General features: G+C 38.6%; 3 protein-coding genes and 2 pseudogenes across 4 annotated transcripts; 2 read left to right on the forward strand and 3 right to left on the reverse strand.

The window, feature by feature from the left end:
- Positions 1 to 15,870: 15,870 nt before the first annotated feature.
- On the reverse strand, positions 15,871 to 17,800 carry LOC131690766 (sterol regulatory element-binding protein cleavage-activating protein-like). Of its 2 annotated transcripts, XR_009305628.1 has the most exons (4): positions 17,654 to 17,800; positions 17,156 to 17,497; positions 16,684 to 17,091; positions 15,871 to 16,623 (listed from the first exon to the last, which is right to left on the reverse strand). XR_009305628.1 is itself a non-coding variant. In XM_058976758.1 (3 exons), exons 2-3 carry the CDS (start codon positions 17,397 to 17,399, stop codon positions 16,721 to 16,723), a joined length of 615 nt encoding a protein of 204 aa, XP_058832741.1. In that variant the 5' UTR covers positions 17,400 to 17,497; positions 17,654 to 17,800; the 3' UTR covers positions 16,623 to 16,720. The 2 variants fall into 2 exon arrangements, 1 of the variants encoding a protein (XP_058832741.1); XM_058976758.1 differs by having other exon boundaries at positions 16,623 to 17,091.
- Positions 17,801 to 47,017: 29,217 nt separating this feature from the next.
- On the forward strand, positions 47,018 to 48,809 carry LOC131690761 (uncharacterized). The gene is made up of 3 exons (XM_058976752.1): positions 47,018 to 47,788; positions 47,839 to 48,100; positions 48,162 to 48,809. Exons 1-3 carry the CDS (start codon positions 47,415 to 47,417, stop codon positions 48,447 to 48,449), a joined length of 924 nt encoding a protein of 307 aa, XP_058832735.1. The 5' UTR covers positions 47,018 to 47,414; the 3' UTR covers positions 48,450 to 48,809.
- Positions 48,810 to 54,239: 5,430 nt separating this feature from the next.
- On the reverse strand, positions 54,240 to 56,484 carry LOC131690759 (uncharacterized; annotated as a pseudogene).
- Positions 56,485 to 60,092: 3,608 nt separating this feature from the next.
- On the forward strand, positions 60,093 to 62,240 carry LOC131690760 (uncharacterized; annotated as a pseudogene).
- Positions 62,241 to 67,877: 5,637 nt separating this feature from the next.
- On the reverse strand, positions 67,878 to 69,433 carry LOC131690762 (uncharacterized). The gene is made up of 3 exons (XM_058976753.1): positions 68,791 to 69,433; positions 68,479 to 68,740; positions 67,878 to 68,417 (listed from the first exon to the last, which is right to left on the reverse strand). The coding sequence occupies exons 1-3, from the start codon at positions 69,162 to 69,164 to the stop codon at positions 68,130 to 68,132; spliced, it is 924 nt and encodes a 307-aa protein (XP_058832736.1). The 5' UTR covers positions 69,165 to 69,433; the 3' UTR covers positions 67,878 to 68,129.
- Positions 69,434 to 72,089: the final 2,656 nt, after the last annotated feature.

Consider the following 72,089-nt stretch of genomic DNA (forward strand, 5'->3'; position numbering starts at 1 on the left):
TAAATTTGTACAAATCGGTCCAGCCACCTCTGAGAAAAATCGGTGAGATTGTTTGCCACATACATACATCCATACATACATACAAACATACACACACACACATACAGACATTTTACGATCTCGACGAACTGAGTCGAATTGTATAAGAGATTTGGCCCTGCGGGTTGAAATTTCGACCGATTGCATAACCTTTCTATATGAGAACGGCAAAAAGGAGCTTGAATTTAGACGGGCCTGAGAGGCCCGGATTGCCCTTTAATGTTAGGATTTTAGCTTGCCTTCACAAGGGTTAAGTGAACAGTTTTTGTTCAAACATGTAGCATGTCTATATTATTATATTATGCGGTGATTTGTATCACCGGGATAATTGCAACCTAATTTTGACGAATAATATACAATAACAAACAAGCACCATTTTCTCGAACCTATGAGAATTTGCAGTGTTTCAAACAAGCCGGAACGGATGCAACGTCCGCGACCATCGCTAGATTGTTTTATTTTTGAGGCGACAATATTTACATATTCGTTGAATGAAATATTGAAAATAAAATCCATTCTTTATTTCATGAGCTGTTCAAGGCAAATATTTTCTTCTTGGACAGCTGCACCATGAATATGTGTTATACATACCTAAATACAAATGAGAATGCCCGTCTGTAACTGTACTGTTTCTAGGGATCAAATCAAAGACGCTGACATATGTGAAATTTATAGATAGCATGTCGAGTAATTAACGCAAAATGAGGTCGCCCAAGCCCATGATCTGTTTTTTTTTAAATTAAGCACACTTCTTTTAGTTTGTACAACAGAACAAAATGTTGCTCAAGTTTGGCCAGTTTTCAGCGTAATTCTACGAGATCGAAAAGATACAAGCAGTCAGGCTCTAACCATCCGACGCCTTCATTGCTGACAAATAAGTTTCTACACAGAACCTGCATTTACGATCTCATTTTATACGTAATATTCGATTTATGTAACTTTTTCATGAACTAAATTCGAAATAACGAATTCAATTTTTAAGAATCAAGTTCGCAAAGAAGTGTGAGTACGTGCAATACCTAAGAAGATACATGTAATTTAGCATATTCTTAGCTAATTATTCATACTGAAAGTTGGCTTGATAAGCACATGACGGAAATGGATGTCTGAAACCATCTTGGAATTCAAGATGGCGACTTGCGGTTAAGACTAATTCTCTATAATCTCAGCAATATGAATATTTTCGAAATAAGGTTGACGAGTAGACGACGGAAATCGATGTCTGAAGCCATCTCACCATATAAAATGGCGACTTACGGCTTAGATTAGTTTTCTATTATCTCTGCAATATGAATATTTTTGAAATGGGGTTGATAAGTTCATGACAGATATCGGTGCGGGAAGCTATTTAGAAAATTAAAATGGCTACTTCGGGCTTAAATAAATTCTGTATAACTTCAACAATGACGAAAATCGATGTCGGAAGCCATTTTGTAGACCAAGTTGGCGACATCCGGTTTATATAAATTCTTGATAACAGCGACAATATGAATATTACCGGAATGAGTGAATCATGTAGTAGCTGTATAGGGATAGATAATAGTGATAATTATGGAAAAATTTTCCTAATCGGAAGTCCTTCAAAATTGGCCTTCAAAATGACGTCACTTATCGCATACCATGATTTCAACGGTTAAAGAAAATCTTGATATTCAAAATGGCGCCAGACATCTGTTTCTATCATCTACTCGACACGCCCGTTCCAAAACTACCCATATTGTTAGGGTTATCGATGTATAAGTAAGGCAAAGAACTAGGAAGAACAGCTGATCGTGAATATCAACGCAGTAACTGAAATGATAATAGGGATTTGAACTACAACCAGGGAGACACGAATGACCCTCAAGTTGCAGTTGTTAGGAATGCGTATTTTTCTCCGCCGCGGAAAAAAACCTCTTGTATTATTTTTCACAAAAAAAATTGATAGAAATGTAAATTGCAAAACAACCCATTTTTTTAATTTTTTTTATTTTGTCAACAAAAACCTAAAGAGAAAAGAAATATTTTGAATGTGATTGTATGATGGAGAACTTATCGTTAAAAAAGTTTTTCTAACAATATCTTTATACATGTTTTTAAATTTCATACTAATTGACAAAACAGTAATTTTATAACAGAATATAATTCTAAGTATCATTTTAAATCAAAATGCATTTAACAAAAATCCTTCAAAATGCGATAGTTTTTGAGATATTTGGAATTTTGATCCAACAAAAATAGTTAATGGTATTATGCCCTTTCTAAAAGTTATTCGCGTGACCCCATCATAAAATGTCAAAAATATAATGTTTATCGTCTTAAAGACCTAAAAGAAACATTTTCAGTGTGTTTGGATTATGGAGAACACAATTCTTTTGTTTTATTTCAACCTTTTCAGAAGTTATTCGCGTTTCTTCATCAACAACAACAAATTTTTTTAAAAGGTCCATAACATTTCCTGACATCAAGGCGACATTTTAAACCATTTGAAAGCTATACGAAAACAATCAATGTACTATTCAACCAAAGGGTCTGATGATTAAATAGTTCGATCATATTTTGGTCTTTTTCATGTAGCTTTCAAATAAGTCACAATATCGCCTTGCTGTCAAAGGAGAAGTTACAAGAAATGTTATGGGTCTTTTGAAAACCCTTTTACTGTTGAGTGAGAAAGGCGAATAACATATAAAAAGTCGTAATAAAATAAAATAATTGTGTTGTTAAAACAAAATTTAAAATATCTCGAGAACTACCACATTTCAATTTTTTTTGTTATAATCGTTTTGATTTGAAATGGCGTTTGAAATCATATTCAAAAATAAAATTGTATTTTTGATTGCAAATAGTATGAATTTTAAAAATATGTCAAAAGTTGTTGTTAGGAAAACTTTTTTATTGAACGTTTTTCCATGATCCAAATACGCCAAAAAAATTTCTTTTACCTCTTTAAAACGATAAACATATAGATATTTGACATTTTATGATGGGGTAACGCGAATAACTTTCAAAAAGAGGGCATAATCGTAAGAACTAACTGTTTTTGTTGGGAAAAAATTCCAAATATCTCAAAAACTATCGGAAAGATTTTGTTAAATGCATTTTTATTTAAAATGATACTAAAGCCTATATTTTGTATTAAAATTACAGTTTTGTATGCCAATTAGTATGAAATTTAAGAACATGTATAAAATTATTGTTAGAAAAACTTTTTTACTGATAAGTTCTCCATCATACAATCACATTCAAAACGTTTCTTTTTTCTATAGGTTCTTGTTGACAAAATATAAAAAATACAAAAAAAAATTTTTTTGCAGTTTAAATTTTTAACACAATTGTTTTTGTGGAAAATTACACAACATTTTTTTCAGTGTACATTTTTTGCACAGAAATGTTCATTTCCTCCCAGTAAAGTTCAGCCGGAAATGAACTGGAATTCTGGTTGGTTCCAGCTCGCGTTCCGGCTCCAGTGACACAACCGATTCTAACTAGAATCGGTTGTGCCACTGGAGCCGGAATACGAACTGGAACCGGCCAGAACTCCGGTTCATTTCCGGCTGAGCTTAACTGGGCTGTAACTCATCAGAAAGTTTTGCTGTATAAAACACAGTAACCGAACAATTTTTTTTTTTTTGAAATTATGTCGCGTAGAAATGTCTTCGCTCTTTTAAAAAATTGCTCTTGAGTTAAAATAATCTTACTGATTGTGAAAAATGCTTTTTCTTCCAAGCGGGTGAAACGTGTAAAGTTTCATAGGAATCGAATAAGGTCGATCACGATTTTAACGATTTTCGGACGAATCTCCGTGGAATTCCTCTAGTAATATCTAACAAAAACAAATTTGCATCAAGAAAGCGAAAACTCCTCAAGACGAACCGCTTACCCGAAATCGAAAAATTTTAAACAAAAATTTATCACAAAGCATCGAAATTTTTGGATGAAAAGGCAACCGTTCAAGTACACTACACTGTGAATTTAAACAATTTTTGAAAAGATATGGAAATCGGTTGAAAAGTTTTGAAACATCACGTTCACCGCGACGGTATTCTTCAAAAAATACTGAGATATTCGCGTTCAATGTTTTGTGTTAACTTCATTCGTGGATGGAACCAGCGTGCTGCGAACGGCTGTAATTTGAAATCTAATGCTGCAATCTGGATGAAAGTTGTTTAGTTAGTCTTCGAGTACACGATCGCTTGAAAAAGAAAAGACCTTGTTAAGTTTTTGGATCTTTTTAAACTCTGAGTAGCCGGCTACCGAAAGTATCCTATATTCCCGAACCAAAAACCATTTTTTTTATCTATTTATTTGACACGGCTCAACGCGTTAGCATAACTGAGCCGGAACTCTTTTAATATTTTACAATACATATGTAAAAATAAAGAATTTAATGTATTTTATTCTTTAATTGAAGCAACTTGTTGACGCAGCTTGCAGCAGCGTGTTTAGATTCTTTTCCTCGGCGCTGAAGAGTTGTTCGCCGAATCTTGGGGATCATTTGGTCTACCTTCTTTCACGTTGTCGTATTCTTCCATGTCCTCATCTGTGCTACTCGCATGCTGTTCACTATCGGTTGTTCTAGTTTGTTCCTAAATCGTATGGGTCGCCATTGTGTGTCGGTTTTCTTCTGTTTTCTCTTCATTGTAGTTGTTGCTGGTTGTTGGTTTAGAGATATTAGACGCTATCGAACTGATATTTGTTGCTGCTTGATCCGGAGAAGTTGGTTTTGCAGCCGTTTGTGGTTTAGCGTAAGATGGTTGTGTGCTAATTTTAGTTGGATTGGTTGAATTTTCCTTAGCAGTATCTTCGTGCAGAACTGGCACGGAGGAATTTGCCCTGGGTACGTGACCAGTGATGTCTGATGAATGGGAACATCGTCGCTTGATAATACTGTGACAATTATGTATGAGGGAATTGGCTTGGTCACACGCAATCTCACCATACGAACTCCGTTAGGAATACCCGGAAAAAAGTTTCTCCATGTATCGTGTGTAACGGAGTCTACCTCTCCAAATTTTCGCAAGCATTAACCAAAAGCAATTTGAACTCCACACAATCGACCGTAGGAGATTTTCCTAGACAAACGATTCTTATCTGCGTAATTAACTGGATCGCCATTTATAGCAACAGTATTGAAACAGATTTCGGATTGTTAACATGATACACTTGAAATTAGATTCATAAAACCGACGCGACGAATTTTCAGTACGTATGGACCCATGATCATCGATACTAGTCAGATTAAATTCCTATTGGGGCTGATTTCCGATCAGCTATTCATTTTTACGGTAGTGCTTTCTCGACTAGATCTGTTCGCACCATCTCATTCGGCTACTATCGGCAGAAGGCTGAGAGCAACCAGTCGTCGCCGAGCTAAGGACCAAATGTCTCGCGTGAAGGCATGAGATAGGAGACTTGTGTGAAAACTATGTTATGTCACCGTTTGACGACTCCTCCCCCTTTCGATAGTTAGTAAACTAAAACGCCTAATTGTCCAAATTAGGTTGATTTCTGGGATTATAAGAATTATGAGTATTTTCAACAGTGGGGGAATGGAACAACACGAAAAGGTAAGAATCGATTAAATCAATTAGACGCCCAGAGCAAAAACTAAAAATTGCTCCGTAATTAATTCTATTTACCGCTTTGTTTCTTATCCAATATACAAACATTATAGAACCGTTGCCCCTGGTTGGGCACGGAAATGAACGAAACGTTTCGATAGACTTCAAACAAACTCGTATTAGATTAACACTGCATATAAAGGCTAATCAGTCCCAAATAACTAGGAACCAATAGCAAACTTGATTTATCTACTGCAAAAAAGTCTCATTGCTATACGAAAAGCACAATAGATTCCATTAAGCTTATTTTATTGGCACATTGTGGAACTATGCCGGTAAAATTCGTTTTTTCTTAATTTTCTCTGAAACAATTGTCATTCATTTTAGCAAATTCTACTCTGCCATTAAAATATATTGCTTGATATAGCCGGATGAGATATATCTAAAGCGCGTTTACATCATCATAACGTAGCCTTATAACTGCTTAAGATCTGCATAAAGGGCAATCCTGAAAAGAAACAAGGCCCAATATTCTGATTTAATATTGTAACAATGCCGAAAAAGGCGAGATATTGTGCAATACTGTGCAGAAATTTCTGCAGTACTAACCAATGTAAAATTGTCAAAATATAAATCCTTTTACCAGCACTACTTATGCTTTTCGACAGCTTCAATTGGCTTGAATTTGACGACTCTGTCTCATGTTTTCTTTTCAGTATAACAAATAAAAAGGTAAGAAAATTAAAATAACGTTCAGAATTGTAATTGACCGTCTTCTAATAATTATTTATTCATTATTTTGATCTTAATGAAATTTAGTTTTCACAGCACAGGATATCATCTAGTTTACATTACAAAAATGTTCCCGGCCTCGTTCAATAAACAAAAGATGAACCATTTTAACATGTGCTACCTCTCAATCTCAAGGCCAACAAATCCAACAGCCGTACACTCCAGAAGTTGTCATTCTAATTGGCACTATATTAAATCCAACGTTTTTTTCAGATTCTACACTCAAATAGCTGCCATATCCGCAATATAACACCTAAACGTGCGCCCGATCAGTTGCTATCACATCTCGAACTCCCACTGATTACCCTGGAACCGAAGAAGCGTCTATCGCAGGATTCGGAAAGAAAAATAATCGTTAAATTTTATTCACCGATAAACGAAAATTGAATTTCTCTTTCTGTCGTCCGCAGACGGATGAAGATAAGCATCGCGTTTCTGGAGACAAAAAATCCGCAATGGCTTCTGGTAGCGAAAAAAAAAATTATAACTAAAAACAAAGGACTTCACCCTACTTTCCTCAGCCTTTTATAGGTTCTTCTTGTAAATTTTCTTCTGCATCCCGGTTAGTACCGGGTGGCTCTCGGTGCATAGATTTCCAATAAAGGAAAAGAAATGCGAAAGATCAAAATACCAATCGGTGTGGGGGAGCAAGTGCAGGGCACTGGAATTTCATTGAATGCAAAATGCATTTTTTCCTCTTCTCTCTGAGCGGTTGTAATAATGTCGATGAGGCTGATGATCATCAAGATTTCTATCGTCGTACGATGAATCGTAAAATTCTTTTCTCCTGTCTTCGTTCATACGAATCAATCAGAGTGGAGGAAAACGGAATATTAGAGCTAACTGAATTGTAAATCAAAGCTGGGAATACCTAGGAATAAGTAGATAGAAAATTACCTAAACCGTGGAATGGACATATATATTTCCTTATTGGTCTGACTTGTCCGACGTTTGCGTCGGAAGTGAGATTTTTTTTTGGTAAAGCACAAAATACCTAGCTATCTAAAATTATCTCTAAAACTTAATGGTAATAGATTTAAGAGTCAATCAGTGAAGCGCATCGTTGCTGAATTACCAAGTTGACGTGAAAAATACTTCTCGTAATGCTTGTTCAAAAAAATAAAATGAAAAAAATTACAATTTACATAACCTTATTTTAAAAACTTATAAACACTGTAGAAATGTGCAAAAACGTAACTTTCGGGACCTCTGTTTTGGTCGAAAAAATCACAAATACTATTTTTAGTTCGAAACAACGTGCCACAGAGAACAAAATGGCCGGCCATTTGTAAGTAAATTATTCCACGCCGAACGTCGCCTCGCACGTATTTCGAACAACGGGTTGAAAGCGTAAACAGTTTGCGTTGCAGCGACCGCGCTTAGACCAACATGGCTGTTGCAGATTTTTTCACATATTCAACCAGTGAGTGATCGCGAAGAGAAAAATTTTCTGGATTATGAGTTTGTTTCAAATCATCGATGATATACGATACAACTACAGAGTGAGGACCTCATTTGGATATTGACCGATTTAAATAAGAGATATACTGCCCATAAAAGAATAAGAGTCTCATGTTGAAAAACAGCAAGTCGAGAAAAACGCTGTTCAAGATTTACATTTTCATTGAACCAAATGGATGGGACAACGATGTTTTGGTATTTTTTGATATTTTCTCAACAAATCTGGTAATCTTATTTGTGTTTTGTGATTTAGTGGTGGTTCAGAATACAATCCAACAGATAATTCATTTTCCAGAAACATCTATATAGGACTGCTATGCTTTTATGGGCAGTATATGTGACTCGTACAGTGATTTTGCTCTGACCTGAAGGAAATCCATTAAATGAGACTTAACGATACATTACCAGACAACGTGCTCGGTGTCGTGATAACGAATAATGCCGCAGAGTCGCATCCAATGTGTAATGATTGCACATGTACCAAGATATCACAGCAATGAAAACCCACATCCCGCTCCTAGGACTCGTCGATACAATCGGGACAATATAGTAGATCCATCGTCCCAGATCCCCATTAGTCCATGAATTTTTCCAATTTTCGAGCGTTCGCTGGCGAGATATTCTGAAACATGTATTGATGCTAACTAATTAGTCCTTATATGTGCCCTTCTAATGCGCTTTTTATAGTCTTCTTTTCATTGCCCGGAATGGAGCAATTAAGAGGTGCCCAAACTAAGGTAATCTCCAAGTAACCATAAGCAGTAAGCCGTTGCACTATATTGGTTATAAAATAGCCCTACTAGTTCCTTCGACAAATTTAATAGGGTTCGTATATATCTAATATAGCCTAAACAGGAAAAGGAGCACACATGCTGTGAATAACGAGACAAGCTTCCGATGTTCATGAATAAATAAATGGTATGATGTGAAAACCGAATCCCGTTTAAAATGAAATATTCATCTCATATCTTTATAAGAATGTAAATTACATTTCTGAAAAGTATTTTTCATTTCCTCACTTTTTGATTATCGTACTGAAAAGCAACGTGAGAAAGCGTCACCATTGAGGAAAATGACAGTCAATTGAAGCTGACTAAAAGCATAAGTAGTTCCGATAACAGATATTTAATTTTGACAGTTCTGTATTGGTGCCCAACAACAGTGTTAGTAACGCAGAAAACGGGTTGTCAATCGCTGCACAATAATAACACAATATTTCACGTTTTCTGGCTTTATATCAGCATTAATCCAGAATATAAGATTTAACGACTCTTAAAGGTTGCTCACTATGCACATATAAGGCAGATAAGAGGCTACATTATAAAGCTTAACGGTTACTTTGATCTGGTATGATTTTCGTTGAAGGTGCCGAGGTCAGTGATAATATTATGGATCATCTGTGTACATGATCCGAAAATTCACAGATCTCTTTTTACATTGTTGTGTCGAAGAATACAATTGATTCAAAATCTTTTATGAAAGGGTAGGATTATACTCGACAATTAAATTCGACAAGTCTCGGGTTCAAGATACTGCATAGAATGAGAAATTGATTTGAGAGCTCGCAAAATAGATTTTTCAGCGCAAGAGTGCCCGCCAGCACTTGGAGACTCATTAGTATGTGTCGAATACATGAAACCTAAGGTACTACTCAAACAACGATGGGATTGTTTCTAGTTTGATAAAGTGTGTGTTCGCACCAGAACGGAAACAGAAACACTCGTGCTTAATCACCAACAATAACGTTTTTTGCTACAACCTGATGAGTATTCCTGAGTGGGTTTACCTTTGGCATTTTTGTTTCCGATAGCTAATGTGTCATTCCCAGATGCCATTAGAGTCGAACTATGCCCCGATATATTTGAACAGATAGTTTAACCCAGGCATTGCATTTATCGCTCATATGAGTAAATGCGCCCGGATAGTTTGCTACTGCGACAATAAAAACTCACATTTTCACACGAAAAGCTATTGGCACTCACACAACTTCTCCGGATAAATACAACGTGTTATTTCTCCGGATAAATAAAACAGCCGGAGAATGAGCGAATGAGTTTATCACGGTATCCTTTTAACGTTCCCTGCTTTGTTGTCGTTATCCAAAAACACGATAAAACAAGTCTATCATACTTCTTTGCCGTTTTTCTTTGTAATTAAGTGTATTTTTTGAAGTTTTAATTGATTTCCACAAAATTAAAATTTTATCACCTTCTCCGGTGAGAAGGAAAAAGTCAAATAAATTTTATCCGGAAAATCATTCTCACGCTATTTGTGGAGACGGAGAATTTTGCGACTCATCTTATCTCGGAAAAGTTGGACATCGGATAAGCTTCTTCTCGCGTGAGTGAGAGAGAATTACAATCCCTGGTTTAACCCATTAATTGAAACTGCTGTTGTGCTCCAAGAACACCGAAACCCAATTGAGTATTTGATAGCAAGCCATCCGTTTGGACCCATACGGTTCAAGGTCTACTTCCGGAACCAATCAATCGGCCAATATGAGTTATGATCGGAGCTTGCTAGCCTAGCAATACGTGTCATTTCAACGGGGTTTGAATTGGTTATATTGAAGTTGTCACAAATATATTGTAAATCTGTTCATCATCATGAAGACATCCTTAGCCGCGGTGTGGGAAGGACTCTTGTTGAATTACGTAGCGTTCAGTGCCCTGCCGTGGCTCTAGATGGGATAGCGATTGAAGCAGTGGTATTTGGTATCGAAGGGAGATTTATTCAATTGAAAAATATTGAATCCTTAAAAGCATCATGAAAATATTTATTCCTTAAGCTCTCAATTGAATTTAAATGATCCAGAAATTGGAAAATGTATTTTACTTTAATACTAAAAATGAAATTTTCTTCTTTATAGCAACACAAAGAAAAGATTCCCAATCACATATAGATACCTAATGTGACATTCCACTATTTAAGAAGCCAACTACACCCCGAGATATTTGAATGTTAAAACAGATAGTTCAACTCATTAATAGAAACTTAGATTTCTTGGAAATGTGACTAACTCAGTTTTCTAAGCGATTTTCATACCCAGCCTCGCAAATATCCAAGAACAATTGAACATTTGAGAGCAAGCGATTTGCTTGCATCCAGTTATCGTAGCGAAAAAGAGTCCATTTCCGGAATCAATCAATCGGCCAATATGAGTTATTAATAAACTTTGATAAAACCACCAATCTCGGTTTTATCAAAGTTGTCGCAAAAGTATTGTATACGCATTTACCATCGTGAAGACATCCCCAGCGCTCAGTGCCCTACCGAGGCTCTAGAAGCGATGAAGATTGAAGCAATGTTGGTATTGTGTTAGGATTTGAACTTGACAAGCAACAACTTCTATTCTGGTATCGAAGGGAGCTTTATTCATTTGAAAGAATATTGAATCATCAAAGCACCAGGAAAGTATTTAGTCCTTAAGCTCTCAATTGAACTTAAAACATTTTTCTAAAAATTTCATGATTCAGAAATTCAAAGATTGATTTGACCTTAATCCTAAAAATGAAATTTAGCTTCACATAGAAAATATTCCCTTTCACGTATAGCTTCCTCTACACACCCTAGAAAACTTCTGCCCGTAACTGCATGAATTCCTTCCACACGAGCTTAACTTTTCTTCTTTTCAACAGAATGCCCCCCCCCCATCCACCTCACAAACATAATCTGAGAACAATTTAAAACTTGACGCGCCGAAACAAAAGCACCCCCAAGTACAATTCGGAACATTTGTTGCTGTGGGACTGTAAATAGCCATACTACCCTTCAAATCCGATACAACTTTTGATTGGTACGGAACCAGTTCCTGGCTAGCCGGCATAGCTTCCCTCGCCCCCCCCCCCCCGCCTTTCCCACGTACCAGCCGAGAAGCCGCCGACATGCAGAAACTTATTTGTCAAGCTTGCATAGGCTGCCTGCAACAAATTCCCTGAGCCGCCCTGCATACGATGACCCCGGCGAATAAATCCTTCCTAATGATACGATAAGAATGACACATCCTGCCAGTGTGCTGCTTCTACTGGAACAAAGGCAACAAAAACATAACTTTCTTTCCCATCTTCCGGGCCAACTCCATAAGTTTGTTCCTGTTGGGAAAGCACACCGCACTTACTCTGGCAGCCAGCCGGGGCATCGTCGTCCATCGGGCATGCCGGCGTGACTTATGTGATTCCAGAGCGGGAGTGGGTGGGCGGTGGTTATGGTCTCTTTAGAGGGGATTGAGGTTGGATACTTTCTCTTTTCTAATGGATTCTTGACTTTTTGTCACCACGACGATTATGTTGTGAGATTATTTTGAACTAAAACGAATTTGTTGATACAATGCTAACTACGTGACCTGCGAATTTGCTAGCAGTTTCAGTCTAGGTTTTTTCTCTCCATATCAGTCGACTTAAACACCGTGTCGGTGCATCACAAGTGAAAAGTGGGTTGAATGTACGACCACTTATATGCAGAACAACCTTCCATATGAACCGGGCTGGAAGAAAGCAATCCCTGCAGAGCTACGACCAACAACAGCTCGGGATGGAAAAATCCTGCTCGAATGCTCACGAAAAATATCCTTCGAATGCCGCTGAAGGCAGGCGGACAACTTAACTCGGGTCGGGCTGGCTGGGGTTGAAACACACACACATACACATACACGTGAAGCTTGGAACATGGATCTTTCCCTGTGAGTGGTCTGTCACATTCTCCGTCTAAACGATTATTCCAAACTGCATCCCTCGGGTGCAATTTGTTTTGTTAAACAAATTAGACATTTTGTGATTACTTGTATTAGTTGTATCACTCTTCGTTGTTTGCGCAGTTTGTGTGTCACTGGAGGATGGCGAAGACAGTTGAACCGGGTCGAAGGGACGAGTTCAACCATGCACAGAAGGGCTGAAGAAATATATTTGTTTAGAGAGAGAGAGCGAGTCTTGTTCTCGCATCAATTGGAAGGTCAAATTTGTTGAGATTGGAATAGCAATTTAGTATGTCGTTCTTCACCATTAATTAAGCTATTTTCAGAATAGGGAAAACCCTTTGAATAAAGGCAACCTTCATTTTTGTACTCTTTTAATTTGTATAGCCAGCCGACAGCTAAAGAGAGTACTTTTCAGACATACACTAGTTCTCATCAGCGCAAAAATGAACTCATTTTCTTGCGAGACTAACTACGGCCGATAAAGATAGCAAATACACAAATCGTGCCGAATATTTACGGCAGGTCTGTAACCTCGAACTTGTATCTATTACATCTCTGCCCGCTATGAAAGTACATATCAACACAGACTTGAATGTTCCTTCTGATAGAATTGATCATAAAGTTGTACTCAATAAACTACTGCGACTTGGAGTCTTAAATAGCCTAGTGTTATTAGGATACTCCGTGTAAAGTTCAGTACGAGGGAGTTCCGCAAGGAAGCAAGCTAGGCCCGCTGCTATTTGTTATATATCTCAACGATGTAACTGCTTTACTACTCTTTAGATGTAAGCCGATGACCTGAAGATCTATTTGATAGTGCATTAAATGGAAGACTGAATTCAGTGGCAAGCATTTCTCAGCACGTGGCAACGAAATAGGCTAGTCGTCGACATCTGAAAGTATACCATAATGAACCTTAATCGCTATAATATATCAATGATGCTGTTCTGAGCGCGGTGAACCAAACGACGGACCGTGATGTCTACTAGATCCAAAATTTTGTTCCCACTCTCACTATGCTTCGACTACAGTTAAGGCTAATCGACAGCTTGGCTTCTTCCCATAAAGCCTAGGATTTTTCGGATCTACATAATCAAAACTGGCTGTATTACTTACTATTGCGTCAAATATGGGAAAAGTTGTCGGTTATCTGGACGCCAAATAACGTGACATGAAATGTAATAAATGAGCGGGTTCAAAACAGGTTCATTCGGCTTAACCTTAGGAATCTACCCTGATGATGTGTAACCCGAAAGATGTTGGCTGATTGGCCTCAAACATCTTGAACGAGGGCATAAGGCTCAACGAGAAACCTTCGTTGTTGAACTTCTAAACGGCGATGTCAACTGTTTACACCTTCTATTGTTGCTTGATTTCCCTGCATCGCGAAGGATGCCTAAGATAGCGGTCTCTGTTAAAACCTATAGGATTAGGCAATCCATGAGACGTTTCTGATCAGCTGATAATTTCTTGTTTACTTATTCTGACGTTACTCCGAGGGGTGCGACGTCCGACAATATCGTTGATTCGATCCAACATCAAACGAATCGGACTAACAAAGTTGTTTGTCGGACGAGTTTTTCTGTTCGCAAGAGTAGACTTGTTGACAGAACCCACCGCTGAATTGTCAAACAAACGTCTAATGGATTGCCTAATAGGATCCGCCAGCTCTGTCCCCTGTTTTTGAACCAATCCTGAACCAGCTCGTGATTGGGCGAAAGTGACATCAGCAGACGTTCGGCTTGGAAACTCATTGTGCTAAAGGGCTGCTTAGAAGTGTTGTCAGATATTTTGATATAAAACTGAAAACGACGATTGTTTACAATGCTGTTTTTTTATTTCTCGATATTTCGCTTTTTTCCCATAACGTCCACCTGTAATAGACCTTTCTTGTTCGACCTAACCCCTGTTTTTCTTATTTTTGATCCAAAGATATCACATTTTTAAGACCATTCACGGTAAAATGAGATTTTTGTGACATTCCCTGATTTTTTAATGATTTTTTGAAAATTGAAAATTGCAAGAATGTTGAGTAATATTTTCACCAAATCAAGAATGGTGAGACTCGAAATACTTGTTTCGGCAGCACTGTTTTGCATATTTCAGTTTGCTTTATCGGCAACACTGCAAATGAAGTGGTGAATCACGATACTAAGTTCATTACTTTACGGTGACGTCACAAATGAACTCGAGAGTGTATCTTTGACAGTTTGCTATAGAACATTGCATGAAAATGTATAACCTCACATTTCTGACAGTTCAGAGAGTTTGTTTACATGGACTTAGAAAATTTTTGATTTCACCCAGAACGAAGCTTGGTTCGAATTGCTTTTATATTCTAAGACCATGTAAACAAGCTCGCTAAACTGTCAATCTTGCATTGTCCCATTACTGTTATAAGGTCTTGAAAAAATTATTTAAATCTGTAAAACTAACTCGATGCGGTAATGCCCCCCAAGAAAACATTCCATCGCACCATCTATATTTACGCGAGTGGAAAATTCGAGTTATACATATTTCGACGTAAACCTAATGGGTTAGGTGCCATCATTGCAGGTGCCCAGTAAGGGTAATGTAACACTTTACGAATCAGTTGAGCCGATTACCTCGAGGAAGCACACCCTGAGATCCAGCAAAAATTATCCAACGGATCCGTTCCGGAAAGTGTTGGATCGCATTCTGATTGAGATTCCACGGTTTGGTAGTTGCGCCCTAGTATCGAATTACGATTCCAACACGGTATTCCCACCGGTATCATAATCGAATTTGGTACCAGATTGTAAATCTTTGAAAAATAACTTAAGACTCGAGGTTTAGCTTACGTCACACGGCGACAAACTTAACATGCTGAACTACATGCTCTGGCTATAGTGTTAAAGATTCGACATTTTGAAATTCGCGCTATGCGATAAGCACGAGTTTGATAAGGAACGTTTTACCAAACTGCTTCAACGGCGCAAATTAATGAAACAAGATGAAACCAAGAAAAAGTTTTAAATTTTATGTAATTTTTTATTAATTTCATAATAATCCCACAGAAATCTGTTGGTTTGACTATTAATCCGGTGAAGGAATCTTCCTTTCAACAAATAATCACACCAAATCCTCACAATGTCGGGTAGCGGAAGATATTAACTAAGACATTGTAACGTAACCGTATAGCTTATAATCTAATTTTGCTAGTCTGTATATTTCATCCATGGAATTATAAAAAATCCACTAATTCATCAACGTGGCGCTGCTGACGGAATCAGACTGTTCAATTCAAAGATAGGGATGTGATGTAGAGGATAAAGCATTTTTCAAGAACTTTTTTTTTTAAATTGCTCCATGCAAATGCACCGTATGCGACAAAGCTTTTATCTACAACATTTTAGCCTATCTGCAAACGTTCATACGGGTGACTATCGTCACTAATGTCAAGTGTTTCTTTGCTAACGATTTAGATATTTTCAGACGGAATATACTAGTAGCCTATCATAGACAGGAATATATCAAGCAGAATGCTGGGAAACAGGCAGAATTTGTTATATCAACCATAATTTCACCAGGACTTCGGGAATTCGAGATATGTGAGAAGCGTTTCTCCCGAAGAAATAACTTTTTCGGATCTATTTGTGATATCTGCTCAAATGTATTCACTAGAAGCGGGTGCAGCAAATGTACTTACACATTAGTGAGAAGAAATAGAAATGTACCGTGAGCGGCGACAAAATCCCTCAACGCTACCCCACCGGTCACATGCGGACACATAGGCTAAGCGATCGTTTAAATGCGCGTGAGCCAAAAATTTAAACATGTTCAGTTCCGTGCACAGACAGCGATATGCTCCAAGCCCCTATTCTCACAGTCACGTCACCTAGTGACTAGAAGAAAATTTCCTTCTAGTCACTAAGTGACGTGACTGTGAAAATAGGGCCTCCTATATATTTTATATACGCGAATTTACTCTTGTTCGGCACAATGTCTAAATTTATGGAAGAATCATTGGTGGCCGTGCACTGCATAGAAAGGTGTAAATTGTACTGGTTACCAAACCGTACACATGCATATTCATACCCATCAGCGCATTTGATCATGTAATGGATATTATCAACTCTGAAAGAAATACATTTTATTGTTGTCTGTTTTTGAGGTTAGAACTTAGAACTTTTATACTATTGTGAGAATGGTCCTCAGCAACTATCCTTCCAAATCAAAGACTCGTGCTAGCAATGGCTTCGTTCGGAGGCTGCAGCTGTACAGCTGGCCGATTACGATTCCCCGGACCGAACAACTTTTCCGCCGCCACAAGTGGGAAACGAACGATTCTCATTCGATTTCCGTAGTCACAAATTACCGAACCACTGGCAGGTAGCATAATCTTCGGATTTAGCTGTGAATTGGAACAGTCAAGCCTGACTTCCCGAGCTACATCTCCAGTATTGTCGTCCCATACGACCCTGAAATCTATCCCAGATCCGTATTCGTTCGTCCAGTCCAAGCGATATTGCGTAACTCGGGGAACAGGCAAGTGCGACGATTGAGTCGTCAATTTTGTCGCTTCAATTTTGCACATACAGGCACCTAAAAATAACCAATTAATTTAATTATGTAGATTTAGGCCATACCGTAAATTTGGCTGACATACCCCGTATCAAGTCCCACACACATAGCACACCATCCTGGTAACCAGATGCGCCCATCTCGGCCTGCCACTGGTCTATGAAAATACATGTGATAGGACCGCAATAGCCGTTTAGGGTGAACTGCAATAGGTGGCTATCTAGCCGGAATACTTTAAAAGTGTGGCCCTGGCTGCCAGTCATGACTGTACCGCTCGCCACTTCCAAACATGTCACCGGTGACGCTGCTGGTGAAACTCCAGGACACATCGAAGCTCCTTCTCGGATGCGTGATGTTGAGCTGGCAACGCTGTGGACGGATTGCTGAAATTAACTAATGCTTCCTGCCGAACCGGTACGTGCGTGGGCTAAAAAAGAATAAGAATTAAGGCACTTGATTACATACTCATTACAGACTGAAAATAAAATGACTTAGAATGAACAGTGTTTTAAAAGAACAAGTAAAATCTGTCCGTTCTGCGCCCTAGGTGAGCTTAAAAAATTGCTTGAAACATAGAACTTACTTCGCCCTTATGCAGACGTAAATCCCCAATCGATCTGACAACCTTGCGTGTACGTTTCCAGTTTCAGAAAATCGATTCCTCCACTCAACCGTGCGACTATCACTTTGTCACCGGCGAGCTATGTGTTAGTTACCCCATTGTTGTGGGTGTTTTCGGCTTCATATATACCATGCAATGAAACGTCCGTCAATAGTTGTAATAAAAAACAAATGACTCCAAACAATTTACCTTAAAGTTACCAGTCGTTCCCTCCCAGAACTCCACCCGTCCATCTGCACACCCAATCTCTGAGATTATCAAAAAAAAAGTTCAGACACCAGATCGGCGAAGTCTGGTAACATTTCTTCCGCGCTGAACCTCCTCCTCCAGGTGGCTGAGAACATTCGCTAGCGCTCATCTGCTCCCGGGGTGGGATGAAGCTGTATGATTGGACTTACTCTCCACCGATGCTATAGTATACATCATAGCCCTTGGTCGAATTATTCCACAAAAACCGAATTCGCAGATCGCACAAATACCTTTTTTATCATTTGTAAAATGTTTCTCACACTGGACGGTAAAACCATTCTGGGTTAATATTTTCCTGCATCTCATTCTGATGATTGTGCCTGGTGAAGTTAAACTGTAGTTTTTTTCAGTTTGAAAGCAAAACTGGTCGGCGAACTCTCGGGAAACGGAAGACAGCTGATGTTTGGGTAGGTAGAGAAAACAGGAAAAAAAAGATGTCATCGATGTTTGAAGAGCACTTTTCACTTTAGAGCAGCGTTGTCAGATGGTTTTGTATAATAGGTTTGTTCTAGTACACAGAAGTTGCTCCGGAGCTAACAGAAGCAAAAAATACTCCACACGCAGAAAAAATTAGCATATTTAAACCAAAAATATGTGTTATTGAATCCAATCATTTATTGTTTATCACTTTAACAAACAAACTTATTGGTTTGAAAATATTTTTTTATTAGAACAACAACAAATTTTTGCTTTCAATAAATACATTTTAGTATCAATAATTTTCTTTTAATTTCAATAAAATAATTATTGAAAAACGGAACGATAATTTTGTTTTATTGAAACAATAAATAAATTTTATTGAATTCAATAAATAATTTTATTGTCTCCCGACCAATAATTTAATTAATTGAATTTAATGCATAATTTTATTGAACCTACAAATCTTTTTTCTGCGTGCAGTTTGCTAACGGAAGAAGAAAAAAGAGAAGAGAACATAGCGACACAGATCTTTCAATAGGGCCAAAGTCGCAATGTACTCAAATGGAGAAAAATCAGTTTCAATATACGGCGATGCTTTTCTAAATGTAGTTTTTATTGTAGGTATAAATTACTTTATGACCATGTTTTTCCGGAAGCATCTATGGTTAAACCTTATGACAATATAACAAAGAATTTAATTCCTATGTGCTTTTAGTGGGTAGAAACTAAAAAAATGCTTACGCCCAATTTGCATCCCAGTCGTGATTTCGCCCTTCAGCAACCACCATTTGCGGAAGGGCTAAACGGTGTACATAATTTTCATAAGGGCGCGGTAAAAGGGCTAAACTGACTCTGTCTTGCTGGGTAGGGCTGGGTAAATGGGCGAGCTTGACAGTATACTTTTTAATAGGGCTCAGCAAATGGGCGCATAGAAACCCAATGTAAATGATAGGGCGCGTGCATCTTTTCTTCGAATTTCATGAAAATATCGAAATATTCGAATGTTTATGTGCAACAACTATCGAGTAGACATGATCCTAGTAGATATTGCTTATCATTTATATAATAGAACCGCCGTTTAAAGAATAATTTTGTGAATAATAACCGTACGCCCGGTTCTGTCAAAAAATGTAAGTTTAGCCTCTATATTCCATATGAGAAGAAGGGCCTAAGTCGAAATCTCGAAGAAAATGCATGTTTCGCCGTTTTGTTTTCTTTAATTATAAATCGAACTAAAAACCATTTTAACTAATTTTCACCTCAATCTTGTAGTATTTTTGTCGCATACTGTCATAATAGCGAAAACGCAGTTTGTTTACATTTGCGATTTAAGCCCTAATGAAAGATCTATATCGATAGGAACGATTTTCTCTTTGTTTGCTCCGGAGTACTTCCACTTTCTACTGGTACTGGGACAAATCTAATATCGGTATAGTTCTAAATAAAAATAAGGTATTTATCGGTGTGAAGATGTATGCTAACCAAAAGTTACCTGCAACTGCAAATTATTGGTTTTTAATTTATAGATCATTCTAATGTTATGTAATGAAACCTACTGAGCTCAATCAATTTCAGAATCGGTTGTTGAACTTCATTTGAAGTTTTTATAGTAACCTGGCAGATTGCTGAATCAATTTCCGGATGATTTGATGTGGAAAGGTGAAGACATTTTCTAAAAAGGCCCATATTAATTGATCTTATATGTAAAATCGTTATTTTTTGGTAAGAGAAAAGAAATCGGTATTTTTAGTAGCTTTATTGGCATTGAAATTAAAAATCGGTTCAAATATCGATAAATCGGTATATTCTGCAACACTGTTTTGGGGTTCATCAACGTCAAAACAATGTTTTTGGCAAATTGGAATGAACTCTTGGAGTTCATACCCAGTACACGAAACGGCGAATAGCCTGATTAAAATAGATGCCGGCGAGCGGTAGGCTACTGGAACTTTGTTACAGGCTACCCGCCGTAACTTTATTTCATAATCCCCACTCGAAGTTCATCCAAATGGTGTAAAAGTATGGAGAATCAAGGTAAAATAGGACAGGGGAATACATAGTAAAATGGGCAGTTCGAGGAATTTTTGATTTTTTCAATAGTTAGCGACACCAAATTAACGTGACAGTATTCAGAATCGATCCAGCGATGAAAACAGAAGCTGTTCTGCATATAAAATTTTTTGACGAGAAAGGTCTATGATGAAAAAAGCAATTAAACTGCTCAAAAATGCCGAGCAATCGCTTTGATCCAAATTTCTGTCTAGTTCCACCCAAAATCCACCCCCACCCCTTCGGTGGTCTGTGAAAATCTCCGGGTCAAAGTCTCTCCAGAGGCGGCAACCCTAGTTATGTCTCTGTCTTAACTATATCGTCATTTTGAACTTTTATTCAATTTGTTTGAGATGTTGATGTGTATGAAAAATAGTCAGAATAGATTCAGGAGCACTGTTTTTCAACGACCAATCAGAAACTGGTTCAATATTGATGTTAGGACTATAGTTACTATATTCATAGTCAGGTGGAGATACTGAGCGGAGCCAATTGAACATGTCATATGCCGGAGCCAATCGAGCATGACGTCACACAACATGATCTCTTTGGGTGTATATGGAAAAGGTATTTGTATTTGTATAAAAAAATCCAACTGACAATTTGTCTTAATGAACTATACTAAACTAAGGCAAACTAAGAATAATTAAAATAGTGACAATACACGACGACGTAACTGCGAAGAGTTCATGACGAAGTCAAAAATTTCAGCAAACTCGTTGAAGCGACGACTCATTGCTAAAATTGGACTACACTGAAGTTTTTTTTATGCGGGGGCTACGTACCGCATAAAAAAAATCCGCATAAAAAAACCGCATAACTTTGAAAATCCTCATAAAAAAAACCGCATAACTTTGAAAATCCGCATAAAAAACCGCGTAACTTTGAAAATCCGCATAAAATAAAACCGCATAACTTTGAAAATCCGCATAAAAAAAACACATAAGGTGTGAAATATTTTTCAATATTAAGAGCCATAGTACTCAAGGAAAAGCAAGGATTTGAAGTAAGAAAGTTTAGAAAAAAGCGTGGAGTAGGGTCATATGAGCAAGCTTAGAGTTTTCCGGCTACTTAGCTCTTTTTCTTCTGCAACGCAGGAGTCAGGATCTTTTGGCATTAAATGCGAATCACCTGAGTCAGCGGCATGTCCAGACAAGCGTAAAGTCACTTAATGACTTATGCTGTCGGAACCGTGACTTCTTGGAATCGCAAGACTGACCTCGGCACCTAACCGACCAGCATCGAGATAACGATTTCGAGAGAAATTTCAACGTCGGGAAATTTCTCCGTCGGAGTAGACTAGGCCCCCGCCGGGGACTAATTCGAATAGATCGGGAAGTAGCGCCGGCAGATGCTCGTCGGGGCGCCTGACAACTGGAAGTCACTCCACCCCGAATCGCAGTTCGTATCGGTTTCGGAAGATCTTCCACTGCCGGGGAACTTTTCGTCGGAGTAGGAAAGATCCACCGTCGGGGACTATTCCGAGTAGTCCGTAGCGAATCGCCGGCTTGAATCATCGGGGCGCCAGTGAACCGGACGCAATCCTCCACCGGGAATCGCTGGACTAACCTCGGCATTCTGCCGGACTGCATCTAAGGAAGAATAACGTGTCCGTCAACGGTTGCAGGAGACATTCTTTCGTCGGGGAACTCTCCGCCGAGGTAGGCTAGCTCCACCGTCGGGAGCTACGCCGAGTAGCACCGAACGCGACAGACCCTGGTCGTTGGGGCACCAGTGAACCGGAAGCCACCCTCCAACCGGAATCGCCTGGTCAACGTAGAGAGGAAGGCATGTAGAATATCATGCCGTGCAGGACTGATATGGCGGTTACGAGACAAGCGAAATCTAGCACGACCAGCTAGACCTGGAATCAAGTGAAGTGCATTAACACGCCTCCACCCAAAGTAGTCATTTCAAATGGAATCCGGGGGATCAGGCAAATGTCGGACTTCTTGGTGGAGTTTAGAGGAATAGAGAGTTATCTTCTCTGTTCAGAGTCCCTCACTCTGGCACATGATGGACGAAATCGGTAGTATGGTCTAACTACTGAACGTGTGCCGGGTCGGCGTAAAAGCTTTATCACCAAGTAAAAAAAAGATACACGCTCAGAGACTTTTTTCCGATCTCGCCGAACTGAGTCGAATGGTATAAGAGATTCGGCTCTGCGGGCCTCGGTTAAAAAGTGTAAATTCCGACCGATTGCATAAGTTTTATTATGAGAAAGGTAAAAAGGTATTCAGTCATTTTCTGTTTTTATTTTCACTGCATCAAGAATACTTCTCATATCCTTAACCCAAAGACTAGTAATTTATAACCTAAAATAAAAATATAAACATTTTGTGTCTTTTGTTTAAGCATGTGCATTCACGAGGATCTATCTTTCGATAAAAGTCACTTCAGGTGATGCCCTAGAAATTAAAAGGAAGCTGCATAAAAAGAATCGCATAACTTTGAAAATTCGCATAAAAAACCGCATAACTTTGAAAATCCGCATAAAAAAACCGCATAACTTTGAAAATCCGCATAAAAAAACCGCATAACTTTGAAAATCCGCATAAAAAAAGTCGCATAAAAAAATCCGCATAAAAAAAAACCGCATAAAAAAAGACTTCAGTGTATTGGTAGCGTAGTTAGTGCTGCGCATTTCAGAATGCAGCAGGGCTCGAGGGCGAAGAGAACGAGGGCGTAGAGGTTGATTTGCGCTAGAAGCTCCGGATCATCATATTCAGCCAGCAGAATCTTTGACACGAAGGTAGCTTGCGCTGCATGTCTCCGGCGTGTTAAAGTATTAAGTCTTAAAAAACGACAACGGTCCTCGTACGGTGGCAGGTTTAATGGATCGTTCCACGGCAATTCACGTAACGCATATCGTATGAATTTACGCTGGACTGCTTCGATCGTAAGGCTCCACGTAGCTTGATACGGGCACCAAACGACGTTTGCAAATTCCAACTGCGGGCGCACCAATGAGCAATAAAGAGCCTTGAAGCATAGAGGATCCCGAAATTCGTTGGATATTTTGAAAATAAATCCCAGCAAACGATTGGCTCTGTCGATGGTCGCTGAGACGTGATGAGTATACGTTAGCTTATCATCAAGAATGACTCCTAGATCCTTCACGTGGTCAACGCGTTGTAGTAGAGTTCCTGCGATGTTATAGTTGAAGTTGAATATTTATCGTTCGATAATAGCTGATGACAAAACATTTTGCAACGCTAAGGACCATCATGTTTCTTACACACCAGCTATAAAAGGTGTCAATAAGATGCTGTAGCTCACGGCAATCGGCTTCATTCCGTATAACAAGAAAAAAATTTTAAGTCGTCGGCAAAAAACAGCTTTCCTCCACGGCTTAGAACGAAAACCACATCGTTCACGAACAGTGAAAAAAGTAGTGGACCTAGCGTACTACCTCGAGGAACTCCGGAAATGTTGAAAAAGGATTCTGAAACAATATCGCCAATTTGAACAACGATTTCACGGTGCACAAGGTAGGATCGAAGCCAATGGCAGAATCTAGTAGAAAACCCTAGCTTATCAAGCTTTGTTATCAGTATCTCATGATTAACTCTATCAAAAGCTGCCTTTAGATCAGTGTAAATAGTATCCACCTGCAATTTCTTAGACATTTGTTTTGTGCAAAATGACGTAAAGCAGACGAGATTCGTCTCGACTGAACGTCCTGGGAAAAATCCGTGCTGGGATGTACTAATGTAGTGTCGACAAGCAGAAAATAACTCCTCGTTGATAATTGATTCAAACACTTTAGATTCGACTCCTAGCGAAGTGATTCCGCGATAGTTCGCTATGTTGCGTTTGTCACCTTTCTTAAATACCGGGAACATTACTGAACATTTCCAATCCTCAGGAAACGTTTGCTGCTGAAGCGATAGGTTAAAAATATATGCAAGTGGTGTTACAAGTAAGTCCGAACATTTTTTCAATACAGTTGAAGGTATAGCACTGAGCCCGGGTGCATAAGATGACTTGGTTTTCCGTATTGCAGATATAACCATTTGTTCAGAGACCGTAAACACATCCAAATCAACAGCACAAGCAGGAACGTCGCGAGAGGCATTTTCGAGTTCGATTGCGGTTGGCGAGTCAGTTGAAAAAACACTCGAGAAGAATCTGGCAAACAGCGTACATTTCGCCACAGTTGTCGTAGCTTCTTCGCCGTCGTAAAGCATCCTTGATGGAAGTCCAGTTTCTTTTCGCTTCGTGTTGACAAATGACCAAAAGCCCTTCGGGTTTCGTCGTAGATTATTCTGCATGCGGTTTACATAGCGTTTGTACAGAAGCTTGTTGTAACAACGATACTCATTACTGGCTAAAGTGAACATGCGCTTAGAAAGAGGACACCGTCGATTCGTGTACGCACGTAGGGTTTTTGCTCGAGTACGTTTTAGCTTTCGAAGAGTGCTGTTTGACCAGGGCGGTTTGCTAGGAGGCTGACATATAGGCACTGAGGTCTCAACACAGTTCAGTAGTAGTCGCTTGTAGATGGCAACTGCTGCACCATATACACTCACTTGGGCATGCAGTACACTCCAATCAATTTGCGACAGAGAACTGCGCAGCTTTACAAAATAAGTTTTGCTAAAGTTGAGACGGTCGACAGAAAGAGTTTCTATATACTGAACTGATCGAATAGTGCCAATTGAGATTTCAAGCGCGGGATGAAAGTTGTCAAGTGGAACAATCACGCTGGATGCTTCATTGACGGAACATACAGGTATAATAGTTTCACTAACAAAGACGAGATCCAGAAAGCGTGACTGGTGGTTGGAAATCATGCTTACTTGACTTAGTCCGTTGAAAGCAAATCCGTCCAGTAGCAAACGACTGGCGATGTTGGTTGTCGAAGCAATCGGGTCTGGGTAAGCGTATCCGTGTCGTGACGGCACCCAAATGAGCCCTAGCTGATTGAAATCACCAAGGACAATCATCACGCCATCCGCGCCAGCTTGTGAAGAAGCGTTATTCACAGCATTCATGTGAAGTTACATGATATTGCAGTCGAGTCGCTTTTCAGGAGGAATATAGACAGCACCAATATAAAAGTTCCTCGATGGAGTTGTAATTCTAACCCAAACAGCCTCAACACTGGTTAAACTATCTACATCAATCTCACATGAGGCAAATGCGGTGGAAACAGCAATCAAAACTCCTCCTCCACGTCCGCGAATACTGTTGCCACTATTTCGGTCCGCACGGTATACGGTGTAAGCATCGCCGAAAAGCTGCACTGATGTTATACGCGCATCGAGCCATGTTTCGGTGAAGACGCAAACATCGTAGTCACCGTCCACAGCAGCTAAATACACGTCATCAATTTTCGTCTTAAGCCCTCTCGCGTTCTGATAGTAAATCCGCAAACCATCAGTGTCATGTGAGAGGTGTCGTGCTGCATACCAAGTTTCAGGACTGCGGGCTCGATGATCACTATCACCGCAAATAGCGCGGGGAGAGCAGGATGTACTGTTGTCAGGAAGGGGAACAAGCTGCGATGCGGAGGGAATGACTGCGTCATAACTGTTGTGTCCAACGGCTGAGTAGACAGATGCGATGCGATCGAAATTATCATTTTGACATTGAAGGCTCGCTGGAGCGGTAGAGTCGATTGAGTTGTGTTCATCAGCAGACTGTAAGTGAAATTTACGTTGAGGGTGTGTAGCATCTTGAAGTGCTTCGGAAGGACATATACCCTTCTTGGCTTTACCTGACACAGAAGTTGCCGATTCGTCAGGTAGTCCGATGTCGCTCACCGAGGAACATGAAGTTAGACAGACGAGTTTATCTGGGATAGCTTGGCGCTACTGTCCACCACCAGATGGATTCTTCTCCGCAGCAATCCTGATGATAGGCCGTTGAATTTTTGAATTGGTCACAAACTCACGAAAGTAAATGTTCTCCGGCCAAGAGTCTTTGGACAGAGCCTTATCTCTGCATGATTTGCTAACGCCAACTTTGAAGGTGATGAAGCTCAGAGATGAGAGATCCTTGTCCTTTGGAACTAGGCGAACTATTTTTGGTTGCATATCCTTTCCCAGACAATCTTTCACAAGTGTAGAAACTTCATCGTCCGTCGTGCTGGGATCAAATGCAGACAAGTAGACCCATAACAGCTCCTCAGGTGGTGATACTGTTTTTATCGTTTCAAACGCAGCTTTTGCTCCACGAATATTAGTAATTTTTGCTTTGAGCGGATCATCTTCACGCTTGCGCTTAGGAGTGTTTGGAACGGGATTGTATGCAGCAATCTTTGTCCAAGGTGTATTTACGGTTGGAGATAGCGATTTTGTGTCGACTTTAACCGAGAGAGCTTTAACGACATCTTTTAAATCAGCTATGTCGTCCTTTAATGATTTCAGAGAATTATCGTCGGGCATTGCATTGTCGCAACAACGCGAAGCCATTCCACTATGGTCCCAAAGCTGTATTTAGGAAGACAAAACTGCGCCTAAACCGTTAGTTTTAGATATATAGTATCTTCGGCAAACTTTCTTAGAACTTTCTTACCGATTTTTTTTATATTAGTTGAATTAGGGTGGTCCTTGCGGTTAGGGTGTTCAAAATATCAACTTCTTAGATATGTAAAATTCAGCTACATAATGTTCTACAAAGTTATAAATCAATCAAATTGAAGCAACTTTTCTGAAGAAACTATGTGGCTATCTCTAATGGTTCATGTGCTATGATTTTTGCAATATTTAAGGTAGGGTGGCTCTTTAAAAATTGGTTTTCTATTAATATCTTTTTATGTGTTAATTTCTCGTCAATACTTTGTTCTAGAGGTTTTTAGAACTTTTGTAAATACACATTTTTGCCGAAGCAATAAAGTTTCTATCTCTTTTGTTTGCATAGTTACAGGCGATTTTCAAAACAAAAATGGTTTTTTTCAAAGCTATATATCTTCCAACATTGCAAATGGATTTTCAATATTTTACTTTAAGTTGAAAGATCGAAACTTTTCTAGTTTTTGGTAAAAAAAACTGCGGAAGCGTTATTTTTGTAAAAAAAATTATTAATTTTTAAAAATGGTGTATTTTTCAACAAAAATCGTTCATAACTTTTCAAAAAGATTGAGTGTAATGTCAACCCTACATAAACGCTACATAACTATGTTATGATATGTTCTGGCTGAATAGAGAGGGGAAAATGCACACGCACTCCATGCCACTTTCTGGAGCTACTATGATCATCTGTTCGATTATCATTCACTAGTTTGCTCAATTGTTTGACTGTGAGTTTATTCGATTATTTGTTTATTTGTTTGTTTATTTTCATAACCTAAAAAATTCCGTAATGAACTTGCACGAACAACTAATAACAACCATTCAGTTCCTAGTCAATGCACCTAGACGCATATAGTTGAGCTGATTCCGCGGGCAACTGCAAATAACAATTAATTCAAACAGACCAGTTTTCTGTCATTTGTCTCCCCAATCTCCAAAACCCCATTGATGTTTGTCCCATCATTCTCGGTACCCGGTTTTGCCTTTTGTGGTGCTCAGAAGCCGAACTTGTTCACAGGATGAGCGATGCTACTATAGCTATCATGGTCGTTGCTGCTGTCGGAACTGTCCCACAACATTCAGCAGGATATAATTCAAAGATCTGAGATTTAATTTTAGATAGCGCCGAGTCGGAAAGTGTGGGCTTCGACCCTCCCGAGCAACGAAAGCAGGGAAAGCTGCGGATGTAGAAGTCGGTTGATGGAGATGAGTTGAGATGATGAGAAAATTGCTGCTTTTCGTTGCACAGCGCATATAAAAGTCGATCTCGCGGAGTTTTCACCGACGGAGGTGGCCGACAATCACGGTGGAAGTTGTTTAGATCAAACGACGGCGAAAATTGCGACCTCCTTGTGCTGTTCGGAAGACGAACGATGGGGATGGGGGGCTACGGAGCTAATAAGAAGATGGCTGCCTCAGAATCACTATAAATTGCAGCAAAATTGTTTGCCAACACATGGTGCAACGTGTAGGAGGCAGAGGGAAATTGTTGATTGTAGTGATAGTATTGTTGGGGCTGATGAGTTCCTTTCGGTGTCACTTTAGGTAGGGCGGCATCCGAAAGGCCAACGTGCGACTCGACTAGGAGGATTACTCTCGCATTTCGGTTTGCTGCAATGTTTGAAAAGAGACGACACTGCGATAGAGAATTGTTTTCTTTCAACCATTTCGCCCTAGACCCGGGACGATTTTCATCATCAAAGCCATTTCGGCGTTGAGTACAAGATGAAGCGTTCCGTTCCGTCGCATGGGATGGGAAATCGTCTAGCAACAGTATGGTGTCAGTTAACCCCGTCAGTTGAAGCCTTCTGTACACGACTGTTCATTCATGGCACCCGGTGAGTGCAAGTCTCCTTTTGTACAGACGGTCGTTTTCATTAGATGCGAAATTAAAAGTACTTGCATAGTCTAATGCCAACGTCGTACAGTCAACTGCATCTCAAGAGTGTTCTAACGAACTTTTGAAGTGCAATTGCCAGAACGCAGAAGGTGGGGTATCGAGGGAAAAGCTGATTGACCGGCTTGTTCCGCAGAGTTGAAGTTATTGGAAGAAGGAGGTTATATGAAAAGAATTAAAAGACGAACACAAAATTATAGTCATATTTCAATAGTCGGAGATTTATGCATCGCCGTGCCTTCTCATCATTTCCCCGATTGAGATAGGGTTGACAAAGAAATAGCATAAAAACAAACAACAGGTAATTCTAGTGTGACTATATCAAGCAAGTGTACACCCAGGACAGTCGAAAGAAGACTTTAACATCCCCGTCCCAACATCTCGCTCGAACGTGCCTGGCAAAATTTTCCTCAGGTTACTGGCGGTGATAAAATGTCTGGGATCTGACAGGCAAAGCCAAAATGTGTTTGATAAGAATTACATTACCAAGCACTTCTTCGGATTTATACACACGCGGTCCTTGCTAAACCACAATCAGTGTGGCTTACAAACTATTGCTGGAGAAATCTACAATACTCAAGCGGGTGAGACGAAATATTTTGAGATCGTCGGCGAAGAATCAATGAGGAATTTTCAGCACTAAATACAAGTTATTCATGTAGATAAAAATACATCAACGGTCACAAGTAGCCCTCCTGGGCTATTCCAGACGTAGAAGTCAATGTGGATGCCTTGCAATCAACAATGACAACCATTATCACCGGATCTGTAAGCTAGGATCGAAACAACTGCAAAACTACCGTTGATTTCAAATTTTTCAATTTTATCAAAAGCGTCATCTGTGTTAAATTTTCTGTTTAAAAATGGTTTTATTTATATAACTTTTGCAGTTTTAATTTTTCATTAAGATTACTTTGGAAATATTTTCAGATATTTTTAAGCATAACAGTTTGGCTCATAATACCGAACCTCTAGTTTTCGTTAGATACTTTTATATATTTTTGACTAAAAATAAACTATTTTTGAGTAAATATTGCAAGATTGCAAACATATATCGCACACGCAGAAAAAAGATTTGTAGGTTCAATAAAAATATGGATTAAATTCAATAAACAAAATTATTGGTCGGGAGACAATAAATTTATTTATTGAATTCAATAAAATTTATTTATTGTTTCAATAAACAAAAGTTTATCGTTTTGCTTTCTAATAATTTTTTTCATTGAAAATAAAAGAAAATTATTGAAATTAAAAATGTTTTTATTGAAAGCAAAAATACATTGTTTTTCTAATAAAAAAATATTGTGAAATTAATAATTTTGTTGGTTAAAGTGATAAACAATAATTGATTGAATTCAATAACACATATTTTTGGTTAAAATATGCTAAATTTTTCTGCGTGCATGTGCTATTTTTTGGAAATCAATACTACAAAGCATGATATTTTCTATGATAGTAATGATTTTTAATGTTAAGTGCCCTAATCGAAAATATTGCTATTCGAAAAAGTTATATTGTTTATATAACAGTTCTCTTAACTTTCAAATGAAAAAAGTTTAGTAGTTGGTGTATGAAAGCAAATTATGCGCCCTAAAATAATCTTCAAGTTGTCCGAACGGTACTTTAGTTTCATATAAATACTGCAAAAGTTATAGAAATTAAACAATTTTTAGAAGGAACAACCTAAAACTTAAATGTATATTTCTCGTACAATGGAAAATATAAAAGATAGAGCTTTCGTGTGTTCAACAATTTTTTTCCAAAAAGTTTTGTTCTACGACTTTATCGAAGACAGCCAAGCTTTATCTTGAACTTTTAAAAAGTTAAATCTTAAAACCTTGCTAAAACTAAAGCCACCCTAGCTTCTATTTAACCCTAGAACGTTGCACTTGCGTTTTCCACCTTAAAACGTTGCACTGGGGTACAAATGTACCCCACGCGTTTGATCGCAATTTTCGCAGGTAGAAATGCAAACAAAACAAATGTATAATACATCATTTTCTGCGAAAACAGCTGTGTAAGTGAAAGTACGGAATTTATTGAATCAATGATACATAAATTGGTTTGAGCAGAAAAAATTTGAAAAAATCGCTGTTCTGACTTTTTCACAAAAATTGCTATAACTTTGCAAATTTTCAACCGATTTGAAAAAAAAATAAAATGATTCTAAAACTTGAAAGAATGATCTAGAAACGGTATGAAATAGAATTTTGTTTTTTTTTTTTTTTTGAAAATGTGCGATTATTTTGAAGATTGAAAATTTAAAAATCAGGTTTTGGAAAAACCACGAAATGGGGTGGAAATTAAATTGAAAAAAATATTTCTTACCAGTAATACATTGATAACACGCAACCTTTCTGTTATAGCAGTTACTGTGCGCAAATTATACTTGCAAGTTATCGTTTTGAAAAACTATTAAAAATAAACAACAAATCAATAAAAATCAGAAAAAATGCGAATGATTTTTTTTTCTACTTCAAAATTATGTTAAATTAATTGAATAAATGATTAAAAACGATTATATAATACTAATTGTTACTTACGTAGTAAAACCATAGACTAACAGACATAACACTATGAGGGAATTCCCTAAAAAAACATCGATCCGACAATTTTCCCAGAACACTAGATCCACCTTTTATTCACAGTCTCAATCACTCATTTACTGGTGGGTTACCCCTCAGGTTTGGGTACAATTTTTCACTAGTGGTCTATCCCCCATATGCTTGTTCATATGTCAGTGGCGCCATAATTTCAAATGTGGCCACAGTCCCAACTACAAATATATTTAAAATGACCGTTGAAGCGGGCGAAGCTTTGTTTTTGAGTGTTATGTCTGTTAGTCTGTGGTAAAACAACCAGTATTTAAACTGGTATTGTCACGAATCATATTTCCACTGACAACACGAAACCTGACGAAACACTAACGGCAACCGTACACTGGGGTACAAATGTACCCCACGTCAACTTTGACACCTGCTTCCACGAAGGCTATAGACAAACTGGCTATTCCACCTTTTCCTACTCTTACCAAGAACTCTAAATTGAATTATGGTTAGGGTCCCAGGTCGATAAATGCCCAATTTTCGTCTTCACACGGCTCCATGAAATACTTTCAGTAGGATTTTGATCTGAGAGCAACATTATGTACTCTCTTCTCACTGAACTGATTTTATGATAAATAATCTAATTATGGAACTTGTTTGAAGCGCCATTGAGAGTTTTCAGAACTTCATATTAGTATTTCGATTGTGAAAATCCAGCAGTGCATTGGCTACTTTTAATTTGAAATATTACACACCGTCATTTCTTTTGTGAACCAGAATATTCAGTATGGTGATAAAAATTGCACGACAGAGGCATTTGAAAAGTGTCCCATGCAAAATAACAATTGTTTTCAAATGAAGCGATTGTTACTGTTAAACTACGACAGATTTCTCCGAAATGTTTAAATTAGGGCAGACTTCTCGATGAGTAAATTGATATTACAGCAGGTGTGTTCCCTTAGTAGCGTATGTAGTGGTAATATGCTTCAAAATAGTATATTTAGTATTTCAGTATTAATTGAAAATGTATTTATTCTGTTAATAGTGCATACATAAGATAATACAAAGCTGGAAGAGCGATTTTTAACATCAACCTGGTACAACGCCGATTTACTTTGAGTTTTGCGTACTGTTGTTTTATCGACGAAAACTTTCACGTAAACCATTACACAGATGCCGCTAGTGTTACAAAGTTTTTTTTTGTTCCATGTGGCATGTCGGTGATAATACTTCGTTCCTATAGCTCCAAAACAAGAAGCTGGGCTCGTTTTGATACATCAAATTTTCGCTCGTTTGAATACGTCAAATTTGTCTTGTACACACTCTACCTAGAGTTTTTTATGGCGATTTCGCTTGAACCCGAAACTGAGTCAGGTTCTAACCCCAACCGCTGTCAGTTCATACATTTTGACAGCAGTTGTGCTTAGAAACTGACTCAGTTTCGCTTCAAACAAAAACCACATTAGTCACGTCTTGTCTTATGACGTTTTCGATTGGGAACCTGGAAACTAACCTAGGTTAGTTGCTTCAAACCACGTATATGGCCAATGTCGTATATACAGGTATGGCGAAGATGGCACTTTGGTATTCGTAAGATGAATCTTATATGCGTGGTGTGAGTGATCACAGAATAAATCGACTTGCTTTCGTCATACCGTCCGTTCCGCTCCCATTGAATCGTGTGAACGCTATGACGTCGACCCGTTGTGCTTCTGGATTGTTTACATATTTTTGGTTGCCAACACTACACCCAAAACGAATCGTTGAGAGCGGAATTGATTCTGTTTTTTTCGCTCTCAAACTGTGAGCGAAATGCTCCCAAACGATGCATTAGTGTTCAACCAACCTCATACTTGTGGAATACAATATCCTACCCCATAGCTACACACTGTTGGCTCATGTAGTGCAGGGATAACTTGAATAACACATACCATCGTCTACATGCTGTCCCATTTGTGATCGCTGCTGCAATAATGCGAAGTTTATATATCCCATTCGATCAACTACACATTATGTGTCGTTATGGCATAAGGTGTAAAGCAGGCGTTTTAGCGAGTGGATGTTTGTCGGTTCCAGTCTTGATGCTACCCGTTAATCTTTTTTTCTAGTAAGGCTTAGTTCCCAACACATACATACAAACAAAATATTAATAACAGCGGGGAAATGGTACAAAGCAAAATGCGTCAATGACGATGCTGAAATACCGACGCGGCGGCGGGATGCAAACGATATTATCTCACTCATCATAAGTGTGAAGCTTTATATACGCCATTATACTACTCCACCAGTGTGTCGTCATGGTACGGGAAATAAAGAGGTGTTTTTACCGATTAGAAGTTTGTCGGTTCTAATCTTGAATCTGATATAAGATTTTTTTTACTAGAAGTTTCAGGTCACGAGCTATTTATAGCAGCGAAGAAAAGAATGAAACAAAACAAAATACAATGCAGCAGCAATGGTGATGAGATTGCTTGTGGTGGTTAGGTGGGGGGAATGTAAGGTGTAGAAGAAAGATACGAAACTAAATACTAACAAAGTTTCCTTGTGTGTGAGTGTGTGTCATCGTTTTTTTTTTGCGTGAGCGTTGCGCTCATCCCGAATTGTGCGCGAACAGCTCAATGTTCAAAAAGGATTGCTTTTGGGAATGAGATTGTGAGCCCAAAAACAGAAAATCTGAGCTCACCGTTTTGGGTGTAGCAAACCGTGTGTTCTGCCACACCTATATATACCACATTGGTATATGGCATCCCATTTGTATTGAACAAGTCAACATCTCAGCGGGCACACAAATTATGGACCGAATGACAGTTCAATTTGTTCTGCTAGTTTTGCTCGAAGCTCGATCTTCACTAGTCAGACATGGTACGGCATGACTCAATCTTTGGATGTTTGTTAATGATATTATACATGCGAGCCACAACATAGCTTCTACGCCGCACACACCCCTCTTCCCTGTCTAACCATGTATCAGACATGAGTAAATATAAAAATACGTTTTTCAATACACTAACCTTGCCGGTGTACCACGAAACTGCTACTTGAGGAAGCTAGAACATTTTCCTATACAATCAACCCGAGTTTTTGACGGAATTCAATCTATAGCTCTTATTTTGTGCGAAAATATCACCCCTCTTCACTTGGGGGTTTCTTTTTGAAACGCTTTTATTTTTCTTCTCATTTTCAGAACACTTTTTCAAATTCACTTTAATCACAAACCACTGAAAAAAAAACACCCGCGAAACTTTAATCGTTTACTAACTAAACTTTAAATTTTCTGCCAATGTGCAGATTTCCGAAGGAAAATGTCCGAAAACTATTATTTGTGCGTTTGAATTTTCACTTCGAATTCCATTTTTTCGTCGTCGGTGCTTAGCAACAAGCGTGGCTTCCAGATATCTTCACCTTAAACAGCGAAAATATTGGACCGCTAATTGATGAAAAGTGTTGTTTTGGACATGCCGGTGGATAGCAAAAACTTTACACCATGATGCGTACACAAATTAAACGAACTCGACTACAGTTGTGATTCGCTTGTTGGACAAGGCTATGGTCCAACTAACGAATTTGATTCGCTAGTTGAACCGACTGACAAATGTCAAAAACTCTCAAAAGGAGATGTTGGCTGTGTAAATGCATCTGTTCACATCTCTAAATATTGTCAGATTGATTGTTAAAGTAATTTTGACATGAGATGTTGGCGTTCAGATGCTTTTCAGTTGGACAATGGTCCAACCAGCGGAGGGCCAACTAAAAAGCGGTCCAGTTAAAGTGTCCAACCAGCGAATCACGACTGTATTACAAAGTTGTGTCGAATGGAATCGCTTTTGTTCATTGTAGATCGACAATAACGCGACGTTGTAGATCTTAGCTTTGGAATCATGGCGGCATAGCACATACCTGCTTCAAACGTTTTTAATGAAACTGAGTTGGGTTCTCGCAAAACAGCGGTGGAGTAAGCGAACCCGAAATATATTTCAGGTTAGAACCAAACCCAGTTCAGTGGCGCAAAACCTATGCTCAAAACTGCCCGGTCAAACCATTCGGAATTTGATTCGGAATCCTGAATGGAGTCAGTATGGATTCCAAATCAAATGCAACAACCGATTCTGAGTCGGAATCGGTTGTTGCATTTGATTTGGAATCCATAATGGCTCCATTTAGAAATCCAAACCGGTTCCGGAATGAGTTTAATTGGGTGGCTCTAAACAAACGGTTTGACAGCAGTTGGATCCGACACTGCATCAAGCGACAACGACATCATATTTTCACTATTCGTCTCTCTCCCTATTTTCTCTGGTCAAAACAAAAACATAAGGTTTGTTCCAGTACACGTAAGTCACTCTGGAGTAAACAGGAGCAAAAAATCTTTGCTCCTTTTTACTCCGGTTTGCTACCAGAAGAAGAAAAAAGAGAAGAAGAGAGTACAGGAACGATTTTCTCCGGAATACTTCCAGTTTCTCCTGGTACTGGAACAGACCTATAAATTTTGATGCCAGAATTATTGCGAATCTTTTCTAAAATCCACATCGTGACCAGCGTTGCCAATGTTCCAGATTTATCTGGAATCTTCCAGATTTTTCCAAACTGAACAGACATTTGTTCAAGCCAGACATGTTGTCAGATTTTTTAAATTTTGCCAGATTTTTCCAGATATTCTGAAATCTACTTCACACCCCAGAGGGAATGCCACTATGCCTGATTTATCTGGCACAGCTAGAGCTCATTCTACCAGATTTTTATATTATAGAGATTGTCATACACAATTTTTGAAAATCTGGGTCATATTTTCCAAAACAAAAATCGAATAATGTTCTATGAAGACCAATATGTATGCCAAATTTCGATGATTTATAGGTCGCAGTCAAGTGACAGATTTTTCCAGACATTTTTATTTGAACTGCCAGATTTTCTTTGAAAAATAGTGGCAACCCTGATCGTGACATATCAGCCATGCGCCGAATATTGAAGGATTCGAACAGAGAGTTTGCAGAGTTGCCAGGTACATCAAATTGGTTGGAATTCGAGCAAAATTGAATTGAGTTTGGATAAGTTCGTTGTAATTTCTTTAATTTTTTTTAGCAATACTCGATTTGTTAGAAAATTGTTCAACTTTTCTAAAATTACCGGAAAAATATCAATTCATGCAAAACTGAAGGGAATACAACAATCACTCTGAAGTGACGTTCCCCGCGAGTTGCAACCTGCCACTGCTGTTAACATAGTTTAATCAATCTTGCTGTAATTTTTCCCGCTGTATGCTTTAAAATTTCTGGTAGTATTCTGCCATCAATTAACATGGAAAGGGTCAAAAGAAATATTTAATAAATTTTGGAAATTAAACGTAATAATTCAACACAAACCAAATAAAGGTATACATACAAGAGCTTTTGTACTAGATTGGCCAAGATCAGTTCAGCAAGGATAATGAGCAAACAAAATTGAGTTAATACACAAACACCGACATCGCACCAATTCGTTGACCTGATGCTATTTGTTTATAAGAAAGTCCCTTTCTCCTCGAGGGTTGCAGATCTGCATTTCAACATTCGAGAAACGAAGATATTGCAGACTGATAGCAGATAGTTTTATTGTACTATTTCAAACAGGGATCAACTCCAACAGAAGGCCTGACTCTAGTGTGCTCTTTAAAAGAAAGGCGTCTTCAAATTGCGTCAGTGACAATAACCGAAATGTACACACAGTTTAAACTGGACTGCTCATGTTCAACAGCAGGAATGGTTTTCTGTAATGTAGTAATAATTAAGGAAGTGAATTTTCTTGAAGCTTTTCTACGTCATTGCAATCTTGTGCATTCATTGGAATCCGAAAAGATTCATTACGTTCCAACTATCATAGATCTGTTTAAAAGATAAAATCATATCCAACAGAAAAGAATAACACATTCAGATTTATCACTTATTATCAAGTGACCCTTTATCCCTTATACCACGTTCACTCTGCGAGTTCAAACGTGTTTTAACGCTATCTTGATGACATTTTTCTTGTTGCTAATTATTATAACGTGTTTTAACTCGATAGTGTGAACATGGTATTATACTATGTTCACACTACAGAGTTATAATAATTAGCAACAAGAAAAATGTCATCAAGATAGCGTTAAAACACGCTTTAACTCATAGAGTGAACGTGGTATTAGACATATTGCGCTGATGCTATTTCTTGTTCTGCAACATATATGTCTCACTTGGCTGCCTCTCAATGGAAGTAATAATAACGTTTTTCACTGCACATTATCGGAAATAAATTTTACGCTCATGACCATCATTATGACCCATGTTACGTCATTATGTTAAAAACTCTACCGAGCGATCTCTTCTGACACATTACATTGCAACCCTCTCTCATGGGGTTATTTCATGGATGTTTAATCGTGAATAGCCATAAAACATACACAATAAAGATAAAGTCCGTTATTCCCGTTTTATGTGTGCACCCCGGCGCCATCTGAGTCCTCCTACAAGTGGCAGATTGAGGCAGTCATTTGTGTCACATCGTAAGCTAGATCAGATATGAACCATGTAAGGTACGGTACCATCCCGTCACGATGCGGACGGTGGTTCCTGCTTTGTGGTTCGTCCTCCAGTGTAGTACTACTGCTTCGGATGAATGATAAGCTGGCGAATCTTGATGGGTGCCAGAAGGGCAACGTGTGAACGTCTATCGATGGACGGCTTGGACCAATCCGTAATGACGATGATGAGGATGAGCAGGAAGACTGCAAGGATATCTTGCCGACTAGGATCCATTCGCTCAACTTTTGTTATTTCACATTTCTTGTTAATCGATAAAAGCCAATTACTTTGTCGATTTCAACAACCTTTTGTAATCTCAAATACTCATCTTATTCATAACATTGTAACCGAGGCCGAACAAACATTGTCTCAGTAATGAAAATGTAAACTTGTCATCAACCTATTTCTGCTTATTCCCGCTGAACCAAGTTTAGTAAATAGTCAGTGGCTTGCAGTTCAGAAAAGTACACAATCCGCCCAACCGACCCATTACTGGAAATGTTAGCCAGCACAGAACTGCTCGGAACCAACTTTAATTTGTGTATACTTAAGCAAAACATAGCAACTCTCATTTCCGGAAACCACTTTCCGACGGGGGATTTTATATTCATTCCACTTGTAGCACATTTGTCACCCCATCCCGAATATGTAGGTCTAAGACTATTTTTTACCCGACGTGCGTCGTCTGTCGGTTCATGTAGAGTAGTATCTTGAATTTTTCAAATTGCGTCATTTGTGTCATTTCTCTTCCGCGTGCTGCGAGTTGAAAATCTAACCTTTTTTCGATTCACCTAGCGGTGCGTTTGCTTTTGTTCTAGTGTTCCACATAATTTAATAACGACATTAATGTTGAATATGGTTAGATTTATTTTCCTATCACACGAAAAATAAGCTCTCAGAATTCACAGCTTTTTTCCATGGTTGGCAAAAGGAACACAAATCGGAACAAAATCTTTCCTCAGTTGCCATCAACATTTGTTCATCTATGTTGTGGCAAAGACGAGCGGCATACGGTCGTATCGTTCAGAACCTTTCCAATTTTCATCCATGTGGAATACAAGCTCTCGAGTTCTCGAGCAGCTTTGAAGGAAATTGTAGACAAACATATGTAGGAACGTTTGTGCGCACATACCCACATATTAGGCATTCGAAGTGGGGCAGCCATGAGAAAGAACATCAGCATTCGGCATGCTGCCGATCTAAATAAATGTCAAGATCGTTGTCTGTCCTGCAGGATGCCGGATAATGTGCTATTCGCCTGGGAATGAAAATGGTTTTCGTTGAAGAAAATTGCCGTCTCAGAAAAAAACGAATAGAAGCTGGAAAAGGGTTTCTTCACGCTAGCTTACTCGGTCAGTAGGGCAGTGGTAGGAAAATGCATGTAAGAGACGTGATTACAAGGAACTGGATAATATTGAAATGTTCTTTTTCGCTTTGCTGCTACGAAGTGTGCTAGTTATATACTGTTCATATCAATTTTCCATCCATTGTGGAGATAGCAGATAAGATGTTTTGCACTGGGTTATATGTATTTCGAAAGCCAATTCGATAAAAATACGAAAGAAGGATCAATTTCAACAGCAGTTGTGCAAACATGCTCTTTTAGAGTGGGCAACGTAACCCCGATTCCGCATCAGTAGGCCAAAAGAAGTAATGAATCTTATAGCCTAAGGTTATAGCAGAAGGTCATGTTTATAGAAAGTAGCTACAGCCAGAGAGGTAGCGTGGTCTTCTGGCGCCCTTGGCGGAGTCTCAGTGTTGCACCCCTTTGGTGCTTTCTTTGGCTTTCTTTTTCAGTTCGACCTCCAAATAATAATTTGTGTACATGGAAATGTCCCACCTACTCCCTACTTAATTTTTGTTTGACTGTCCTTCATCTCATGTAAGCTCCTGCCACAAATCTTTTACTGTATATTTAGAAAATCAGTTGACACTTGGTGTTTGAAGGCGACGAAGGGATCTAATCAGACAAGGCATCTAATCAGACAACTGTATATTAGAGTGCTAATCGAATTTAATAACTGGATGCACCTCAACAAAAAAGTTTAGCTCAATCGGACGCGATTGAGGGGTTGCGCAAAACGGCCAAAGAAAAATTTTCACTTTTAGAATATAAAAAAATTGAATTCGAACTGTTTATGCTAAAGCTGACCAACTCTGATAAAAAAATCCATGCACCATTCGGCAACGAAACACGATCGTTCACCACGGTCAGGCTCACAGTCCGCTATTTATGCTAAATGGCTTAGGATGTAATAAAAGGTCGAGATCTACTGCCACCCTGAATTTCGTTTTAGGATAGCTTTTATGAATCTTGGAAAATGATGGATTTGAGATGATACTGGGGTTTGAAAAGGCTGCTTTTAATTTATTATCTATGCCAAATACCTTAGAATTTCATGAAACAACGGATCTTGTATCTTCTCATGAAAAAGTTGTTTTGGCAAAAGTTTCCCCAACAAACAACGAAAGCTGAACAAGCCTTTATTAAGAGGGAACAAGCTGTCCAAGAACTGGACAAGGCATTATTCAGCATAATTGTTTGTTGGATCCTCTCTGGTACTTTTAATTTTTAAACTGAGATTTTGAAATAAAAATCAAAAAACTTGTTTCTTTTCGAATTGACAACAGATTTCGACATTTCATTTATTTCTTAAACATTTCGCATACAAAAAAATAAAAACTACATTTCCAAACACGAGTCCCATCTCATTCAAAAATGTACCTTGTATGTGCCACAAAGACATTTTTTCAACATTATACCAGATCTCGACGTTTCATGACATTGTTTTTTGATTACGCTCAAATTGTGCGTGGGGACTTTTTTCGAAGTACCAATACTTTTGAGGTGTGTCTGATTTGAATAGGAAGACCATAAATATTGGCACTCTACCGTATATAAAGTATACTCCTCAATTGACCCAAATTATCCTTAAATGGATGTCGAAAAAGATTCGTCGCCAAAGATCCGAGCTTCCATTTAAAATAAAACATACTGGGTTCGACCGTATCCGATCTTCTTTCGGATCAAAGGTAGTCCGCGAAGTATTCTAATATTCCGCAAGACGCAGAAATATTCAGCTATTCCAGATGTCTCGAAAGTGTTCGCCTAGATAAGGATTGTGATATTTTGTCTAAAGCAAACAAATGACGTTACTGGCGATAAAACATTCATGAAAAACTAACGCGTTTACATGCCCGCTCACAAAGTTGCGATCGATAGTGTAGTTATCGATACGAATTTGACATGCGTGAATCTACTGAAGGACGGGATTGTCTGTTTCCAAGACCCCTTGTTCCAGTGAGCGAATATTTTGAGTAACAATCGCACCGAACCCTCAAACTAGTGTTGGCGAGATTGCTTTGCGTCTTTTTCGACAAGGATCGTCTGCATGATCGGTTGTTTGTGCCGCGCGTCTTACATGCAGCATTGCACTAATTACAAGGAGATGAGTCTTCGTAACAAATTTTTTTCTCTTTTGAAATATTTGCCTTGTTTGTTGTTTATTCTGGACTAACAGGACCGTAGCGTAGTCTTCTGACGCCTTTGGTAGAGTCTCAGTTGTGCGCCTTCTGGCTCTCTGCTTTGACTTTCTTTTTCAGTTCGAGTTTTAAACAATAATTTTGTGTGTATCTGGGAATGACACTCTTATCCTCACTAATTTCATGACCCAACCTAACTTATTTTAAAAGCAGATCATTAGCGCCCCCTAAGGTTGGCGCCCTTGGCGGGGGCCTACCAGGCCACCCGCTTGCTACGGCTCTGTCTACAGCAATGGTTTCGAAGAGACTTCTCCTTCTACTGTATCAACTCAAAACCTTTTTTGAATCCGTTACGAGCAGCAGACATGGACTTGCATTTTCATCACACTTTCCTAGATAAGTGCTTTAAACTGGTCCATATTTAGAAATTTGGAGTCATTTACCATAGAGCTTATAGGACAAAACTCAAAAAATTGAAACCTGAAAAAATGAGAATAAATTCGAGCGAACTGGGATGCCAACTGGAATACTCGTCCAATTGGTTTCAAACCAAATTCGCTGTGAACTTTTGGCTTGGGCAAGAGACCAAGTCATTGTTACTCATGATGCCACTCATAATTATCGGTACTATGTAATTCCGATTTGCCCAGCTCAAGATGGTGGGATGAGCTCACAATAATATGAAGTAAATTGTGTTCTTTGCTCGATAGCGTAAATAGCTCAATTGGATAAAACGGCAGTACCACTGATGTCAACATTCAACTCGACACGTTCCAGATGGCAGGTAAACAAATCCCAAATATTATTTATCGACCGAGTTGAAACCATACGCGAGCCAGGGCAGGAAAATTTCGAAAAATGAATTGATTGCTGTTCGAAGCTTCACGAAGCACCTTCTCAAGCATACCACATGCAATCGATGAGTTTGACACAATCGCTGCGAACATTTAGGGGTAAAACTTATCTCTGCTCGGACGAAGCGAGCTTCCATTCTAGTTCGCTCTTTACAATGTTCGAAAAAGTTCACATTAACCTTAGAAGCACACATCGTCGAACACGAGGTAAGCTCTTGGCTCGTGGTTTTTGCGTTTTTGGAACATTTCCACAGAGTTTCGAAGCGATATTCGGTGAACACATATAAAGCGAATGCCTCGTTTATTTGAGAATCGCGAACATCGAAGTTTTATATCGCTTCAAGCATCAGCATCATGAGGCCACCGCGAACATGTTCGCTACGTGACTACCTGTCTTAAAATCATAAACTGTAAATCTTATTTTGAGTATAAATAAAATGGATTATTTTAGGATTATGATTTAGGATTTAGGGATTAGGTGCGTCGCATACCTTACCAATTTATGAGCCACGAGTTTGAATGAGCGTAGTGGTAGTGAAATTCAAATTCTTTTTCTCGGAATACAATTATGTTTACTAGCTACTTTGATTGCAAACTCGTCTTTTCTTCTTCAATCGGAGTATATTTTCCCTGCCAAGGAGTTTAGGTGAAGATGTATAAAGTATGTTTAAGGGGGTAAGGGTTTCAGCGTGAAAAAATGTTTTTTGGTGTAATGACTCTTTTGGATGAAATGATACATTATAATGTACAAAAGTTTTGATCAATTCGCTTCGCCCAAATTTCTAAAAAAATCGCAAATAGTGTTTTTTAACGCTAAAACCATTACCCCTCTCTTAATAATCTCCCTATCTAAAACAAATTCTTCCTAAAAAGAACAATTTTCGGATGGAATCTCACTGCTGACGTCCGAGTTCAGTTAGACGGCGAACTTCAGTTATTTGCATCCACTGAGGGGTAGTTAGGCGTAGTCCGTTGGCCTTTGTTTTCAACTTGTTGCGGTTTCTAACGTTCTTGCGCAACATTCCTAAATCGGCTAGTCATATTCACTCAATAATATGCGATGGTTTGTGTGTTAAACGTTATTTTTAATTTTACCAAATGAATTTATTAACACATACCTACATACTTGAATTTATTATTATTGTCATTAATTGAATTATAATTTCTTGGCATCTGTACCAAACCAAGAGGAAAGTTTCCAAATGATTTTTATAATATTGTTTTATAAGTTTATTGGTTGATTACCTAATCACAAGAGACAAAATATTTATTTTCAAACATTTTCGACAGAATCTGTTCACTTAATAAATGAAGTGTCAAACTTATTACATGTTCCACTTTTATGAAATTTATTTCCTGACTCCTATACATGTGTTTTGTGATAAATAATGAGAAGGATATTCCAACTTGTTTGTATTGTATTTGTTAACTAATTACTGATGGAGAAACGCAAAGAACTTACAAACAATGTTATAGTGATTTTTTTTGTTGGAAATCCAAAAACAATTCTGAAAAGGACAAAAATTGGTTTATCTTCTCCATGATGTAATCTTCCCATATTTGACTTTTACTAATAAAAAATAAAAGAATGAAATCTTTAGGGCCCCCCGTATTTTTTTTGAATCAGTTATAGCCGAAATGCTTTATGTAAGGGAAATCTCGGAAAATGAGAAGCGAAATAAATAACTCCAAGTAGAATGAAAGTCGTTCTAAACTCGAACTTTTTCGAATACTGTCTTTCCATTATTATTCGCTTTTTTCGCATTCCATATTTTGATATATTATTTTGAAGACCCATATATAAGATCAATACAATAGTAATTCTTCAAAAGGGCTTCGATTTTTCGATTTTTTTTTAATTTTGCGGTGGTGTAATCCCTTAAGTGGTTGATTTAACGGCTTCTTTCAAAATTTATCGAACCTACTCCCATTCGTTCATTCGTTAGAGTAGTTTATGTTAAAGAGAGTGTACTAAATTAATAGGAACACTTAAATTTAGGAAGTTATGACCCTCGCTCCACAATGCAGTTTGCGACAGAATTACTCAACTGAAAATTATTAAATGAAATAAATGAAAACAAACATTAGACTATAGCATTTTGTACGCATGCACTTCAGAGGTTACAATTTCTGTTCTAGTTCTCGGATCGCCAACACATTTTTTTCGATTTTTTGGACCAGTTCTCAAGGGAAATCCAGTTTTTAACATTTTGCATACATATTGCATTGAATGCAGAACTTAGATAATGTATTCATAAAGTATTAGTAATAATTCGATTGTCCGTTCATTTTAAAAAGCTATTTTCTATAACTTTACAACTGATTTAATTTCACTTTCAAAATTTCTCGAAATATCATGTTCTAAAAGTTCTCAACCGATATAATATTCGAAAACAGTTATAAAAATGTCTCATCACACTGGTAGATGGATTCAAAGCGTTTTTTTAAATAAGTGCACGAAAAAACATGCGCCCTTCTAAAACATACTTCTGAATCAATACTGTTAGTCGAAAACAAGATTTACAAAACGACCAGAACTGCCAAATATGAATCGGGAATGGTCGAGTTTATTGACATTCCCTATTTATTTCTAGGATTCATCATACACATCATGACGTTATTTATTTAACTGATAATCGATTTTTTCCTTTGAATGGATATCGATATCTTTATCCTCAAGAAACTGACATAACTGGATCCTCAAGAAACTGACATAGGAACATGACTAAGATAAGCGAGCCACTCAATACGTTGTGTACATTGTGTTTAACTTCATTTTCTAGCCCTAATTTATTTCATTTGAAAATTTATCCCCGCCCTGTCACGAAATCTTGATTTTATCCCTACTGGTAATATATCAGTAGGGTATCTTAAATAAACTTGTTACGTCACTTTTCAGTTAACCCCAGCATCCATAAGCTACAAATTGTCACAATTATTTTTCACCTATTCCACCCTTAATACAAGGCCTCTGTCTAGAATATACTTTTTTTGCATAACTAGTAGGTAGGTATTTGAATAAAGAAAACTAATATCGTCCGGCGAACATGTTAGCGATGGCCCTCGCGATGCTAAATTGATATAATCCTTCGGTGTTCGCGAAGGATTATATCAATTTAGCATCGGTATTACTTCGAGGTAATATTTTTTCTGTGTTCGCGAACATTGCTTCGAAGCTCCGTGTAACTGTTTCAAAAATATCGATCACACGAACCAAGAGCTTAGCTCGTGTTCGTCGAAAACTACGCAAAAGCTTTTACATATCTTTCCGAACATCAATGAAATGAACAAGAAGCTTCATTTGTCCTCGCCGAAGAGCATGCAAAAGTATCGCCCAAATGTCCGCAATTACGATGGTAAGCGATTGTGATGCGAAGCTTGTGAATACGAACCAGTAACGCAAAGCTTCGCGCTTTGAAAGTATTCGAACATAGGTTCGGTTCGAATATTTCCTGCCCTGACGCGAGCATTACAAATGTGATAAACTATGCGAGAGATACCAACATTGCAAGGTTTTTTACTTCTTTAATTCTGGACTGTCAAATAATGGGCAATGTTCGGAATCGATTTTTTCTTCAAATGCGGTTGGTGCTCCAGTTATTGTAGCAACTCAAATGCAACAACCGATTCCGCAACGGTTCAGCCTGAATAGGTAATCACATTTCACTCGGAAATAAATTCAAAATCGTTCAGAATTCCGGATAGAATACTTCCAACTACTGGTTGTTACGATTCTTTTCGATATCGTGAAGATTGTATCGATATCAGTAAAGTATCGGAAACAGAAGCATCGATTCCGTACTAGTATCGAAAATATCGCGACGTCCCTATGGGGATCCATCAAGCAGCTTTGGGTGAAAGATATCGACACCGTTCAATCTACACACAGTGACAATATGACACAGACTGCTGAGGTAAACATAAAAGTCGATCAAATAAAACACCTCGGCAGGCAATTAGTGAGGGCAAAAACTAGCTCATTCAAGACTTTCTACGTCGCAAAATGCTTAGTGTGGAAGTTTTTCGTGACTTAGCTTTTTGTTGGTTCCGATAGCATAAGTCACTAAAGGCCGATTTCTTCACCCTCGCTTAGCGCTTAAGCCAGGTTAACTTTTAAACCAGGTTTATCAATACGTTTAAACCTGGCTTAAGCGTTAAGCCAGAGTGAAGAAATCGGCCCTAAGTGACTTAACGTTTGTCTGGACATGCCGCAGACTCAGGTGATTCGCATATAATGTCAACATATCCTGACTCCTGCGTGTAGAAGATAAAAGGTTAGATCGCCGAGAAACTCCAATGTGGTTTTTGTTTGAGGCGAAACTGAGTCAGTTTCTAACTTCAACTGCTGTCAAAGTGTATGAAGTGACAGCGGTTGGGGTTGACTCAGGTTCAAGCAAAAACGCCATAAGCTTGCTCATATGACCTTTTCCACGCTTTTTTAGACTTTCTTCCTTCGACTTCTTGCCCATTCTTGAGTACTATGGCGCTTAAAGCTAGTTTACAGTTCGGAAAACGTGTCACGGGATTTGGGTCCCTGTGTATTTTAAATGGAGCTCGGGATTTCAAATCCCGTGACGGGAAATGAGTACACAAAAATGACAGTTTTCCTGAAGTGTAAACCCAACCGCGGGAAACATCACGGGATTTTAAAACTCTCCACACAGAAATCCGGCCGGGAACAATTCAACACAAATTGTTTCCGACGGGAAAAAGAGTATTTTTATAAGGTTTGCAATTCCCTGCAAGTTTGATACTGTTTGTATTTTTAAGAAACAGCAGAGTTTTTGGTTTGACAGTTTGGAGAGATCTCGGCGGAAAATTTTCCCTGATCAAATCCCGACGCAAATCCCGTGCGAAATCCCGTCATCCATTTCCCGAACTGTAAACTAGCCTTTAAGGCTAGTTTACAGTTCGGAAAACGTGTCACGGGATTTGGGTCACTGTGTATTTTAAATGGAGCTCGGGATTTCAAATCCCGTGGCGGGAAATGAGTCTACACAAAAGTGACAGTTTTTCTGAAGTGTAAACCCAACCGCGGGATTTGCTCAGGGAAGTAAAACGAATCTCTACACACTACTTTTTCGGCGGAAACAAATCGTTTCAAATTGTTCCCGAGCGGGATTTGCATCTGTTGCTGATTAAAAATATTGTTGTTTTAAAGATTGTTTAAAATATGTCTGAACCGGAAAAATTGTATACAGAGATTGACTATCTCGAGGTTGTCTATGATCAGGAGGATGTTTTTTGTGAAGAACTAAATCAGGAAGACATTCTAGAACAGGAAAATACGGAGCCACCGCCTAAAAAACGAAAACGTACATTTAAACCAACAAAAAGAAACTATGAGACTGAAATTAAACTTGCTCTTTGTGCGGAAATTCGAAAATATCCTTGTTTATATCAAATAACAAACAAGGATTATTCGAACAAAATCGCCAAAGATGCTATTTGGCATCAAATTAGCTCTACTGTCTCGTCATCCTTGAATAGATCCGTCACCGTTCTAGAGTGCCGGAAACATTGGGATGCTTTGAGGGAATCGACCAGGTAATATAACAAACATTTAATTCGAACATAAATTAAAGTTTTATTTTTAGAATTTATTTGGATAAGGCAAAAATTAATAAGATTGCGGATAAATCCGGTGCTCCAGCAGATATGTTGGATCTTTATCAGGCGGACGGATCTCAACGTTTCGATATATACCAAGAACGATGGCCGTTGGCGGAAGCCATGAGCTTCTTTTTGCCTTCCTGTGCGCGAAATGCTTTTACGATTTCTATTGGGGACTGCAATTCAAAGACAACTCTGAAGAAATCCCTAGAGCTTGAAGAAGAAGTGTTATTGGAAGAAAATGAGGTTTTATTTCTATTACAAACTTGAGAATTTCAAATAAATAAACTGTTTAAATAAATTTCAGAGCTTCACAGTTCCGGCGACTCCAACGAGCCGAAATCGAAATCGCTCTTACAAGAATGGCAACTCCGACGAGCTCTTGGATGAAACGTTGTGCTCAGTAGCGTCATCGTTGTCCAAGCTTGTGGATTCTAGGAGTTCCACTGAAGATGGGACTCAACTGAAATTTAAAGAATTTCACGTTGAGTTAGATAAAATACTGCGTCAGATGCCATTCATGCATGGCATGCAGTTTTGCATGGATATGGTGAAACGAGCGAATGAAACTATAGACAATCTAAAACACCCATAGAATGTGAAAATTTAACATTATTATCGTTTTTGCCTTGTGCTACACCGGTGTAGTGTAGTGAGAGATAGGCTGATTACACCCAAGTTAGAGTGAAGTGAGTGAAGTACCTACTACACCGGTGTAGTGCACTGTCAACATGAAAATGACATAAAACAGCAATAAACTGTGCACTGAATTCTATGATTCGAAGGTTATGATTTTGCAACAAGTTATCACAAATTCAAACGACCAAGCAGGAAACAATATCCAAACTCACTAGTCATCAAAGTCCTCAAGCAAACAGAATGGTATTGAAGAAGTCCAATTTCAGTATTTGAGCTATTTATTTAAGACGGACTGCTGGAGATACCATGACGAAAGGTTTGCTTAAGCGAATAACCCGCAAATCACATTCTAGGCGAACTAACCTTAACAATTGTTAAGGTTGGTATTTAACGGACTCATCGCGGTAGTTAAGATATACGCATTCGATATTAAGATATAACGAAGCAGATGCACTTCATTATAAAGTCCTAGATTCAATGGCGCACTGATAGTTTTGAACATTTTGACACATAAGAACTACGTCATAACGTCCTGGGTTAAAAGGTTTCAAAAAGAGGCACTTCGGCGACTGATGTTCTGGACACTGTGACGCACTGATTGTTTCGGATATTATGCAGCATAATGTCCCAGGGTTGTCACAACGTCCGAAGGGAACACCCTTGCAGATCGTAATATCCGAAAACGGGTGTGCGTCATGATGTTCCAGAACTTTATGACCTGGAACGACACTATGCAATACCAGTGCGTCATAATGTCCGAAATTATGAGTGCGCCCTATAATCCAATTTTATGACGCATTACCACTGCATCATAACATACCAATATTAGTTTGCGCCATAAGCTCCCGAACATTATGATGCAGGATTGTTTTCGAACGATGTGACACAAGAATGATTTCGGAATTTTTGACGCACTCTTGTGCGTCATAATGTTCCGGATGTTGTGACGCTCACAGTTTTGGGACGATATGACCTGGAACGTTATGTCGCGGTTGGCAAAGCTGTATTATCGTGCAACATGAAGCCAATCTACGCCGCCATTCACCTCTGATACAGAACTCCTATCCCTTACCTCCCCGCGGTGCCAACCGGGGTTACAGGCCACCTTTTGCCGGGTTCTGTCCACTATCAGTTCATTCATTTCGATAGGTTGACGGATTGGAGCCTGTCAGTTTCGTTTCGAGCGGAAGTGGCATTAGTGAAGATCGGCTAGGATCTGTGGTCGTATGCTGACAGGGTAGGGGAACAAACGACGCGCGCGTGAGACTGCTAGTTCATCCGTCTTGCAGAGTGAATCTTTCGGTGCAGTTAATGGTTATTTTGAGCAGCTAAAATTATTTCTTCGTTTTCTTTTGTAGGATCGGTTTGTATACAACACTCGATTAATATTTTTATCAGTAAATTGTTTTTTTATTCAGTTTGTTTTTTAATAGGTACAAATGCGTTAGCTTTGCGGAGCTAAATTCTTTTTTTACATTTGGAATATCTTAAATCTAAGATGATACAATGCACAAATATTTTTGTAATAATTTTGAGAGGATCACTTTTTACAACTATCCTAAGACTAAAAATACGATTCGATTGAACAATAGTTTTTTTACGAGAAAAAATGCAGCTATCTTAAGACTAGGAATGCAGATTAATATACAAGAAGGGGACCCAAACAAAGGTAATCTGGTAAGATTTTGCAAATAACTTGCGCAGAGACTCCCGTATCTTCACCAGAAAATACGGGAATTGTTTTTTAGGCTTCACCGCACGAAGAGCCTCGATAGAGCTGAGGCTGTTCGAAATGATGAAGTAGCGATCTGTGGGCAGAGTCTCGACGATGCCAAGGGTGTACTGAATAGCAGCTCTGCGACGTAAACTGAAGCGGGATCATTGAGCTTGAAGGAAGCGGTGATAGTATTATTGAAGATACCGAAGCTAGTGGACCCATCGAGATTTGATCCGTCAGTGTAAAACATTTTGTCGCAGTCGACTTCTCGGAATTTGTTAAAAAATATATTGGGGATCACTTGCGGGCGTAAATGATCCGGGTTTCCATAAATCTCTTCCTTCGTGGAAGTGTCAAAGAACACAGTAGAGTCAGAAATATCTATGAAACAGACACGGTTGGGATTATACGAAGAAGGATTGATGCTTTGTCGTAGTCGAAGTACAAGGATATAAATCGGGTTTGAGAATTAAGCTCGACGAGCCTCTCGAAGTTTTCAATCACCAACGTGTTCAATATGTCGCATCGGATGAGCAATCGATATGAGAGTTCCCAAAATCGATTTTTCAGCGGGAGAACGCCCACCAGCACTTCGAGACTCATCGTATGGGTCGAGTGCATACAACCCAAGGCAATGCGCAAGTAACGATACTGAATTCTCCCCAGTTTGATGAAGTGTATGTTCGCAGTGGAGCGGAAACAGAAACACCCGTACTCCATCACCGACAATATCGTTGTTTGGTACAACCTGATCAGATCTCCTGGGTGGGCCCCCCACCATGTTCCAGTTATTGTTCGGAGAAAATTGATCCTTTGTTGGCATTTCTGTTTCAGATACCTAATGTGATATCCCTAGGTACCTTTAGAGTCGAACCAGACCTCGAGATATTCAAATGTGAAGACCTGATTGATCGTTACACCCATTAATAAAAAAGAGTTGGAGTTGCGCCAGCTCACACTTCCTAGAAAAACCAACTCAGTTTTCTCCATGGAGAACTCGATACCCAGCTGAAGAGCCCAAGCAGACAAATTGTCCAAAGTATCTTGTAATGGTCCTTGCAAATCAGCAGCTTTGGGCCCTGTAATAGAGACCATCCCGTCGTTTGCAAGTTGCCTTAACGTGCATGAATTGGAAAGACAATCGTCAATGTCATTCACGTAAAAATTGTAGAGCAGGGGACTTAAACATGAACCCTGGGGATGACCCATTTAGCTAAATCGCGATGTTGTTAAATAGCCATGCGAAAAGTACATGTGATTTTCAGATAACAGGTTTAGCAAAAAGTTATGTAAAATCGGTGAAAGACAGCTTTTCTAACAAAATGTTGATAGAAACTGAGTCAAAAGCCTCCTTAATATCCAAGAACACTGATGCCATCTGCTCTTTGTTAGCATAGGCCAGTTGGATTTCTGTAGAAAGCAACGCAAGGTAATCGTTCGTCCCTTTGCCTTTGAGGAAACCAAATTGTGTATCTGACAGTAAGCCATTTGCTTCGACCCAATTATCGAGGCGAACCAGCATCATTTTTTCGAACAACTTCCGAATACATGACAGCACTGCAATCGGTCGATACGAGTTGTGATCGGAGCCTGGTTTTCCTGGTTTTTGGATGGCGATGACCTTCACTTGCCTCCAGTCATGAGGGACAAAGTTACCCTCAAGAAACATGTTAAATAAGTTCAACAAGCGCTTTTTTGCAGTGTCAGGCAGATTCTTCAGCTAGTTGAATTTGGTGCTGTTCAACCCTGGGGTATTATGGTTGCGTGACAAGAGAGCAAGTGAGAACTCCACCATCGAAAACGGTGTTTCGTTCGCGGTATCGTGAGGAGACGCAGCGCGGTACGTTTTTTGATCCGGGACAGAGTCCGGACAGATCTTATTGGCGAAAGCGAATCTCCGCTTACAGCTCTGAGCACTCTTTATCCCACCACAGGGTGGGAGAACATCCATGGGTATTTGCGCTGGGTACTGGTTTAGTCTGAGCTTGATTCGCGCTGTCGAGAATCAAGTCAGCCAAAAACCTGTACTCTTCCTCCGGAGGAAGCTCCTGAGTGGATTCGATTTTAACAGATAACGCGGTAGCGTAACTCTTCCAATCAATGTTCCGTGTGAGGTCATACGAGATATTGATTGTTTCTGATGGTCTTTCTTTCCACAATAGGTGGCTGTGTGGCCCTACTGCTTGCAATTGGGAACAGAAGACCCGGTGAAGGTCACCCCAAGCGAGCCTGATAGAGAGTAGATAGTCTTGCCTCCCTTTTGTTTGCGGTATACAATTGTTTAGATTCTAGGATCTTAATCTGTTGAAGTGAGGGGTCCTTAAAGCAGCCAACCCCGTGCTCCAACAGTTCTTTGCTCTTCAGACCCGGTTCTGACACTGCCCCATCGATTTTCACGGCCACACAAGGCACGTAGGCTTTAAATTCCCACGTGAAGCGCTCACAGCGAGTAATCCCGTTTGCCTGACCGAGATCATTCACAAAAACTCGTATCTTGTTTGCCCGAACACGTGAGATTAGAGTTACCACCGGAAACTGAGAGTCCCGAGACAGTTTCAATATATTAACCGGTTCGCCGCGTCTGTTTTTCTGAATCTAATTTCAAACTCCGTTATTGCTCGTGCATCAGGTTAATGACCCTTTGTATTTCCCTTCAAAGTTCGATATTATCGTTCGTATACGTGTATTTCATAAACAATCCGATATGGAAAATAGGAAATATTTTCCTTGATTTAGAATATCTCGAACTATCACAACTCTTTTTCTGTACAACATGTTATCACTCGGTAGGTTTCAACCCAATAAATATATCGTAGAGAAGGAATAGCAAAATTTATCTGAATACTGTCGCAATAAATAGTGATCCGGTCCAATATGCAGATAATATTAACTTTTCTAGGCAATACTCCTACGGTCGGCTGTGTGGAGTTCAAATCGCTTTTGTTCAGAAAACATAGGATACTCTCAGTAGCCGGCTATCCAGAGTTGAAAAAGAATCATAAACTAAACAAGATCTTTTCTTTTTCGAGTATCGTATACTCGAAAACAAATTAAACTACTACCTAATAAACCATACTTTACAGGTCGCATTGCTTGCTTGCAGCAAATCCAAGACCTTATATCCTTCCAAACCACCAACTCTGCGACACCTATGGAAGAGTCCGATCGTCTACCTTCCGTTGAATAAGTGGAGCATCAACACTTCCCGTCTACCTTATCCTTCCCCGTGAACGATGAAGATAGGGGCAGGCGGCAATGATGACTATCATGCTGTTGACGTTTTAATATGAGTAGAATTGGTATGAATTCCTACTTACCACTTCCTACGCAACTCATATTAGATAATCTGCAGTCAAACATGATGAAGTCAGTGTGCAATCCGCCAAAATCATCGTCACAACGCAACGCAACGATATGACCTGGGACGTTATGACGCAGTACCTGGGCGGCATATTATCCCAAAGTATGAGTGCGTTTCAGTGTCCAGCATGTCTATTGCGACACATTATCCAAAAAATGGCTGCTTTATTAGGTCCGGGATTTTATGACACAAAGTGGTGCGTCATGAGGTTAAAAAACAAATGGACGCATTAAGATTCCAGACCTTATGAGACAGTCCCATTTTGGACGTTGTCACAAGAATGATTTTGGATTTTTGACGCGTTATACTATCGTACACGAACAGAGTTCGTCATAACGTCCAGAACATTATGACGCACAATCCAAGCTACCAACAAAGGTTCCAATTGCATTTAAAAACTACACTTCCACACTGCAACTCATAATAATATTTATGATGTATTGAAGCAGTGAGACAAGATTGGTTTAGCATATTGTTTATGAGAAATGGTCATATTGATCCTTTCTCATGAAGCAATCTGGTGTATGTTGGTTTTTCCAGCATCCTCAGGTTAAATGTTTCAAGTGCGTAATATGAAGAGTCTAATAGAAACTAAAGAATACATCAAACAAAAAGTCTAAGCATAAAAAGTTGTTGCCAATTACCGTTACTTCTGTAATCATATCCACTTTTACTTTTGATAAAAAACGAAGATGTATAGAAATATACATACACTGTGTTAGCTTCAATGTAGTTTCTAGAAAAAGGAACATTTTGTGGCTTATAACGTAGAAGACGAAATCCTCACTAACTTGCCTCGGTCTCTCCTACTTCTGGATCTCATACATTAATATACTTTACAAAAATCATAATCTGCATTTAATATATATTTATTAGGTAATAATATTAAGATTCATATTAAAAACTCAGTTCTCTAATATTGTTTAAATACAATTTGCCCGAGTATACTGGAACGGCAATATGTCGATGTTGTTGAAATACTCGGTTAATTTACGTCGAATAAAACTTCCGGATTCATTTGGACGTCCACGCCTTTGGCCATCAATTTGGTCAAACTGTTGTAACATACGCCACTCTCCTTCGATAAGCTGCCCATCTTTATCATAACGGTCTGCCGTCCTGCCATATGCAGCATCTCTACTCAATAAAAAATTATGAAGTGCGCAGCATGCAGCAACGATGACTTTCACCTTGTCAGGAGCACAAAGAAACTCTGATCGAAGACATCCCCACCGCATCGTCATAATACCAAATGCGTTTTCAACAGTACGACGCGCTCGTGAGAGTCTATAATTGAAGATCCTTTGGTCATTAGTAAGTGCGTTTGCTGTTCCATAAGGTTTTATAATTCGATGAGATAGGGGAAAAGCATCATCTGCAATAAAGAAATATGACAGGTCTGCACCGTTGATGGGAGCATCTTGCGGTAAATCCAAAAATGAAGTGTCCTCCAAAATTTGCTTTCCGAATTCAGTCCTGGAAAAAACATTTACATCACCATCTGCGCCAGGAGACCCAACGTCGATAAATGTGAACCGGTAGTTTGCATCACTGGCTGCCATCAATATGATGCTATGGTAGCGCTGCAAAATGAAAACAAACATTTTTAGAAAATGTCTAAGAAAACCAGGACTTTTCCTGCTTTTTAATGGAGCAGCTCCGAAATAATATATAATTTAATATATTATGCTAGTTCTGTAGAACTCTTGCCATTCATTCGTGAAGCACACTATAGTCATGGAATTAAGACGATCTGAAATATTTCTGCTTAGCATTCCAGACAGTTTAGAGAAGTATTAAAATAACATTATGGATATATTCTAAGAGTAAGACGATGTAACTAGTGTACTTCTCGAAAGAATGCCAAACGTAGAGCATACGAAACACACAAACATTCATTATGATATGCGGAAATTACTCATAAAATATAGATATACTCAATTCACCAGAACACTAACTTTTCCTGTACTCAAACCAAATCAATTTAAAACTGGCGAAGTGTTCGAGTACTTGTTACAATTGTGAAAATAGAAAATTAAATCATTTACCTTGTAATTGTAGTACAAGGATCCTGCATTGGCTGGACACTTGATGCGAACATGTTTGCCATCCAATGAGCCAAGGCAGTTGGGCATGTTCCATTTGTTCCTGAACCCATCCGCTACTGTCAACCAGTTTTCTTTCGTGTATGACATGAACTCCGTTTTTGCCAGCTCTTCGTAAATAATCTGACATGTGTCCTTTATAATGATGCAGCTTGTAGCCTTGCTGAAACGGTAGTTGCTTGCCGCATATCTTTCAAAAAAAGGCCCACCAGCGAGATACCTTAAAATAAAATTTGAATGTATAGTTCCCGCTGAGTGTGAAGATTGCGGCATCTACTTACTCTAAAGTGTAAGCAAAACGTTGTTTTGCGCTTATTCCATCTGGACGAGTACATCTCTTCGGTTCCAGCCGATGTTTAACTCTTTGGAACAGCTCCTGAAATTGCTTCTCTTCCATGTGGAAGTTTTGAGCGAATTCACTCTTCCATGCCCGCAAATCATCGAACTATTAAGTACATTATAATGTGGTAAGTTGTCAGATAAAAATTCAAATAAGCTATAGATAATACTTACATCTTCAGCAAATCGTCCCTTTAAATTTCTCTGCCACAAATAAGGATTCACCCAGCAACTCCTCTTATTTTTCCTTGTATTCCTCTTCTTTTTAATAATAAGCCTATCGTCAGTATTGAAGCAGCCACCAGCAATAAATTTTCTTCAAAGCTTTCCATAGTTTTAATAAATAACACTGTTGTTTCACAAAGGTAAACAACTTGCAAAATAGGTTTCTTTTTGCGTGTGGAGAATTGTGGAGAAACGTCATTGAAAAATTTTCCCGAGGCAAATCCCGCTTCAAATCCCGCGAAAAATCCCGTGACACGTTTTCCGAACTGTAAACTAGCCTTTAAGGCTAGTTTACAGTTCGGAAAACGTGTCACGGAATTTGGGTCCCTGTGTATTTTAAATGGAGCTCGGGATTTCAAATCCCGGGACGGGAAATGAGTCTACACAAAAATGTCAGTTTTCCTGAAGTGTAAACCTAACCGCGGGAAACATCACGGGATTTTAAAACTCTCCACACAGAAATCCGGCCGGGAACAATTCAACACAAATTGTTTCCGACGGGGAAAATAGTATTTTTATAAGGTTTGCAATTCGCTGCAAGTTTGATACTGTCTGTATTTTTAAGAAGCAGCAGAGTTTTTGGTTTGACAGTTTGGAGAGATCTCGGCGGGAAATTTTCCCTGATCAAATTCCGACGAAAATCCCGTGCGAAATCCCGTGATCCATTTCCCGAACTGTAAACTAGCCTTTAAATGGAGCTCGGGATTTCAAATCCCGTGACGGGAAATGAGCCTACACAAAAATGAGTTTTCATTAAGTGTGAACCCAACCGCGGGAAACATCACGGGAATTTAAAACTCTCCACACTGGTACACCGAGGAAAAATAACTATTGAAATCCATAAGAACTACTAATGATTTTTCGCCACAAGTTTCCCATATGGAAATCATAAGTTTTACTTATGACTGGAGGAAATATTGGCCATCAAGCCGCTATTGAATTTCAATAGCGGTACTTATGAAATTTTTAGACTTTTATTATGACTTTCATATGATTTTACTTTTGTATATCATGGTATTTTAATATGAATTTAATGTGTTAGTTTTTATGAAACTCATAACTATATTATATAAAATTGAGTCGCAAAAAAGACATAAATATCATTTATTTTCCATTTTTTCAATATTTAAAGAAAATTGAAATAACATTACATAATCTGTTATTTTACTGGGTCCAGGATTGTCTAGAGAAAACTCGATACTTTGAAAAACGGCTATGTGGAAGCTATGCTTCTGCTGCGTATCAATATTTGTGTAACTGCAAAACAAATGAATTTTTGAAGCAAAAAGAATGAATAAACAAAGAAAAAACACTTACATTTCTTCTACTGGCTTGAACAGGTCGTAGTATAGAATCTGATTCCAACAAATGGTGTTCTCTGCTTACACTTTTACATAATTCCACAATTGAAGTTATGAAATTTTCACAATAATACGGTTATGAAAATCATAAAACACATTAACGGATTCCATTAGGCAGACTTATGAAATGCTTATACATAACTTATGGAATTCATAAATGTCTAATGAAATCAAAAGTGCACAGGTTCATAAGCTGTGACTTATGAAATTCTTAAGAACTTTTTCCTCAGTGATATACTACCGGGAACAATTGAACACAATATGTTTCCGACGGGGAAAATTGTACTTTTATTAGGTTTAAAATTAAGTGCTGTTTTGCTACTGTTGGTTAGAAGCAGAACTTTTGTTCTGCTGCTTTTGTTGGCAAAAATTAAGCGCAACGTAAAAAATTGAGAAATATGCATTGTAGAAGAAAGCTGTCGAAATCTATGCATTAAAACAGAAAACTGTGGAAATCGATGCAGTTTTTGAAATCTGTTCAGCTTATTGAAAATCTGTGAAACACACATAAATCTGTGCACCTGGCATCCCTGCTCCAAATTCACGTTTTGACAGTTTGTATCCGATGAAATCAAAACAAAACATTGCCAGCAGCATATTGTGCTTCTCAACAAAGATTAGCATGCGGCGGAATCAATTCAAAATAGCGAAAGAATTGAAAATATATTTTGTTAGCTCCATCCGCCCAGTTTAGAACAATATATAGGGCCTGTTGCTCAGGAATCGGACGGTCATGAATTGACAGTTCATGGATTTATTCACCCCTTCACTACCTGTAGAGCGAAAATTGGAATTATTTGTTACTATTTTTTGGCACCCATTTAATTTATTATTTAGTGTGCCTTTTTGATCCCTCTTCGATTCCTTTGCATCGTCCTAAGTTTTTCCTTGGTTCAAGACCAATAGTCGCTCGAACGCTTCATATAAAAAAACAATTCAAATTATATTTTTGTAGCTTTGCGGAATTGAATAGGTTAAATCTTAAAAATGGCGGTTTCGCAATCTTATCGCGATCTTGTTTTTTTCGCTATTTTTGCTAATTTCCAGTGATAACCACAATAACTGCAGGAACAAAATTAATTCTGGCAACAAAATTTATGTTTGTGATTTAATCTAAACAAAAACAAAAATTTTGTTGCCTAAATTCTAGGATAGGATCCGCCAGCTGGCTTCTTCTTATATTTTACTAATCCCTGTTGAAAACGACATACCCCACTCGACCAATGTTGCCAAAATATTTGTTTTGTTTCGGTCATATATTTGTTCTGATTAAAATCTCGACAAACATATGATTACGGCCTAAAAGCCAACTGTCAAAATCCACTTTGAATGGAAATTCCGGACAAACCGTTACTAGTCGAACACAGTTCACAACAGTTTATGAAAGAGAAAACTTTTCTCTTTCGTTTACTACCAACATCTGTGATTGGCGCGTAACGGTTTGTCCGGAATTTCCATTCAAAGTGAATTTTGACAGTTGGCTTTTAGGCCGTAATCATATGTTTGTCGAGAAATATTCTATATTATGTACCAATTTCATGCTTCTGGAAAAATCAAAGATTTATTCTTTATATCCGCATTTAAACGGTCATAACGTTTTTTTCCATCGGAATACAGAAAAACAAAATAATATGTATTCGTTGTTGGACATTACGAAAAATATCTTCATGCCTCTTCATTTTTGTAAGTTGCTTTCTGAGTCAAGCAACCTCTGTCACAAGAATAATCTTCTCTGTTCGGATTTATTTTAAATATTCTAAAACTACACTCAAAAAAATTTAAACGTTATGCCTATTGATTTTACACATAGATTTTTGCAATTAGCGGAGGCAGATAGACACTATTTTCTGGAACATAAACCTAATGTGTGTATTCACAAGACATAATAATCTTATATTCACATTTCATAACTATAAGGCGCATAAAATCCAATTCTATAACAATACGCACATATAATTTATGTGTGCGCATACATAGTTTATACAGTTGACACATAGAAGGTATGTGTACGCGCGATAACATTAGCATTTCTTCTTCATATGGATTTTAAGTGGTTTGAAGCAAATAGAATTAACGTTTGGATTTTTATCAGTGTACTTTTCTGCAAGGTTTAATTTTTGTTTTGGAGCATAGGTTGTAGTATAGGTTTGTTCCAGTACTACATGTGATCGTTTCGGAGAAAACAGCAGTAGAAAATACACGCTCCTATTTACACCGATGATCGATTCAGTTGAAAACTGTAAAATTCAACTGTATCGATAATACCAAAGGAAGAACAAGAAGCGACTTCCGGGATAACTTTCTCCCTGTTTGCTCAGTACTTCCAATTTACTCGGTACTGGAACAAAGACAATTTTTACATGAAGTTCAAAATATTGTCATACTTACGCTACGCCTGTTGATTTCGAAAAGCGGCATTTTTGCATTATTCCGCACACAGAACAGAATCCACGATAAAGGCTAGTTTACAGTTCGGAAAACGTGTCACGGGATTTTTCGCGGGATTTGAAGCGGGATTTGCCTCGGGAAAATTTTTCAATGACGTTTCTCCACAATTCTCCACACGCAAAAAGAAACCTATTTTGCAAGTTGTTTACCTTTGTGAAACAACAGTGTTATTTATTAAAACTATGGAAAGCTTTGAAGAAAATTTATTGCTGGTGGCTGCTTCAATACTGACGATAGGCTTATTATTAAAAAGAAGAGGAATACAAGGAAAAATAAGAGGAGTTGCTGGGTGAATCCTTATTTGTGGCAGAGAAATTTAAAGGGACGATTTGCTGAAGATGTAAGTATTATCTATAGCTTATTTGAATTTTTATCTGACAACTTACCACATTATAATGTACTTAATAGTTCGATGATTTGCGGGCATGGAAGAGTGAATTCGCTCAAAACTTCCACATGGAAGAGAAGCAATTTCAGGAGCTGTTCCAAAGAGTTAAACATCGGCTGGAACCGAAGAGATGTACTCGTCCAGATGGAATAAGCGCAAAACAACGTTTTGCTTACACTTTAGAGTAAGTAGATGCCGCAATCTTCACACTCAGCGGGAACTATACATTCAAATTTTATTTTAAGGTATCTCGCTGGTGGGCCTTTTTTTGAAAGATATGCGGCAAGCAACTACCGTTTCAGCAAGGCTACAAGCTGCATCATTATAAAGGACACATGTCAGATTATTTACGAAGAGCTGGCAAAAACGGAGTTCATGTCATACACGAAAGAAAACTGGTTGACAGTAGCGGATGGGTTCAGGAACAAATGGAACATGCCCAACTGCCTTGGCTCATTGGATGGCAAACATGTTCGCATCAAGTGTCCAGCCAATGCAGGATCCTTGTACTACAATTACAAGGTAAATGATTTAATTTTCTATTTTCACAATTGTAACAAGTACTCGAACACTTCGCCAGTTTTAAATTGATTTGGTTTGAGTACAGGAAAAGTTAGTGTTCTGGTGAATTGAGTATATCTATATTTTATGAGTAATTTCCGCATATCATAATGAATGTTTGTGTGTTTCGTATGCTCTACGTTTGGCATTCTTTCGAGAAGTACACTAGTTACATCGTCTTACTCTTAGAATATATCCATAATGTTATTTTAATACTTCTCTAAACTGTCTGGAATGCTAAGCAGAAATATTTCAGATCGTCTTAATTCCATGACTATAGTGTGCTTCACGAATGAATGGCAAGAGTTCTACAGAACTAGCATAATATATTAAATTATATATTATTTCGGAGCTGCTCCATTAAAAAGCAGGAAAAGTCCTGGTTTTCTTAGACATTTTCTAAAAATGTTTGTTTTCATTTTGCAGCGCTACCATAGCATCATATTGATGGCAGCCAGTGATGCAAACTACCGGTTCACATTTATCGACGTTGGGTCTCCTGGCGCAGATGGTGATGTAAATGTTTTTTCCAGGACTGAATTCGGAAAGCAAATTTTGGAGGACACTTCATTTTTGGATTTACCGCAAGATGCTCCCATCAACGGTGCAGACCTGTCATATTTCTTTATTGCAGATGATGCTTTTCCCCTATCTCATCGAATTATAAAACCTTATGGAACAGCAAACGCACTTACTAATGACCAAAGGATCTTCAATTATAGACTCTCACGAGCGCGTCGTACTGTTGAAAACGCATTTGGTATTATGACGATGCGGTGGGGATGTCTTCGATCAGAGTTTCTTTGTGCTCCTGACAAGGTGAAAGTCATCGTTGCTGCATGCTGCGCACTTCATAATTTTTTATTGAGTAGAGATGCTGCATATGGCAGGACGGCAGACCGTTATGATAAAGATGGGCAGCTTATCGAAGGAGAGTGGCGTATGTTACAACAGTTTGACCAAATTGATGGCCAAAGGCGTGGACGTCCAAATGAATCCGGAAGTTTTATTCGACGTAAATTAACCGAGTATTTCAACAACATCGACATATTGCCGTTCCAGTATACTCGGGCAAATTGTATTTAAACAATATTAGAGAACTGAGTTTTTAATATGAATCTTAATATTATTACCTAATAAATATATATTAAATGCAGATTATGATTTTTGTAAAGTATATTAATGTATGAGATCCAGAAGTAGGAGAGACCGAGGCAAGTTAGTGAGGATTTCGTCTTCTACGTTATAAGCCACAAAATGTTCCTTTTTCTAGAAACTACATTGAAGCTAACACAGTGTATGTATATTTCTATACATCTTCGTTTTTTATCAAAAGTAAAAGTGGATATGATTACAGAAGTAACGGTAATTGGCAACAACTTTTTATGCTTAGACTTTTTGTTTGATGTATTCTTTAGTTTCTATTAGACTCTTCATATTACGCACTTGAAACATTTAACCTGAGGATGCTGGAAAAACCAACATACACCAGATTGCTTCATGAGAAAGGATCAATATGACCATTTCTCATAAACAATATGCTAAACCAATCTTGTCTCACTGCTTCAATACATCATAAATATTATTATGAGTTGCAGTGTGGAAGTGTAGTTTTTAAATGCAATTGGAACCTTTGTTGGTAGCTTGGATTGTGCGTCATAATGTTCTGGACGTTATGACGAACTCTGTTCGTGTACGATAGTATAACGCGTCAAAAATCCAAAATCATTCTTGTGACAACGTCCAAAATGGGACTGTCTCATAAGGTCTGGAATCTTAATGCGTCCATTTGTTTTTTAACCTCATGACGCACCACTTTGTGTCATAAAATCCCGGACCTAATAAAGCAGCCATTTTTTGGATAATGTGTCGCAATAGACATGCTGGACACTGAAACGCACTCATACTTTGGGATAATATGCCGCCCAGGTACTGCGTCATAACGTCCCAGGTCATATCGTTGCGTTGCGTTGTGACGATGATTTTGGCGGATTGCACACTGACTTCATCATGTTTGACTGCAGATTATCTAATATGAGTTGCGTAGGAAGTGGTAAGTAGGAATTCATACCAATTCTACTCATATTAAAACGTCAACAGCATGATAGTCATCATTGCCGCCTGCCCCTATCTTCATCGTTCACGGGGAAGGATAAGGTAGACGGGAAGTGTTGATGCTCCACTTATTCAACGGAAGGTAGACGATCGGACTCTTCCATAGGTGTCGCAGAGTTGGTGGTTTGGAAGGATATAAGGTCTTGGATTTGCTGCAAGCAAGCAATGCGACCTGTAAAGTATGGTTTATTAGGTAGTAGTTTAATTTGTTTTCGAGTATACGATACTCGAAAAAGAAAAGATCTTGTTTAGTTTATGATTCTTTTTCAACTCTGGATAGCCGGCTACTGAGAGTATCCTATGTTTTCTGAACAAAAGCGATTTGAACTCCACACAGCCGACCGTAGGAGTATTGCCTAGAAAAGTTAATATTATCTGCATATTGGACCGGATCACTATTTATTGCGACAGTATTCAGATAAATTTTGCTATTCCTTCTCTACGATATATTTATTGGGTTGAAACCTACCGAGTGATAACATGTTGTACAGAAAAAGAGTTGTGATAGTTCGAGATATTCTAAATCAAGGAAAATATTTCCTATTTTCCATATCGGATTGTTTATGAAATACACGTATACGAACGATAATATCGAACTTTGAAGGGAAATACAAAGGGTCATTAACCTGATGCACGAGCAATAACGGAGTTTGAAATTAGATTCAGAAAAACAGACGCGGCGAACCGGTTAATATATTGAAACTGTCTCGGGACTCTCAGTTTCCGGTGGTAACTCTAATCTCACGTGTTCGGGCAAACAAGATACGAGTTTTTGTGAATGATCTCGGTCAGGCAAACGGGATTACTCGCTGTGAGCGCTTCACGTGGGAATTTAAAGCCTACGTGCCTTGTGTGGCCGTGAAAATCGATGGGGCAGTGTCAGAACCGGGTCTGAAGAGCAAAGAACTGTTGGAGCACGGGGTTGGCTGCTTTAAGGACCCCTCACTTCAACAGATTAAGATCCTAGAATCTAAACAATTGTATACCGCAAACAAAAGGGAGGCAAGACTATCTACTCTCTATCAGGCTCGCTTGGGGTGACCTTCACCGGGTCTTCTGTTCCCAATTGCAAGCAGTAGGGCCACACAGCCACCTATTGTGGAAAGAAAGACCATCAGAAACAATCAATATCTCGTATGACCTCACACGGAACATTGATTGGAAGAGTTACGCTACCGCGTTATCTGTTAAAATCGAATCCACTCAGGAGCTTCCTCCGGAGGAAGAGTACAGGTTTTTGGCTGACTTGATTCTCGACAGCGCGAATCAAGCTCAGACTAAACCAGTACCCAGCGCAAATACCCATGGATGTTCTCCCACCCTGTGGTGGGATAAAGAGTGCTCAGAGCTGTAAGCGGAGATTCGCTTTCGCCAATAAGATCTGTCCGGACTCTGTCCCGGATCAAAAAACGTACCGCGCTGCGTCTCCTCACGATACCGCGAACGAAACACCGTTTTCGATGGTGGAGTTCTCACTTGCTCTCTTGTCACGCAACCATAATACCCCAGGGTTGAACAGCACCAAATTCAACTAGCTGAAGAATCTGCCTGACACTGCAAAAAAGCGCTTGTTGAACTTATTTAACATGTTTCTTGAGGGTAACTTTGTCCCTCATGACTGGAGGCAAGTGAAGGTCATCGCCATCCAAAAACCAGGAAAACCAGGCTCCGATCACAACTCGTATCGACCGATTGCAGTGCTGTCATGTATTCGGAAGTTGTTCGAAAAAATGATGCTGGTTCGCCTCGATAATTGGGTCGAAGCAAATGGCTTACTGTCAGATACACAATTTGGTTTCCTCAAAGGCAAAGGGACGAACGATTACCTTGCGTTGCTTTCTACAGAAATCCAACTGGCCTATGCTAACAAAGAGCAGATGGCATCAGTGTTCTTGGATATTAAGGAGGCTTTTGACTCAGTTTCTATCAACATTTTGTTAGAAAAGCTGTCTTTCACCGATTTTACATAACTTTTTGCTAAACCTGTTATCTGAAAATCACATGTACTTTTCGCATGGCTATTTAACAACATCGCGATTTAGCTAAATGGGTCATCCCCAGGGTTCATGTTTAAGTCCCCTGCTCTACAATTTTTACGTGAATGACATTGACGATTGTCTTTCCAATTCATGCACGTTAAGGCAACTTGCAAACGACGGGATGGTCTCTATTACAGGGCCCAAAGCTGCTGATTTGCAAGGACCATTACAAGATACTTTGGACAATTTGTCTGCTTGGGCTCTTCAGCTGGGTATCGAGTTCTCCATGGAGAAAACTGAGTTGGTTTTTCTAGGAAGTGTGAGCTGGCGCAACTCCAACTCTTTTTTATTAATGGGTGTAACGATCAATCAGGTCTTCACATTTGAATATCTCGAGGTCTGGTTCGACTCTAAAGGTACCTAGGGATATCACATTAGGTATCTGAAACAGAAATGCCAACAAAGGATCAATTTTCTCCGAACAATAACTGGAACATGGTGGGGGGCCCACCCAGGAGATCTGATCAGGTTGTACCAAACAACGATATTGTCGGTGATGGAGTACGGGTGTTTCTGTTTCCGCTCCACTGCGAACATACACTTCATCAAACTGGGGAGAATTCAGTATCGTTACTTGCGCATTGCCTTGGGTTGTATGCACTCGACCCATACGATGAGTCTCGAAGTGCTGGTGGGCGTTCTCCCGCTGAAAAATCGATTTTGGGAACTCTCATATCGATTGCTCATCCGATGCGACATATTGAACACGTTGGTGATTGAAAACTTCGAGAGGCTCGTCGAGCTTAATTCTCAAACCCGATTTATATCCTTGTACTTCGACTACGACAAAGCATCAATCCTTCTTCGTATAATCCCAACCGTGTCTGTTTCATAGATATTTCTGACTCTACTGTGTTCTTTGACACTTCCACGAAGGAAGAGATTTATGGAAACCCGGATCATTTACGCCCGCAAGTGATCCCCAATATATTTTTTAACAAATTCCGAGAAGTCGACTGCGACAAAATGTTTTACACTGACGGATCAAATCTCGATGGGTCCACTAGCTTCGGTATCTTCAATAATACTATCACCGCTTCCTTCAAGCTCAATGATCCCGCTTCAGTTTACGTCGCAGAGCTGCTATTCAGTACACCCTTGGCATCGTCGAGACTCTGCCCACAGATCGCTACTTCATCATTTCGAACAGCCTCAGCTCTATCGAGGCTCTTCGTGCGGTGAAGCCTAAAAAACAATTCCCGTATTTTCTGGTGAAGATACGGGAGTCTCTGCGCAAGTTATTTGCAAAATCTTACCAGATTACCTTTGTTTGGGTCCCCTTCTTGTATATTAATCTGCATTCCTAGTCTTAAGATAGCTGCATTTTTTCTCGTAAAAAAACTATTGTTCAATCGAATCGTATTTTTAGTCTTAGGATAGTTGTAAAAAGTGATCCTCTCAAAATTATTACAAAAATATTTGTGCATTGTATCATCTTAGATTTAAGATATTCCAAATGTAAAAAAAGAATTTAGCTCCGCAAAGCTAACGCATTTGTACCTATTAAAAAACAAACTGAATAAAAAAACAATTTACTGATAAAAATATTAATCGAGTGTTGTATACAAACCGATCCTACAAAAGAAAACGAAGAAATAATTTTAGCTGCTCAAAATAACCATTAACTGCACCGAAAGATTCACTCTGCAAGACGGATGAACTAGCAGTCTCACGCGCGCGTCGTTTGTTCCCCTACCCTGTCAGCATACGACCACAGATCCTAGCCGATCTTCACTAATGCCACTTCCGCTCGAAACGAAACTGACAGGCTCCAATCCGTCAACCTATCGAAATGAATGAACTGATAGTGGACAGAACCCGGCAAAAGGTGGCCTGTAACCCCGGTTGGCACCGCGGGGAGGTAAGGGATAGGAGTTCTGTATCAGAGGTGAATGGCGGCGTAGATTGGCTTCATGTTGCACGATAATACAGCTTTGCCAACCGCGACATAACGTTCCAGGTCATATCGTCCCAAAACTGTGAGCGTCACAACATCCGGAACATTATGACGCACAAGAGTGCGTCAAAAATTCCGAAATCATTCTTGTGTCACATCGTTCGAAAACAATCCTGCATCATAATGTTCGGGAGCTTATGGCGCAAACTAATATTGGTATGTTATGATGCAGTGGTAATGCGTCATAAAATTGGATTATAGGGCGCACTCATAATTTCGGACATTATGACGCACTGGTATTGCATAGTGTCGTTCCAGGTCATAAAGTTCTGGAACATCATGACGCACACCCGTTTTCGGATATTACGATCTGCAAGGGTGTTCCCTTCGGACGTTGTGACAACCCTGGGACATTATGCTGCATAATATCCGAAACAATCAGTGCGTCACAGTGTCCAGAACATCAGTCGCCGAAGTGCCTCTTTTTGAAACCTTTTAACCCAGGACGTTATGACGTAGTTCTTATGTGTCAAAATGTTCAAAACTATCAGTGCGCCATTGAATCTAGGACTTTATAATGAAGTGCATCTGCTTCGTTATATCTTAATATCGAATGCGTATATCTTAACTACCGCGATGAGTCCGTTAAATACCAACCTTAACAATTGTTAAGGTTAGTTCGCCTAGAATGTGATTTGCGGGTTATTCGCTTAAGCAAACCTTTCGTCATGGTATCTCCAGCAGTCCGTCTTAAATAAATAGCTCAAATACTGAAATTGGACTTCTTCAATACCATTCTGTTTGCTTGAGGACTTTGATGACTAGTGAGTTTGGATATTGTTTCCTGCTTGGTCGTTTGAATTTGTGATAACTTGTTGCAAAATCATAACCTTCGAATCATAGAATTCAGTGCACAGTTTATTGCTGTTTTATGTCATTTTCATGTTGACAGTGCACTACACCGGTGTAGTAGGTACTTCACTCACTTCACTCTAACTTGGGTGTAATCAGCCTATCTCTCACTACACTACACCGGTGTAGCACAAGGCAAAAACGATAATAATGTTAAATTTTCACATTCTATGGGTGTTTTAGATTGTCTATAGTTTCATTCGCTCGTTTCACCATATCCATGCAAAACTGCATGCCATGCATGAATGGCATCTGACGCAGTATTTTATCTAACTCAACGTGAAATTCTTTAAATTTCAGTTGAGTCCCATCTTCAGTGGAACTCCTAGAATCCACAAGCTTGGACAACGATGACGCTACTGAGCACAACGTTTCATCCAAGAGCTCGTCGGAGTTGCCATTCTTGTAAGAGCGATTTCGATTTCGGCTCGTTGGAGTCGCCGGAACTGTGAAGCTCTGAAATTTATTTAAACAGTTTATTTATTTGAAATTCTCAAGTTTGTAATAGAAATAAAACCTCATTTTCTTCCAATAACACTTCTTCTTCAAGCTCTAGGGATTTCTTCAGAGTTGTCTTTGAATTGCAGTCCCCAATAGAAATCGTAAAAGCATTTCGCGCACAGGAAGGCAAAAAGAAGCTCATGGCTTCCGCCAACGGCCATCGTTCTTGGTATATATCGAAACGTTGAGATCCGTCCGCCTGATAAAGATCCAACATATCTGCTGGAGCACCGGATTTATCCGCAATCTTATTAATTTTTGCCTTATCCAAATAAATTCTAAAAATAAAACTTTAATTTATGTTCGAATTAAATGTTTGTTATATTACCTGGTCGATTCCCTCAAAGCATCCCAATGTTTCCGGCACTCTAGAACGGTGACGGATCTATTCAAGGATGACGAGACAGTAGAGCTAATTTGATGCCAAATAGCATCTTTGGCGATTTTGTTCGAATAATCCTTGTTTGTTATTTGATATAAACAAGGATATTTTCGAATTTCCGCACAAAGAGCAAGTTTAATTTCAGTCTCATAGTTTCTTTTTGTTGGTTTAAATGTACGTTTTCGTTTTTTAGGCGGTGGCTCCGTATTTTCCTGTTCTAGAATGTCTTCCTGATTTAGTTCTTCACAAAAAACATCCTCCTGATCATAGACAACCTCGAGATAGTCAATCTCTGTATACAATTTTTCCGGTTCAGACATATTTTAAACAATCTTTAAAACAACAATATTTTTAATCAGCAACAGATGCAAATCCCGCTCGGGAACAATTTGAAACGATTTGTTTCCGCCGAAAAAGTAGTGTGTAGAGATTCGTTTTACTTCCCTGAGCAAATCCCGCGGTTGGGTTTACACTTCAGAAAAACTGTCACTTTTGTGTAGACTCATTTCCCGCCACGGGATTTGAAATCCCGAGCTCCATTTAAAATACACAGTGACCCAAATCCCGTGACACGTTTTCCGAACTGTAAACTAGCCTTAACCGCGCTACCGGATCTCTCGGGAACTTCAGTTCTGGATAATATGTTTGATTTCGTCTGCCAAATAATGCCTGCACTCTAGGGGCAGATCACTTGTGATGCATTTTTAAAAATCAGCGAAATTAAATGCATTTATTTCCATCAAAATAGAAATTCATAATGTAAATTTGTGTTGCGTGCAATATTTTTGCGTTGCGTGCAATGTTGTTTGCGTTGCGTGTAAGACGTCAAAACCCTACAGAAAAACTAGCCCTACATTTAACAACACGTCGAACAACAGCCCCCCTCTGAATATCTTGACCAAGCATAAGGCTCCGCTAAAAAAGTTCAAATTTGTATTCTGTATTCCTAGTTTTTAAATAGTTGTAATTTTACCTCTTTGTTAAAACTATTGTCCCCCATCTTGTAAATAGAATTGTATCCCTAGTCTTAAAACACCTGCGAATTTTCTCATAAATATTTGTTCCCCCTTTTGTGTACCAAACTATATGTTAGTTTTAAGATAACTGTAAATATTTCCTAAAAATTATTACTATTGAATTCCTTGTTTTAAAATTTTTTCATAAAAAAAATCTTTTGCCCCCTCTCTTGTATATAGAATCTTATTTCTAGTCTTAAGACAGCTGTAAAATTTTTCTCCTTTATAAAAAAATATTTCAACATTGTAACCTCCTAGTTTTAAAATATCCAAAATGTACAAAACAAAAGAATTTGGCACCGCCAAGCTAACGCATTTGTGCCTATCAAATAAACGAAATGAATAAAAAAAAAACACGTCGAACAAAGTGGATCAGCGTAGGACGTTTGTTAAACAAACTTTTTTGCGAGGGGGTGCAAAGCTGATGCAAAAATGGAAATTAAATGCATTTTTTTCAATTTGATGCAAATTTGTTATACATTCTTAGAGTGATCTGCCCTAGAAAAACTCTAGTAAGAGAACTGCGGAGAGAAAAACAGCATTTTTGACAACGTATACTTCGGCATTGTATGGCAACACGTCCAATGTTATAAGGATAGGCAATGTTCGATTGGATTCGTTTTTTGACAGCTAAACGCGAATCCAATCGATCCAAAATGGAGTCTCCGCAGTTCTCTTTCTAGAGTTTTTCTAATCTGCCCCTAGCCTGCACTTCATAAAGCGGTATCTCGAGAAAACAAAAAAAATCAACACAGTTAACAATCGTCGTTTTATGTTTGATATCACAATATGACAACACTTCCAAGCAGCCCTTTAGTACTTTTAGTTTCCAAGCCGAAGGTTTGCCTATGTCACTTTCATCCAATCACGAGCTGGTTCAGAATTGGTTCAAAAACAGGGGACAGAGCTGGCGGATCCTATCCTAGCCTAAATTATTGAAAAGCTCGAAAATAAATCATGCAGAGTTGCCAGATACATCAAACTGGTCGTAGTTCGAGAAAACTTGGATTGAGATTGGATAAATTTGTTATAATATTTTAGTAATACCACTGAGAACTGACATACAAGTAATGTTTTCAACTTGTGTAAGAAATAAAACTGTCGCTTTGAAATGACAACAACAAGTAGCAACTTGCCACTGGTGGGCGCTTCGATCGGCCAGCAATCGCTATACGGAACTTGTGTTTAAACTTGGATACAGTGGTGACTCACGCATGCGAACATGTATGCGATGATGATTTTCAACGTATTTTCATTTAAATGTTTACACAGGTTTTTCGGGAAAGTTTGTTCCAGCTTATATGTCTGTTCTCTGTGGTCCTATGATCCAAGAGCCTAACGACCTGTTCAGGGTATCATCCAAACAATAAGTGGAATCGTTGGACTATATGGGTTAAAGTTCATGTATAATTTTTTTTATTACGGATACTCGACTTGATAGAAAATTGTTTATACTTTCTAAAATTGCCGAAAAAAAGAGTCCATGCAAAGTCGAACGGAACACAACAATTATTTTGAAGTGACGTTCCCCTCGCATCACCTAGCGGATACATGTTCACTTTCAATGCCATCAAATAAAAGAACACTTAAAATTACATATTACTAAATATGTGTGATTATGAAATATAACAAAATAAAGAATATTTAGTTATTTGCAATAAAATAAGATTGGAATTAGTTGCATCCAAGGTGGTTCATTTTCAAAGGCTGTTTAACATTGTTCATCGCAGAGTATCCACAAAAGATTTACAATAAAATTTCATGTAACAATCAATTTTACTGTACAGCAAAGAACTGATACAGCAAATTCACATTAAAGTTTACTGTTTTCGAGAAAAAATGTATGGAGAAAATCGATTTTTTTAATGTTAAGATGCATAACCACCCCTTTCCACTGTAAAAGTCGTGTTTACATTAAAATTTAGTGTGAAACGTTGAAGTGTATTGTTTCTGTATTGTAGCATAACAGTAGAACTTACTGTAAAATATTGTAAAAAAACTGTACTGTCACAGTGAAAATGATGGTTGTGTTACTGTACATTTCTATTCGGGAGGTGAAAAGAGACGCAGACGAAAATAGCTGTCCACCGCCTCAAAGTTCTTACAGTAGATTTACGGTAAAATAATTCAGTAAATTAACATCAGAAATGTATGAACAATATCTATTTATTTCGTTATTTAATATTGCTGCTATTTTGAAGCATTCATCTGTAATTCATATTGTCTCTC

Source organism: Topomyia yanbarensis, chromosome 3, assembly GCF_030247195.1.
Source record: "Topomyia yanbarensis strain Yona2022 chromosome 3, ASM3024719v1, whole genome shotgun sequence".
NCBI lineage: Eukaryota > Metazoa > Arthropoda > Insecta > Diptera > Culicidae > Topomyia > Topomyia yanbarensis.

Excerpts from the sequence above, each read along its gene's own strand:
- LOC131690766 (XM_058976758.1), bottom strand. The coding sequence starts at position 17,399 with ATGTGTCCTGGAGTTTCACCAGCAGCGTCACCGGTGACATGTTTGGAA. Across the intron at positions 17,092-17,155 it reads TGTGTGGGACTTGATACGGG|GTGCCTGTATGTGCAAAATT; the intron begins GTATGTCAGCCA and ends GGTTATTTTTAG.
- LOC131690761 (XM_058976752.1), top strand. The coding sequence starts at position 47,415 with ATGTCTGAACCGGAAAAATTGTATACAGAGATTGACTATCTCGAGGTT. Across the intron at positions 47,789-47,838 it reads GCTTTGAGGGAATCGACCAG|AATTTATTTGGATAAGGCAA; the intron begins GTAATATAACAA and ends TTTTATTTTTAG. Across the intron at positions 48,101-48,161 it reads TGTTATTGGAAGAAAATGAG|AGCTTCACAGTTCCGGCGAC; the intron begins GTTTTATTTCTA and ends AATAAATTTCAG.
- LOC131690762 (XM_058976753.1), bottom strand. The coding sequence starts at position 69,164 with ATGTCTGAACCGGAAAAATTGTATACAGAGATTGACTATCTCGAGGTT. Across the intron at positions 68,741-68,790 it reads GCTTTGAGGGAATCGACCAG|AATTTATTTGGATAAGGCAA; the intron begins GTAATATAACAA and ends TTTTATTTTTAG. Across the intron at positions 68,418-68,478 it reads TGTTATTGGAAGAAAATGAG|AGCTTCACAGTTCCGGCGAC; the intron begins GTTTTATTTCTA and ends AATAAATTTCAG.